This window comes from Manis pentadactyla, chromosome 15, assembly GCF_030020395.1.
Source record: "Manis pentadactyla isolate mManPen7 chromosome 15, mManPen7.hap1, whole genome shotgun sequence".
In the NCBI taxonomy this organism is placed as follows: domain Eukaryota; kingdom Metazoa; phylum Chordata; class Mammalia; order Pholidota; family Manidae; genus Manis; species Manis pentadactyla.
Window position 1 is genome coordinate 59,384,776 of NC_080033.1, and position 60,948 is coordinate 59,445,723.

At 41.6% G+C, this 60,948-nt stretch overlaps 4 protein-coding genes across 13 annotated transcripts; 2 read left to right on the plus strand and 2 right to left on the minus strand.

The window, feature by feature from the left end:
- Nucleotides 1-12,371: 12,371 nt before the first annotated feature.
- Nucleotides 12,372-15,288, minus strand: LOC118918608 (collagen alpha-1(I) chain-like). Its single transcript, XM_057492896.1, has 3 exons — nucleotides 15,277-15,288; nucleotides 13,794-14,843; nucleotides 12,372-13,266 (listed from the first exon to the last, which is right to left on the minus strand). Exons 1-3 carry the CDS (start codon nucleotides 15,286-15,288, stop codon nucleotides 13,258-13,260), a joined length of 1,071 nt encoding a protein of 356 aa, XP_057348879.1. The 3' UTR covers nucleotides 12,372-13,257.
- Nucleotides 14,196-31,016, plus strand: ZNF821 (zinc finger protein 821). Of its 6 annotated transcripts, none has more exons than XM_036897679.2 (9): nucleotides 14,196-14,333; nucleotides 14,982-15,044; nucleotides 16,225-16,312; nucleotides 17,633-17,749; nucleotides 24,744-24,869; nucleotides 27,382-27,527; nucleotides 28,183-28,287; nucleotides 29,137-29,303; nucleotides 30,049-31,016. In XM_036897679.2, the coding sequence occupies exons 4-9, from the start codon at nucleotides 17,710-17,712 to the stop codon at nucleotides 30,701-30,703; spliced, it is 1,239 nt and encodes a 412-aa protein (XP_036753574.1). In that variant the 5' UTR covers nucleotides 14,196-14,333; nucleotides 14,982-15,044; nucleotides 16,225-16,312; nucleotides 17,633-17,709; the 3' UTR covers nucleotides 30,704-31,016. The 6 variants fall into 6 exon arrangements, with proteins under 6 accessions (XP_036753574.1, XP_036753583.1, XP_036753575.1 ...); XM_036897688.2 differs by lacking the exon at nucleotides 30,049-31,016 and adding an exon at nucleotides 29,850-30,038; XM_036897680.2 differs by lacking the exon at nucleotides 16,225-16,312.
- A 1,793-nt stretch (nucleotides 31,017-32,809) lies between these two features.
- ATXN1L (ataxin 1 like) lies at nucleotides 32,810-43,707 on the minus strand. 2 transcript variants are annotated; one of them, XM_036897621.2, is made up of 3 exons: nucleotides 43,567-43,707; nucleotides 41,643-41,710; nucleotides 32,810-40,430 (listed from the first exon to the last, which is right to left on the minus strand). In XM_036897621.2, exon 3 carries the CDS (start codon nucleotides 40,311-40,313, stop codon nucleotides 38,247-38,249), a length of 2,067 nt encoding a protein of 688 aa, XP_036753516.2. In that variant the 5' UTR covers nucleotides 40,314-40,430; nucleotides 41,643-41,710; nucleotides 43,567-43,707; the 3' UTR covers nucleotides 32,810-38,246. The 2 variants fall into 2 exon arrangements, with proteins under 2 accessions (XP_036753516.2, XP_036753517.2); XM_036897622.2 differs by having other exon boundaries at nucleotides 32,810-40,433.
- A 1,751-nt stretch (nucleotides 43,708-45,458) lies between these two features.
- Nucleotides 45,459-60,600, plus strand: LOC118918753 (IST1 homolog). Of its 4 annotated transcripts, none has more exons than XM_036897915.2 (9): nucleotides 45,459-45,494; nucleotides 47,106-47,232; nucleotides 50,114-50,294; nucleotides 50,828-50,915; nucleotides 51,373-51,456; nucleotides 52,232-52,342; nucleotides 54,807-54,992; nucleotides 56,386-56,431; nucleotides 60,137-60,600. In XM_036897915.2, the coding sequence occupies exons 2-9, from the start codon at nucleotides 47,145-47,147 to the stop codon at nucleotides 60,325-60,327; spliced, it is 975 nt and encodes a 324-aa protein (XP_036753810.1). In that variant the 5' UTR covers nucleotides 45,459-45,494; nucleotides 47,106-47,144; the 3' UTR covers nucleotides 60,328-60,600. The 4 variants fall into 4 exon arrangements, with proteins under 4 accessions (XP_036753810.1, XP_036753811.1, XP_036753812.1 ...); XM_036897916.2 differs by having other exon boundaries at nucleotides 52,268-52,342; XM_036897917.2 differs by lacking the exon at nucleotides 52,232-52,342.
- Nucleotides 60,601-60,948: the final 348 nt, after the last annotated feature.

Here is a 60,948-nt window from a genome sequence, read left to right on the forward strand (position 1 = left end):
ATCTAACTGAATTTGAGTAGTTTGAGAAAAATCAGACAAATTAAAACAACCCATTCCTGGGCACTGTTCACATCCCATATGTTCTTTTAACAGTAAATAGTCTGTAGTTGTAAGATTTTGGAGCGCTACAATTTTTACTTCTCCTAATTCTTGGTTGAGTTCCAACAGTATAGATCCAGTCAAATTTGTTGTTTTACTGTATGCACAGGCCAGCTTAGATATCTCCTTCATTCCCATGGCAAGTCCAGGAGCTGGTGGGATGAGTGCATCTACAGCTGTAGCAGTGCGTGGATCTTTGTTGGGGTTTTTTGATGATCATCTTCTGGCATGAGTCTTCCAGAGAGTGCTGATGTTGGAAGTTCTCTTTCATATCGTTTCTTAGTTCATTTTCGGGGTAGCCAAATTAGGCTTTGATCCTCTGTATAAACATAAACAGACCCTTTGCCTACACTTTTATATGTCCTTTATATCATTGTGTAGAACTCATTAGAGGTCACCACATAGGAACTGCATTTTTTTTTTTAATCATTAATCTACACTTACATGACGAATACTTTGTTTACTAGGCTCTCCCCTATACCAGGTCCCCCCTATATACTCCTTTACAGTCACTGTCCATCAGCGTAGCAACCTGTTGTAGAATCACTACTTGTCTTCTCTGTGTTGTACAGCCCTCCCCTTTCTCCCACCCCGCTATGGATGCTAATCTTAATACCCCCCTACTTCTCCCCCCCTTATCCCTCCCTACCCACCCATCCTCCCCAGTCCCTTTCCCTTTGGTACCTGTTAGTCCATTCTTGAGTTCTGTGATTCTGCTGCTGTTTTGTTCCTTCAGTTTTTCCTTTGTTCTTATATTCCACAGATGAGTGAAATCATTTGGTATTTCTCTTTCTCTGCTTGGCTTGTTTCACTGAGCAAAATACCCTCCAGCTCCATCCATGTTGCTGCAAATGGTTGGGTTTGCCCTTTTCTTATGGCTGAGTAGTATTCCATTGTGTATATGTACCACATCTTCTTTATCCATTCATCTATCGATGGACATTTAGGTTGCTTCCAATTCTTGGCTATTGTAAATAGTGCTGCGATAAACATAGGGGTGCACTGATCTTTCTCATACTTGATTGCTGCATTCTTAGGGTAAATTCCTAGGAGTGCAATTCCTGGGTCAAATGGTAAGTCTGTTTTGAGCATTTTGATGTACCTCCATACTGCTTTCCACAATGGTTGAACAAGTTTACATTCCCACCAGCAGTGTAGGAGGGTTCCCCTTTCTCCACAGCCTCGCCAACATTTGTTGTTGTTTGTCTTTTGGATGGCAGCCATCCTTACTGGTGTGAGGTGATACCTCATTGTAGTTTTAATTTGCATTTCTCTGATAATTAGCGATGTGGAGCATCTTTTCATGTGTCTGTTGGCCATCTGTATTTCTTTTTTGGAGAACCGTCTGTTCAGTTCCTTTGCCCATTTTTTAATTGGGTTATTTGTTTTTTGTTTGTTGAGGCGTGTGAGCTCTTTATATATTTTGGACGTCAAGCCTTTATCGGATGTGTCATTTTCAAAGATATTCTCCCATACTGTAGGGTTTCTTTTTGTTCTATTGATGGTGTCTTTTGCTGTACAGAAGCTTTTCAGCTTAATATAGTCCCACTTGTTCATTTTCGCTGTTGTTTTCCTTGCCCGGGGAGATATGTTCAAGAAGAGGTCACTCATGTTTATGTTTAAGAGGTTTGTGCCTATGTTTTCTTCCAAGAGTTTAATGGTTTCATGACTTACATTCAGGTCTTTGATCCATTTTGAGTTTACTTTTGTATATGGGGTTAGACGATGGTCCAGTTTCATTCTCCTACATGTAGCTGTCCAGTTTTGCCAGCACCATCTGTTGAAGAGACTGTCATTTCGCCATTGTATGTCCATGGCTCCTTTATCAAATATTAATTGACCATATATGTCTGAGTTAATGTCTGGATTCTCTAGTCTGTTCCATTGGTCTGTGGCTCTGTTCTTGTGCCAGTACCAAATTGTCTTGATTACTATGGCTTTATAATAGAGCTTGAAGTTGGGGAGTGAGATCCCCCCTACTTTATTCTTCTTTCTCAGGATTGCTTTGGCTATTCGGGGTCTTTGGTGGTTCCATATGAATTTTTGAATTATTTGATCCAGTTCATTGAAGAATGTTGCTGGTAGTTTCATAGGGATTGCATCAAATCTGTATATTGCTTTGGGCAGGATGGCCATTTTGACGATATTAATTCTTCCTAGCCATGAGCATGGGATGCGTTTCCATCTGTTAGTGTCCCCTTTAATTTCTTTTAAGAGTGACTTGTAGTTTTCAGAATATAAGTCTTTCACTTCTTTGGTTAGGTTTATTCCTAGGTATTTTATTTTTTTTGATGCAATTGTGAATGGAGTTGTTTTCCTGATTTCTCTTTCTGTTGGTTCATTGTTGGTATATAGGAAAGCCACAGATTTCTGTGTGTTGATTTTGTATCCTGCAACTTTGCTGTATTCCGATATCAGTTCTAGTAGTTCTGGGGTGGAGTCTTTAGGGTTTTTTATGTACAGTATCATGTCATCTGCAAATAGTGACAGTTTGACTTCTTCTTTGCCAATCTGGATTCCTTGTATTTTTTTGTTTTGTCTGATTGCCGTGGCTAGGACCTCTAGTACAATGTTAAATAACAGTGGGGAGAGTGGGCATCCCTGTCTAGTTCCCGATCTCAGCGGAAATGCTTTCAGCTTCTCGCTATTCAATATAATGTTGGCTGTGGGTTTTTCATAGATGGCCTTTATTATGTTGAGGTACTTGCCCTCTATTCCCATTTTGCTGAGAGTTTTTATCATGAATGGATGTTGAACTTTGTCAAATGCTTTTTCAGCATCTATGGACATGATCATGTGGTTTTTGTCTTTCTTTTTGTTGATGTGGTGGATGATATTGATGGACTTTCGAATGTTGTGCCATCCTTGCATCCCTGGGATGAATCCCACTTGGTCATGGTGTACGATGGTTTTGATGTATTTTTGAATTCGGTTTGCTAAAATTTTGTTGAGTATATTTGCGTCTACGTTCATCAGGGATATTGGTCTGTAGTTTTCTTTTTTGGTGGTGTCTTTGCCTGGTTTTGGTATTAGGGTGATGTTAGCTTCATAGAATGAGTTTGGGAGTATCCCCTCCTCTTCTATTTCTTGGAAAACTTTAAGGAGAATGGGTATTATGTCTTCCCTGTATGTCTGATAAAATTCCGAGGTAAATCCATCTGGCCCGGGGGTTTTGTTCTTTGGTAGTTTTTTGATTACCGCTTCAATTTCGTTGCTGGTAATTGGTCTGTTTAGATTTTCTGTTTCTTTTTGGGTCAGTCTTGGAAGGTTGTATTTTTCTAGGAAGTTGTCCATTTCTCCTAGGTTTCCCAGCTTGTTAGCATATAGGTTTTCATAGTAGTCTCTAATAATTCTTTGTATTTCTGCGGGATCTGTTGTGATTTTTCCTTTCTCATTTCTGATACTGTTGATTTGTGTTGACTCTCTTTTCCTCTTAATAAGTCTGGCTAGAGGCTTATCTATTTTGTTTATTTTCTCGAAGAACCAGCTCTTGGTTTCATTGATTTTTGCTATTGTTTTATTCTTCTCAATTTTATTTATTTCTTCTCTGATCTTTATTATGTCCCTCCTTCTGCTGACCTTAGGCCTCATTTGTTCTTCTTTTTCCAGTTTTGATAGTTGTGACATTAGACCGTTCATTTGGGATTGCTCTTCCTTTTTTAAATATGCTTGGAGTGCTATATACTTTCCTCTGAAGACTGCTTTTGCTGCGTCCCACAGAAGTTGGGGCTTAGTGTTGTTGTTGTCATTTGTTTCCATATATTGCTGGATCTCCATTTTGATTTGGTCATTGATCCATTGATTATTTAGGAGCGTGTTGTTTAGCCTCCATGTGTTTGTGAGCCTTTTTGCTTTCTTTGAACAGTTTATTTCTAGTTTAATGCCTTTGTGGTCTGAAAAGTTGGTTGGTAGGATTTCAATCTTTTGGAATTTACTGAGGCTCTTTTTGTGTCCTAGTATGTGGTCTATTCTGGAGAATGTTCCATGAGCACTTGAGAAGAATGTGTATCCTGTTGCTTTTGGATGTAGAGTTCTGTAGATGTCTATTAGGTCCATCTGTTCTAGTGTGTTGTTCAGTGCCTCTGTGTCCTTACTTATTTTCTGTCTGGTGGATCTGTCCTTTGGAGTGAGTGGTGTGTTGAAGTCTCCTAGAATGAATGCATTGCATTCTATTTCCTCCTTTAGTTCTGTTAATATTTGTTTCAGGTATGTTGGTGCTCCTGTATTGGGTGCATATATATTTATAATGGTTATATCCTCTTGATGGACTGAGCCCTTTATCATTATGTAATGTCCTTCTTTGTCTTTTTTTACTTTCTTTATTTTGAAGTCTGTTTTGTCTGATACCAGAATTGCAACACCTGCTTTCTTCTCTCTGTTGTTTGCTTGAAATATCTTTTTCCATCCCTTGACTTTAAGTCTGTGCGCGTCTTTGGGTTTGAGGTGAGCAACTCACCGCTGTTTATCCGACCCTTCATCCTCCTCCCCTAGTCGCCCGTCATCTTTCTGTCTATGAACTCTCATACCCCTACCCCAGGTCGGATTGCTCTTCAATCAGAATCTGCACAGCCAGTATAATTAAGTTCAGGACTGTTTCCATCGCACCACGTTCTCTGGGAATTTACCTCATCCCAGTATTCAAAAGGAAGTTTTTCACTTAGTAACCTCTATTTTTAACTTGAAAACCATTATCTCGGCTTAGCTTTGCAAGGGGCTACCTGCCATAGCTCTTGGTTTGTAGAAGGTAATCCTACTCCCTGCTGTAGAGGCTGCATCTCCTGAGACCGTAATTGCAATTTGCTTTTAAATTGTGATGCGGCAATTTGTCAAAGATGGAGCTATGCGTTACTACATGAGGTTTATATGAATATAGAAATACTATCTTTATAACCACTTGCAGTATTTCTAAACAAAACCAAGTTCCAGAACCTTGTTCCTTTAAACAAAAACTGTTTCCCCCACCCCAGGAAATACATGCATATATAGAGTCTGTTCTGCAGTAAGATAATAGCATCTAAAAAAATAAAAGTGAAGGCGGACTGCTCGAATTTAAAGAGCCTTAGAGACACAGTAACCAAATGTAATGTGTGTAGACCTTGTTTATATACTGATTAAAACAAACCAATTTTTATAAAAGACGTTTTTGAGACAATTGGGGAAATTAGATTATGGAATAGGTATTACATGATACCAACGAACCAAAGAATTGTTATTCTGTTAAGCATGAAATGGTACTGAGGTTTTGTGAGAAAATGTCCTTTTTAAACTTTTTAAGAAATGCATATTGTACATAGGGATAAAATGGTGGCAAAAATCTTGAGAATTGTTGAATAGATGACAGTTATTAATGTACTGTCTTCTCTACCTTTAAGTTTGTTTTAAAATGTGCATAGTCAGTTCTCAAAAGGTGGAAGCAATCCAACTGCCCATGGACAATGACTGGAAAAAACTATTATTCAGCCTTGAAAAGGAAGGAAATTCTGACACATGGATGAATGGTTGAATATTGAGATGGTATGGTAAATGAAACCAGTCACAAAAGGACACTTGCTGTATGGCTCCACTTATATGAGGTACCTAGAGAGGTAAAATTCAGACAGAAACTACAATGGTGGTTGCCAGGAGATGAGGGAGAGAGTAAGGGTGAGTAAGTGTTTAATGGATACGGAGTTTAAGTTTGGGAAGATGAAAAGTTCTGGCAATGGATTCTGGTGATGGTTATACAACAGTGTGAATGTACTTGATGCCAGTGAACTGTACTATTAAAAATGGCTAAAATGGTAACTTCTGTATATGTTACCACAATAAAAAATATTCAAGTAAAATGTTTAAAACTAAGTCTATGTCATGGGAGAATTAAATAGCCAGTATATACACTAGTCATTTAAATGCAAAATGAGGAACCTTCTACAAGAAAACTGGCTTTAGATTAAAAGAGACTAAAGAGACATAACCAAATCAAATATATGAACCTTAGTTGGATCCTGGTTTGAAAAAAATAGATATTTGGGGGAACAACTTGGGAAATTTGAATATGTACTGGATATTAGGTATTATGAAATCATAAGTATAATAATTGAGTAGGAGAGTTATCCTTACAAGATGTACGCTGAGCTATTTAGGCACGAAGGAGCGTGGTGTAGACATCTTTCAAATAGTTCAGAAAACATAAGTGTTGTGTGCATACTAGGCTATTATCTATCTCCATGGGAAATGGTAGTTTCCCCCCAGAAACTACCAGACTAAGCCAAGGTCCTAGCAATAATTGTATTCAGATTCTGTTCCACATTTAGTTTAAAAGCAGAATAAAAGGGACTGAATTCAGTATCATCTTTTTGTTTTTAAGGGTAGAAGATGTGTATTGTTTTTACTAATTCGAGAGTATATAAGGCCTAGGTAATATTCCCCATGCCATTATTAATTTTTCTGGAACACATTATTCCAAATATACATGTGTGTGTGTTTTAAATTTATCATATTTAAAGTGGAAGCACCTAGGCCATTATGTAGTCAATCCCTTATTGGTGCTTAACTTGATTCCAGTAATGTTCTGTAATTTGCTATAGTGACTATCCTTTTAAGAATATCTGTGCATACTTTAAGATTATTTCTTAAAGACAGATTTCCATAGGTGGCCTTGCTAGGTCAGAGGGTATACATATTTTAAAATTAAATTTCCGTGTTCTGGGTTGAATTGTGTCCTCCCAAAATTCTTATGTTGAGGTTCTAACCTCCAGTATCTCAGAATGTGAACTTATTTGGAGACAGGGTCTTTACCAAGGTATTCAAGTTAAAATTAAATTAGGGTGGGCCCTAATCCAGTATGACTTGAGTCCCTAGAGAGAGGTGATATTTGGAAACAGACACACAGGCACACCACCATGTGAAAATGAAGGGATCAGGTGAAGAATCTACAAGCCAAAAAGGCCAAAGATGGTCAGCAAACCACCAGAAGCTAGCCAGAGTCCTGGAACATGCTTCCTCACAGCCTTCAGGAGGAACTAACCCTTCAGACACCTTGTTCTAGGACTTCTGGGCTCCACAACGGTGAAACAATAAATTTCTGCTGTTTAAGCCACCTAGTTTGTGGAACTTTGTTATGGCAACCCTAGCAAACTAGTACAACCCATTATCAGATTTCTCTCCCAAAAGATTCTATTCCTGGTAACAGTGTCTGAGAGTGCCTATTCCCTCATACTCCCCAACTGCCAGCACTATCAATCTTCCTGATTTTTCTGAAGCTAAGAAATTATTTTAATTTGTGAATCTTTGAAATTAGTTAATGAAGATTGACTGTCTTGTTTATAATGTGCTCATGATAGTGTTTTGCTCATTTTCCTAATGGAGCAGATTAGCTTTTTAAGGTAAAAATTGTAAAGTAATGTTAAACAGGGTAAACCACACACGCGCAGCTGAAAAAAGATGTAGAGAAAATTAAGTCTCCTTCCTCTGATTCTTAGTCCTTCAGTCCATCACTCTAGAAGTAGAATAATCATATTGTTACCAGATTCTTGGGCCTTTGAGCAAGCTGCTTAATCTCTCTGTGCCTTTTTCCTCATCTGCAAATTGGGAATAATAGTACCTACTTTAAAAAAGTTGTTATGAAAATTACTTATGAAAAGTTCTTAGAACAGTGTCTGACAGATAATGTTTAATACTATGGAAATCCTTCTGGTAATATTATCTGCATGTAAAACTATATGAATATATATGCCTTTTTTTTACATGTATAGTAGCATACTATGCATACTCTATATGTAACTTGTATCATAACTCACTTTAAGATATATATCTTGGAGAAATTGTTCCATATCAGTAGTTATCAATAATTCTCATCCTTGTAAAGGGCTGTACAATATTTCATTGTATATGTGTACCATAATCTTTTAAGTACTGTTTTATTGATGGCTATTTAGGTTATTTCCAATATTCTCCCTCTATAAACAATGCTGCAGTTGGTTATATTTATTGGGTAAATTCCCAGAAGCAGAAGAACTGGGTTAAAGGGTAGGTATATAGATATTGCCAAATCACCCTTCAAAGAGGAAGTATCAATTTACACCACTACCAGTGTATGAGAGTTTCTACATCCTCATGTCCTCAGTAACACAGTGTGTTTGGATAACTCTTTGAGTCCTTGATATTATTGCAACCTTGTTCAAACCATGAAAGTGAAGATGGGTGAAAGTATCATTGAGCCCATATCTTGCTAAAAAAAGACATAATTAATTTAGAAAATTGCTTCTACTCAGCACTTGCTTGGATTCAGCAATCATCATATGTCCTGTCCTATCTAATTATTTAGATACTGCAATACATCAGTGTGAATTATACCACAACCAGCCAGTTATTCACAACTATATCTCTGTCCCTGGCTGTACAGAACAGTTTCATTCAGAAGCAAAACATAATATACAAAAGAAATGAACTGCCTCACGTTGTTTCACTTGAAAATCCTGTTTTGCTATTAGGATAAAAATTAACACATAACATTTCTTGGGTTAACTACTCATTTTTTGTGTGTGTAGATGATTATAACTAGTGGCTCTAAAACCTGATGAAGTTCTTGAACCCAGTAGAATAGAAGTGTGTAACAAGCCTGCAGGCCAAAATCAGTCAGTCCTGTTTTTGTACAGCCACTCCAGCTAAGAATGGTTTTACATTAATATTTGATTATAAATGAGACAAAACAAAAAGGGAAGCAGAAGATGTGACAGAACCCTAATGTTGGCCACAAAGCCTAAAATATTTACTTTCTAGCCATTTACAGAAAACTTTTGCTGACTCTTGTAATAGAATAAAGTAATACACATTGTGTAAGAGAAAAGGGAAAGACAAGGGGTGGACGGTAATTCACCTTTTTTTTTTTAAAGTACTGACATTTAGAAAGGAAAATCTCTGAAAGCTTTTAGGCTAAAGACAACAAAATAAAACAGGAACTGCTCTGGATATCTTCCAGAGGCCTAGAAAAAAAGTCAGGAGCATGTTTTAGAGGACTTATGGAATGATTCTTCATAGAACTTATTGATGTCACTAATTAGGGCCACATACAAATATTATTTCCATTTTTCATTTTACAGGTTATTTATGAACATATTATCTCAGTTTGAGGCTCACAACGTTTCTGTGAAGCAGCTGTAGGTCAGAAATGATTATTAGTTTTCATAGGAGGAAGGTGGTCCTTAGAGCTAGCTGTAAGGTGACCAATCCAAGATGAACAGCTCTAGGTGCCAGGATCAGATCTGGAACCCAGATCTTGCGGCTTGACATCATATACTTTTCCTATATCCGTATTTCCATAATAACTTGTATTTGGTTTTACCTTCAATTCCTGTGTATTGAGTTTATCAATAAATGAAAAAGACAAATTCATTAAGTCACAGTTATTACTCTGAGTGGGTTCACGTATAAGATCAAAAGAGAGATCTCAAATCAGATTGTTTTTGTGACATTTATCATCATTGTAATCATCCTAAAAAACTTAATTTTTCCTTAAATGAATGAAAACTTAGAAACCTAGATTCTAAATGTAAACTCAAAAGTTAAAACATTTCTTGAGAATATGAGGTTCTCATCAAGACAGTATGATACTGGCATAAGAATAGATACAGAGATCAATGGAATAAAATCGGAAGTTCAGAAATAAACCCACACGTTTATGGTCAGTTGATTTTCAACAAGGATAACAAGATAAATCAATGGGGAAAGAGTAGGCTTTTCAACAAATAGTGCTGAGAAAACCAGATATCCACATGCAAAAGAAGAAAGTTGAGCCTCCCTGCCTCACAGTTACATAAAAATTAACTCAAAATGGATCAAAGACTTAAATGTAAGAGCTAAAACTATAAAACTCTTAGAAGAAAACATAGGTGTAAATCTTCATGACTGTGAACTAGGAGATAGTTTCTTAAATATGACACCTAAATCATAAGCAGCAAAAGAAAAAATATATAAATTGGACTTATTATATAAAAGAAACTTGGATGCTTTAAAGGACACTATCAATAAAGTGAACAAACAGCCTACAGAATGGAAGAAAAGTTTTGCAAATCATATATCCTATAAGGGTCCAGAATACTGAAAAGCAACAGCAACTCCTACAGAATAACAATAAAAAGACAATCCAATTTAGAAATGGACAAAGGATTTGTACAGATATTCTCCAAAGGGTCAATAATAAACACATGAGAAGATACTCAACATCCTTAGTTATCAGGGAAATGCAAATCAAAACTACAATGAGGTATCACTTCACACCCACTGCAATGGCTGTAATGAAAAAGACAGACAAAAAACAAGTGTAGTACAAGACATGGAGAAATTGGAACCCTCATACACTGCTAGTAAGGATATAAAATGATCCAATCACTTCGGGGAACAGTTTGGCAGTTCCTCAAAAATTTAAACATAGAGTTACCAGATAACCCAGCAATTCTACTCTTAGGTATATAACTGAGGGAAGAGAATTGTACACAAATGTTCACAGCAAAATCATCCAGAATAGCCAAGTGGAAACAACACAAATATCCATCAGCTGGAGCGAAGTACTGACATACACTACCATGTGGATGAAACCTGAAAACATTAAGCTAAGTAAAAGGACCAGACACAAAAGGCCCCATGGTGTATGATTTCCTTTATGTGAAATGTCTTGAATAAGAAATCCATAGAGACAGAAAGTAAATTAGTGGTTGCCAGGGGCTGGGTGGGGCGTGAAAGAATGGGAATGACTGCTAATGGGAATGGAGTTTCTTTTAGGAGTGGTGAAAATGTTTTGGAATTAGATACTGAAGATATGATGTTGCACAACCTTGTGAATATATTTAAAAACACTGAATTGTACACTTTAAAAGGGTGAATTTCATGGCATGTGGATTATATCTTAATAAATTTTTAATGAAGGTCTTTAAATTATTCTACCAATACTGTGGTAATATAAAGTCCTAAAAAGGTCGCTGTAGGGGTCAAGAAATATAAAACATTAGGAAGATATTACAAGGGAAACTTAGTATAGTCAAAGTTGCAAAGTAACAACGTAACTCCATGAGTAGAATGAGAAAGTAGAAATAAAAAATGAAGCTGAAAAAAACCCATGGTTAATGAAAAAGTCTCCTAAATCCAGAACAAGTTTAAGTGAAGGCAAAGGAAAAGGAAACTAATTCCTTATTTAATAATTTTCCCTCATTTGATTATAACTCTGAATCACAACACTTCAGAGGCGTTTCTAGGGACAGGGAGGTTATAAGAATAGCATTATTAAAAAATGGGCAGAGGATCTGAACAGACACTTCTCCAAAGAAGAAATTCAGATGGCCAACAGGCACATGAAAAGATGCTCCACATCGCTAATCATCAGAGAAATGCAAATTAAAACCACAATGAGATACTACCTCACACCAGCTAGGATGGCCATCATCCAAAAGACAAACAACAAATGTTGGTGAGGATGTGGAGAAAGGGGAACCCTCCTACACTGCTGGTGGGAATGTAAACTAGTTCAACCATTGTGGAAAGCAGTATGGAGGTTCCTCAAAAAACTCAAAAATAGAAATACCATTTGACCAAGGAATTCTACTCCTAGGAATTCACCCTAAGAATGCAAGAGCCCAGTTTCAAAAAGACATATGCACCCCTATGTTTATCGCAGCACTATTTACAATAGCCAAGAAATGGAAGCAACCTAGGTGTCCATCAGTAGATGAATGGATAAAGAAGATGTGGTACATTTACACAATGGAATACTTTTCAGCCATAAGAAGAAAACAAATCCTACCATTTGCAACAACATGGATGGAGCTAGAGGGTATTATGCTCAGTGAAATAAGCCAGGCAGAGAAAGACAAGTACCAAATGATTTCACTCATCTGTGGAGCATAAGAACAAAGCAAAAACTGAAGGAACAAAACAGCAGCAGACTCACAGAACCCAAGAATGGACTAACAGTTACCAAAGAGAAAGGGACTGGGGAGGATGGGTGGGAAGGGAGGGATAAGGGGAAAAGGGGGCATTACGATTGGCACACATAATGTGGGGGTGGGGGGCACAGGGAAGGCAGTATAGCACAGAGAAGACTAGTAGTGATTCTATAGCATCTTATTATGCTGAGGGACAGTGGTGGGGAGTTGATAATGGGGGGAATCTAGTAACCACAGTGTTGTTCATGTAAGTATATACTAATGATACCAAAAAAAATAGCATTATTACCATCTCAATTTTTTATTAAGGTATCATTGATATACACTCTTATGAAGGTTTCACAAGAAAAACAATGTGGTTATTACATTCACTCTTATTATCGAGTCCCCATCTCATTTTATTTGCAACTCAAGGAGATGGAACAAGCTGCCCAGCTTTACACAGTAACTTACCAACGAAGCCAAGAAATTCCACCAGAGGCTTTCTTCTAATGCTTTATCTGCTAGGTACTTCCATGTTGAACATGTCAACTATGTCACCTTTGAAGTGACATAATAAAACCGTATTTGTACACCTCTGTCTAAACTCATCAAGAATACTGTTAATTTTAAAAGCCCATGTTTATTCCAACTTGCATTCTTGGTTGAATGAAAATATTCAATTTTATGGCTACCTAGGAATTAAAATTTACAATGAAATGAGAATGTTTCCTTAACTGAAGTTAAAGAATAATAATTCCTACCTACATATCCCAGACACAATGAATGAATGAATGAATGAATAAGCTATTTACTACAGAGTTGTGAACAAGCAAGATACAGCCATTCTTTCACATTAAACACAAAATGCAGGCAATGGTCTCATCTCACTGGAGATTTATGAAAAGGACATTTGCAAGAGACTTTATGCATACACAAGGACTTATTTTATAAGCAAGGGTCATCATCCTCATTAGCTCTGCCCTCGTGGGGCAAGTAATCATAGGAATATTTGCATAATGCTTTCAAATGTTCGTTTTACATACTCAGTACAACAACCCTATGAGAATAGAAACTGGAAATTATTACAGTATCATCCATTTTGTCTTATGAAGCAGAGGCTCAGAATAGGGAACTGACTTGCCCAAAGTCGTCAGACTCATCAGTGGCAGAGCTGAGACTCAAAGCTGGATCTTCTAATACCAGATTCCATCTTCTTTCCACTGCATTCCCTACTCCTCCAAGTAAGCTGTAAGAGGCAGCTTTAGGCATTCTACAAGCAGACAGAATGAGAGGAAGGAAAGGAAAGCAGTGAGGAAATAGAAGGAGGTGTTTTATTAGGAAGTGAGTCTAACCTCTCTCAGTTGCCCAAACGCCCCTCCAAATGCCCCTTATGTGGCAACAGTGCCACAGGTTACCCTTCTCTTAATGTATGCCCCAAGGTCTGCAACTACAGTTATTAGCTGAGAATCATGTTGGAGATTTATATGCCTAAAAGAAATATAAAGATTTTTCTCCTCCACGGTTGTGACAGCTAAACTAACTCCTCCCACAAGGCCCGTGACTCCCAGGTCTCGGTCACATTAATTGCCTTGGGGACCGAAGAAACCGTGAGGTGTGAGGGAATGAAGGGAAGATGATTTGGGTAGAGGCGGACGGGGTGGAGGAGGAACTAAGGTTGGCTAAGGAGGCGGAGATCACCTGCGGTGGAGCTGTGGTCTGGGGATGTGGGTTTTGCGGCTGAACTAGAAGGTAGGGTAGGAAGCCAGGATCAGAGCTGACAGTCAGGGTGAAGTTTACCTTCGGAAGGGCGTACGGTTGCTGAGGATCTAAGAGGGCTAGAGAGAGATGAAGGCGGGTGGGACGCTGGGTGGTCTCCAGGGCGCGAGGACGGAGGCGAGGCCACTCTGTGATTGGGTGCTCCCCTAAGTCACGCCTCCAGGACCCCCGTCTCCCCTCAAGCCCCGCCCACGCCACTGGGCGCGCGCCTGGGGAGCGGGGAGGGGGGCCTAACTGGACAAGGGGGGAGGGGGAGAGGAGAGGCTCGTGCACGCGCCCCACTCGCCGCGGGTGCGCGAGCAGCGCGCTCCCGCCTCCCGCGCCGCCATCTTTTCCCCCTCCGTCTGTCTGTCTGCCGTTGGCTTTGTCCATCTGCAGCGCCGCCCCTCGGCTCCCCGTCACCGGCTCGGCCCGGAGCCGCCCTGCGCCTGCCGAGGCCCAGTCCCGGAGAGCCCCGGCCCGGCCGGCCTGAGCTGTGGCCTCGGGCCCATTGTCCAGCGGTCCGTCTGTCCGGAGGCGGGGCCCAGGGACCCGGAGCGCCGCGGAGCGCCGAGGCGCCGGGTAAAAGGACCCCCGACTCCTTCCTTCCGGGGCCAGGCTGAGGATACAGGGGCTCCTCGCTCGCTTCTTGGTCGCCGGCTGTCGGTCCTTTTGTCTGTGTCCGGGGACGCGGCCAGGGGCTCTCTCTGGCCTGGGGGGCGGGGGCAGCCCGCGCTCCCACCCTGCCGCGGCCCCAGGTTCCGAGACGAGGACCGACCCGACCGGCTCCCCGCCGTCGGCTCCTCTTTCAGCCCCTCCGGCGGTCTCGAGTCCGGGAGGGCCGTCCACGCCGCCGCCCTCCCGGCGTGGGCCCAGGTCGGCTCCGCCGGCAGAGCCGGGACGGCCGCGGCGTCTGACAGGCGGGGTGGAGCTGGGGGAGGGGAGGATGGGCGTGGGGGTGCAGACCCTGGGGGCAGTCCCTCGTCGCTGTCTAGCTGAAAGCCTTCTAAATTTAGATTTCTGAGAAGGCTGTGTCGTCTGAGGGTTTGTCTGAGCCGCCGTGGAAGACCTCTGGCCCTTGGCTGATGATTCCTGGGAGTTTACCTGTGCTTATATTTGAAGAAGCCACGGGAACCATCTCGGCCGATTGCTCCAGACCAAACAAGTGGGAACTGGGTGAACAGTGAAGGGGCTGCTTGACCAGCTTTCTTGTCCTCTTATTTTTGGCAGATACATATCACTGGGATTCAGGCGAGTTTACTTTGCTCCGTGGGAACTGCGCCAGGGCTGGAGGTGGGAGTGAACCCTCTTTTCTTAAGCTTAGATTTCACGTTTTTTTTCTTTTCCTTTCTAAAGTCTGTGGTGTGTCCTGGAAGCTGCAACCTAACACCTGTGGGAGAGCAGGGACAGTGTTAAGGGGAGACGTTGGCCCTCCTCCCAAGGACTCTAAACGTCGTTCTAAAGTCGGACAAAGCTGCCTTCCTTTTTAATAGAATTCCTTGTAGACCAAAATCTCTCCATTTACCTTTCTTCCCATCCCGTTCTGCTTTCAGGTGGTGATGTTCAGGCAGCTATCCACTTAGATTTTTGCGCTGGGTTCAGATTTGGGCTTGGGAACTGAGGCACTGTTAAAAGTAAAGCTAAATGAGTGACCTTTACGGCAATATGTCTGGATTTTATTAGCGTTTACTGCTTGTAAAACAGTTGTCAACCTCTGAGATCTTGCTGTGCGGTTAAGAATGTCCTTCCAGTGTCATTTATTTATTTAGTCATTTTCTTATTCCAAGAGTCCATGACCCGACAAGCTTTCTTTTTTTTTGAGGGAGGGAAGAGTATTTGCATATTTTTCCTTTAATCCCTCAGGTGTGAAGTCCCATTGGGTACCATCTGGTCAGTTCTCCATCTGGCCACTAGGAGGATTGTGAGATGTAGTGAACCCTGCGGGTTTAAATATGCAGATGATCATCTCCCGTTTCTGACCTGTAGCTTTAGTATTGAGCTGTTGCCTCACCAAGATGATCTGAATAGAGCCTGTCTCAAATTATTTGGCCTTCCTTCAGAAGGTTCTTGATTACCTTTATCTCACAGTTTGAATTTCTGATCTTGATGGGGAGAAAATTTGAAAATTAGTTAGGATTTCATTTTTTCCTTATACAATAGACAGTTGTAGCACTGCAAATTTTAGAAAAAAATGACAACTTGCATTTCATTCAACTTTCACTTTGTGATTCCACAAACTTATAGGAAAAGACCCAAAGTGTAATACTCATTCAGTTTCCATTAATAAAATAACTGCTCGATTAGCAAGAAATGATCTACACAAACAAAACTTAGAAAACAGAACAGATACCATTAGCATTAACACTCAGTGTACTGCCCTCTAAGTAGTTAAAATTGATATTTACTGTATACATTTGGAGTTTTGTGTGTGTTTTAATTAAAAGTCTGAAAAAGAACTGTGTTTGATATGCAGATATGATAGAAGACTGCCTGAAAGCTGCTTCCTTTGCCACTTCCTGTGGAGGCCTGTCTTTGCCATTTGCGGTTTCTTTCTTCTTTTGGTAAGGGAAGGCAGGATCTGATTACAGGTCTGAGGTCTTTTCTAGCTACAATGAGGAGTTAGTTGGCATAACAGGAGGTGAGACTTCATTAACTGGAGTGCAGAAGTATAGCTAGTAGTAGCCTTTCATAATACCCCTTAAGGCAATAAACTATAATTTTTTATTTGCTTATTCAGTGTGAGTACAGTTTGAGAAGGCAGGAATTGGGAAAAAAAAAATGTAGAGGGTGACCAGATCCATATTCTTGTCTTTGGTAGGAAAAAGAATCTCTCTCTCTCTCTCTCTTTAATCTACATCTTTTTATTCACTCTGTCTTTCAAAGAAAATTTCACAGCTTTCACTACTAATCCATTGAAGACTCTAACAACACCTAACTGCTGAAGAAGTCTTTCTTATAACTAACCAGGAACCCCCAGTTTAAGTATCTGTTCCCTCCTGTTTCAGGGAAGCAGGTGCATGTCTCTGCAGCAGTTCTCATCTGGGAAGCTTGTCTCTTTGTTCCTCCCACTGATCTTTTTGCTACATAGAGGCTGGATTGAGAAGGGGCACTAAAATTATTAACTTTGACCACTGCTCCATGGCATGTGAGCGGGGCCAGGTTGATATTTCACATTGGGGTGTTGCATTAGTACTCAACAGTGTGAATGGCACCTGGCTCTTCTGGTGAAAGCCTGTCTTCAGTATTGGAAGTCTGATTTGCTTTGGGGCCATGTCATCCACAGTGCCCAGCACTGTGCCTGCATTACTGGATAGAGGCTGTTTTCTGTGTTGTTTTCATTTACAGATGGCCTGAGAGTTTTGAGATGTTTTGTGTCTCACAGAGATGTGATGCCTTTGTCACCTCCAGGAGAGATCACTTCTTGAAAAAACATCTCAAGGTTCCCATTTGTGCAGACTGCAGGGCTTGACTTCCAGTGAGCATGTGACATGTGAATGGCACCTTGTTTAGCTTCTTTTACAATTCTCGGGGGTTATCCCTTTGAGCTTGCAGTGCTTATAATGCTGGTTGCCTGAGTGTTTTACATCCTTTTTTTTTCTGTGACCTTGATCATGATCATTAACAGTATTCTAGATTCCACAGATAGATTTAGAGTGGAATTCTCTAAATCCTCTGAAGGAGTCCCCTCTTTAACTTCTTGGGACCTTAGTGTTGTTCTAGAGATTTCTTTATTTTTCTTTCTTTCTTTCATTAATTCAGTTATTTATAACTGGTGAGTTTTATATGCTTAAGAACTATCTTTTTTTTAGTTTTTTCATTTTCTAATTTTATATAATTTCTGACCAGAATGACATGTGCTAACAATATCCTTTTTATTGTAGGTCAGCACCTTGCAAGGAGATAGTAACACTTCCAGCCGTGAAACTGGGAAAGACCAGAGCTCTTGGATCAGGGAAACATGTCCCGTCGGAAACAGACAAATCCAAATAAAGTTCACTGTGAGTATTGGGCTTTGTCTTCTGGTACCTGAGAATGTTGAGGGTTGGCATGAAAGAGTAATCTGAATCTAGGTGAGAGGCTCACACTAATTTGTAAAGAAGAAAAGGGTTAAAGGTGCTGAACGTAATGGAATTAAAGTGTGTCTGGTTGCTAGAAGAGGTGTTTGAAACCTGTCTTAGGAGTAGGTACACTTGATTCATCCTTAGTATTCACATCAGTTAACATTTATAGGATATCTATTTGTGCAGAGCCTTGTGCTAGAAGCCAGGAGATATATATATATCTACACACACACACACACACACACACACACACATATAATAGTACATAAGAACACAAGATAGTATATCCTAAGTGCCAGATAGGGATGCTGCATATTGTGTATATAGTGTACTATAAAAATTAAAAGGATGGAGAGAGGTCTGTGGACTGAGGTAGTGAGGGAGAGGGAGTGCTTGATAGAAGAGGCTCTATACCATGAACTTGGGCCTTAGAAGGTAGGAGATGGATTTTAAAAAAAGAGGAAGGGAGAGGTAAACTCAGGTAGGGAATATGATATGAGCAAAGATACAAGAGGACATGCACGTGATAAGTTCAGGGGGCAGGGAGACTTTCTATGAAACAAAAGTTCCATTTGTCCAGAAGTCCCAGGACATAAGGTTGGAGATGTATAACTCCATCGTAGAATACTGAAGGCCAGGCCAAGTTCAGACTTCATTCTGTAGACTCTAAGGAGCTACTAAAGGTTTTTTAGCAGGGAAAAGAAGTGACATTTAGAATGCATTGTTTTGGGACTATAAAGCAGTGTGTGGGATGGATCACATGAGGGAGAGGCTGGTCACAGGGAGAGCAGGTGTGCGCTATTGTCTTCAGTTTCCCAACATTTTCATAGATATGTTTTATTTCAGTAATTAGATTGTAAACTTCTAGAGGGCAAAGAGTATGTCCCATATATGTTTCCTACTATCCCTCTCTACTTCTAGCCCTGCTCATAAAGTGCCTTCTTAAATTAACATTAACATGTCTATGTGGATTTGAGATAATGAACCAATTTCCTCTGGTCTGGGGAAATAAGCATCTTCTCCCAAATAAAAGGGACAATGGCTCCCTATTATCATGGAGGACTGACTAAATAAAGTACAGCAACACTTGAAGAGAGTTCAGTGGTATATGATTTTTTTTAAAGGAAAATTCCTACATTTGAAAGGATAGATTCATCAAGAAGTGAAGATAATAGGACTAAAATTTATTAAAAACATACTGTATGCCAGGCACTATGTACTTTGTCTTACCTCATGGGTAATTTCAAGAACAGGAGAGAAAACAGTAGGAACAGAGGAATTAAGAGGATTTTAATATCTCAGAGGTTAATGAGATTAGGCAGCAGTCCTCCATATGCAATTAATTATTTCATTTAAGTCCTGAAAAAGTTGTGTAAGACAGAACAAGTTGGATGTTTCTAGGAGTGTATTCTGGAATACGTGAATGTGGAAGGCTGCTTAATATAAAGATGAGTGGTTTAGTAAGGATCTAGAAATTGCTGCTCAAACAGTAAAATTTAGAGGACCCAAATGTGAGGCTTGTCAACAGAGGTGAAATGAAGTACCTGTAGCATAGGTAATCCAAGACATAGGTTTAAAATTGTCTTTTCCTCTCTGTGAAGATGAGTATTGATAAAAAAACACAGATGTAACCCCAAGAAGGCTGGGCAGGAAAGGTACTTTTTGTAGGGATGATGGGTTCATTAATAAGGCAGTCATAGGAGCTGGGCATTTACCTATAAAATGTCCAAAGAGACTGGTTAGACTTATGGAAGGTAGTGGTGGGGATGATTGCATGATTGTGGTAAGGCTAGGGGGGCCAGTAAAGCCTTGTGTGGCCTGTGTTTGCATCCACATAGCATATATTCATCAGATGTATCTCCTCTCACCATAGTCAAAGCCAGGATCAGCTCTTATTGAAATTAGAAAACAGAAAAACAGATGAACAAACAGGCCCAGGAGAAGGAGAGACTATCACATGTCCACAGCTGCAGAAATGCAGTTTCCAGAACATGTGAACACTGCATTGTAGTGGAGTGGGTGGGACTTTGCAGTCTCTGCAGTGGTGACCAGTAAGAGGACTGTGAACAGAAATGTTCAGTTGAAACTAAAAAGCAGACCTCCGGGGAGGGGCTGTTTACAGTGACGCAGCTTGGGCAGGGAATCATTAAGGCTCCTCAGGTAATGGACTAAGCTTGACTAAAGGAGCAAAGACACAGATTTGTTGGTCTCCAAGGACCTTCTATTTACTTACTATTTGGGGACTGAAGCTAATCCTACCTTTTTCAAAAGGTCATCTTCTCGTTACTTATGACAATAATGGCAAGTAGGTAATTTCAGTCTTCTGACCACTTGAGTCTCCTATCCTCTTGCTCTGAAATGGAATCAATCAAATGTATTGAATTTAAAGTTGCTTGTCTATTTAAAGTAAATGGAATGGACTCAAGGTCTGCGAGGCAGGACAGTCTGCAGAAGCTTTGCTTTAATGTCAAAGCCAACCAGCACTTGAGCTGAGTAATGGCTCTGAGCTCCATTAGATCTGCCTTCTGGGAAGAGGAGGATTGTGTGGCATGAAGCTCAGAGCCCGCCTAAAAAAATATATTAAGAATCCTACCGCTGAAGCCTGGCAGCATTCGTAGGATCCACTTTAGAAGGTAATGGGCAGGCTGCTCTAGCATTTACTTAGCTTTCCTCAGGGCTGTCTCTGTATCTAAATGACAGACATATCTCTCATTTCCCCAGAAACACCCACGCACACCCTTGTATTTTGCCCAGTTGATTACTAGACTTGATACAGAGCTTTTGGAGTAGAAACCCAGAATTGTTAGCCCTGAGACACTGCTGATGGGCTGAAATCTCTTTGACCTTTCCTCCCTCCTTCCTCATCTCACCCCCTTCTGAATACAAGTTTCTGTCAACTGTTTCTAGAGAGGCTGAAAATAGAGTGAGTCCCTTACATGCTCTTATTTGCTGTGTTCATACCAAGAAAACCACTAGGAAAGGAAAACTTTTTCTTAAGAGACTTGTTTTCAGACTGCAAAGTACATATGAGACTAAACACTTCCAACCCCAGTTAAAAGTTTTTCAGCTTTTATAGAGAAGTAGGGTAAAAATCCTTTTAAAGTCCTTTCTCTTCTAAAAAGTGCAACTTGTTTTGTCTTTGTTCATTCTTTCTTCGTCAGCATCCTTGTGAAGTACATGGCTGTGTCCCAAACAGGTGATAGCCTCTGGGGTTGCAGAGACTGTCAGCTAGAAATGGAATCCTCAGCTCCTCACTCCCAACACTAGCTCATTCTTTCTGAATTTGACATCTGCTTTTTTTCTGAATTGTTTAAGCTGTTTTACTTAATTTCAGTCAGCCAGAAATTGCATTTCTTTAACTGCACCAAGGACTCAAGAATGAGAATTATAAAATTTTTGCCATTCTAGTAACTTTCATCTCAGGCTTCTCATCTGTTCTACAAACTTGCTTGCATCGCCATGTTCTTATCTGGTCTAAAAAACCCTTAGCCAAATCAGACAAACAATATCTTGATTACATACCAAAAAAAAGAAGTAGCACCTTCCTTTTTACTGTGGAGCTTTACTGATGACTTGTGCTCAACTATTAATAGATAAATAAATATCCGTGTTAAATAAAATATTAACGTAGGTTGCCCTACATTAATATCTAGAAACCAGAGGATTTTTTTTAACCTATTCCAGCTGTCCCAAGATAGAAGGAAATAACAATTCTGCATTATAAAAGCAGGCAGTTGATAAGAAAGAAACAAATCCTACCATTTGCAACAACATGAATGGAGCTGGAGGACATTATGCTCAGAGAAATAAGCCAGGCAGAGAAAGACAAATGCCAAATGATTTCCCTCATTCGTGGAGTACAACAATGAAGCAAAACTGAAGGAACAAAATGGCAGCAGACTCAGAGACTCAAAAAATGAACTAGTGGTTACCAAAGGGGAGGGGTGTGGGAGGGTGGGTGGGGAGGGAGGGAGAAGGGGACTGAGGGTATTATGTTTAGTACACATGGTGTGGGGGGTCACGGGTAGAACAGTGTATCACAGAGAAGGGACATAGTGGATCTGTGGCAACTTGCTGCACTGATGGACAGTGACTGCATTGGGGTATGGGTGGGGACTTGATAATGTGGGTGAATGTAGTAATCACATTGTTTTTTCATGTGAAACCTTCAAAAGAGTGTATATCAATCATACCTTAATAAAAAATTAAAAAAATAAAAGCAGGCAATTGTATAACACTTTTTAATTACTAGTATCTCTATGGGTCACATTTTACTTGATTTAATATGACACAATTTTAGCAGGTGTCACTGTCTTCTTATGAAAGGATAATTATGGACAGTCCAATTTAGGGATTAGGTAAATAGGGACTACTGGAAGATCATTCACATCTTTTCCTATGAGATCTGCCAAAATCACTTTTTTTAATGGATTTTATATATTTTGCTTTAAGTTAATGTTTAAAATAGGAATACTATTGAGGAATAAAGTTTACCCTAGCCTTTTACCTAAGTCAGGAATAGAATAAAATACAAGAGCACAGCTTTTCTTCCCAAACTGCCCTAAAGTAATGCCAATTAACTTATCTCAACTTATCTCAACTATCCTAAGTGAGATTGCCAGCAGAAGTCCTAGATAGGACTCTTCTCTGTTCTGTGAAAGCCTAAATATTTAGACATCAAAAGACAATTTTGAACTAAAGTTGATGAAAACTAAACTGAATTACTGGCTGATCTAGAAAGGCACATATCCTTTTAGATGCTCTTCTATTAATCCAGTGGTGATTCCCTATTAAGCAAAAAAATATGTGTTTTTTTACTATGTGTATATTCTTACTGTGTTACAAACCTAGCTGGTTTCTGGCTCGGTTTCTTTAGAGATGAGAAGTGTCACTGATGACGGTGGTCTGCCTCTTGATAAGGATATGCTAGTACATAACTTGTTCTAGTGCCAGGTCTGAAAACATGCATTTGCCCAGAAGAATTCAGTAACTATTTCAGTTGGCCATGGGCTTGTGGTTGCATTGGAACCAACATGGAGAAATTAAATATGTTTCTTCTGCAAAGAAGTAAGAGGAGGTGCCATAACACAGAATTCATTTTTGCTTTCCCTAGCAGTAATTTATATCCAGTGTGTCATCTTGGATATTATGAAAATGGACTTACAGCAGCTTGTTTTTCTTTTTAATTGAGGGCTATATGGCTAAAAGTACACTTGAACTCTAACCACCTCTACTCCTACTCACAATATATCATTCAGAGTTACCATAATATTAGTTACTCTAATCAAGGCATAGTAACTCATCCAATGGTATTAGAATCAAAACGATGGTTCCTTCTGTTATATAACTGGCTCTGAGAACATTATTTTGGTATCTGAGTTGTATGTATCTGTTCCTGATGGTATGAAGGTACTATTGATCATGGGGACTATATTGAACCACTGTGATGTACATTTGAAGGTAACATTAACACTAGGATCAAGGCTATTCTTCTCACATAGAGACAAGCGTTTGCTTTTAGTAAGACCACTCTGATGAACTGTCTGACTGGCTTACATCCCTACTAGAAAGCAGTTTAAAAACATGGATATTAGACTTGTACAGTCCTAGGTTTGAATACTTGGTTCCACCACAGACTTTAGTTTTCTCTTAAGTAAAATATGGGTAGTAATACCTACCACATACAGTTTTGCAGAGAATTAAGGTGAGCTAACAACTATAAAGAACTTGCCATAGAGCCTAAATCTAGGAAGTGCCAAAGAGTAGCTATTATTAGTGTTTAGCACTGAGCATGTAGCTGCTCAATGAATATTTGCTAAACGAATGCCTACGTGAGTCACTTGAAGCCTACTTCATATCAGTTCTTTCATCACCCAAGGACCTCGTTGGATCACGTCTCGGAAACTGAGCCTGTTTACTTTCCTTTCTCTCTTCAGTAAGAAAGTGCCCAGTTGATTGTCAAACATTTCACTAGGGCTTTTTATTCTCTCTTGGTGGTTTGGGAATGGGGACTGTAATTTCCACTCTGACTGAGATAATAGAAACCTCGAGAAACTCAATTCTCTTTTCTCCTTATGCCTGGACTCTTGGAAATAAAAGATCACTTAAATGCTAACTGTTGAATAACCACAGTTTCCAGGCAGAGTTAGTCAGAAGTAAATGCATAATCAAGCACAGGTCCAGGGCTTTTGGATACTCCATACAAAACAAAACAACAACAACAAAAATCAACCACATTGGCCCAAGGAGACTAGATAAAATATTATTTGTTGCAAACTAGTTGGCAAGTTTCAGGAAGTTTGTTCTTCGGCAGAATGAGCTCATGTATTACCTGATTCCCTTTAATCCATTATTCAACCAGTTGTTGATTTGCTCTTGGCTAATTCTGATAAAAGACCTAGAAGAGGCAAGAAAGAACTTTCAAAGCATTTTTTGGAGGAGATAGATGAAAGGTGGGATTAGAGAGATTGCTATTCAGAAGGATTATTTGAAGTGCTTGTTTATTGTCAGAGATAGACACCGAGTCACGGTCATAATACTAGTACACTAAGATTCAGAGATTCTGCCCATATTTTTTGCCCTATCTTCATACCATCACTTTTTCTCTTCTTGCCTATATCTTACCAGTCCTGATGGAAGGTTGTAAATGGGACTGAGATTCTGAAGTTAAACTTATAAAGTAGCGATTGATGAAAGTAGTCAAGATTATGGGGATTTAAGCAAGTGATGCTTTTTAAAGCATCTGGCTTACTGCCTAGGAAGAGTAGCAGCACCCAGAAACTCAGAGGCAGCAAGCTGACTTGGAGATGAATGACCCCACCTCAGGGTCCCTGCCTGTCTCCTACCTTTGAATGGTCTGACTTTCCAACCAGCTTGCCTGGGGATATGCTGCCCAGCTGGTGGCCTGACTATTTTTCCTTGTGACCACCAGGGGATCAAGTATTTGCTGGGCTAGAAGAGCAAGCCCGCCAGGCGATGATGAAAACTGATTTTCCTGGAGACCTTGGCAGTCAGCGACAAGCTATCCAACAACTAAGAGATCAGGACTCCAGTAGCAGTGAGTTCTGCACCTTCTGGTAATGACTCAGGGCAATGGGAGAAGAATTATCAGAGTGTGTGTGCTCTGGGGATTGTGCATGGGGGCTGGGAGGAAGACATGAAGAAGGAGAATTATGGATCCTCAGTGTTCCCAAAGGTGTTCTCAGGTGTATGGGCATATGCTTACCTGGAGAGAGGACCGGTTTGGCATTATGTTTTTTTAGTTCATGGACTTCAGTAGTTGGCACAGTGCCATTCACGGATAGGTTTGTGATGATTGTGATAGGTGCATAGGGTAACTAGTAGGCAGCCCCTGGGTTAGGCCAAATGGAAAGAAGAGTCTCTGTCTCCTAGGATCTATTTATTTGTAGTTAATGTAAGGTGGCATTAATGAAATTTTTGCTTGAGGGCCCACTTTTTATGGTAAACAAGAGGATTTGCTTACTAATGAGATTAAGCATCATACAAATGCTAAAGTCAGGTCTTCCGACACCAAGTCCTGAGTAGGTCCCTGTGGTTAAGAGATGGAAAAGACACTAGGTAGCAACTTGTTCAACTTCATGAATTGCCTGTTCCATGACCTGCCTGAACAAATGAATTTAGAGATGTGTTACTTCCTAGGGTGATTTCTATACTTTATTAATCTCATCTAATACTGGTTATTGTTGTCAATTCAGAGTGACATTTCTGATTTTTCTCCACATATGGGGCTGAAGAAGAATGAAGAGGGAGGGAGTTTAGCAGCCTTCTAGGAATTACAGTTTTCACTCAAACTAATAACTTAATAACAACAACAGCAAATAACAATTTAGCAGCTAATGGCTCAGGCACAGATAAATGAACCCAGATATTTCTAGAAAACTTGTGGGAGCCACCAGTTTGAGTAACAGGTAGGAATGGCAACATCTATGAAAGTCTAATAGGTTTCCATTCTGGAAAAGATGCATCATCCCTCCAGATGGCATATTTATTTTTAAAAAATCTTTCTAGTAGAGAGAGATGTTTGGGTTTTGATAAGTTACAGAAATGTGCTTGATACAGTGTTGTCTTAGACTAAGCTTACAAGTATTCCAAATAAGCTGGGAGGAAAATGTGGTGTGACTTAATCTGTGCCAATCGTCCACTCCCGCGATGGATTCAGACTAACGCTGTAGGCTGGGTAATAAGGCGTACATACCATAGAGCTTTCCAGGGCCCAGATCCAGCCCACCAGCCAAGCGGAGTAGCTCACAGAGACACACATAATACTAGCAGATGATGTGCTTAGATTTCTTATGAAGAAAAGGAATGTCACCAGTTTTACCCAGATATTGGTGGTTTTAGAAATTACACGGGGATAGCAGAGACAAGACAAGAAGCACTGTTAGCTGGGGAAGCTGAGTCTCACTGCTGATGCAGGTAACCTGGGAAAACTCTACCCTGTGTTTCTCTTGCTCATGGTCAGGTCTCAGAGTCCAGGGTCTAGGCAAGGCTGGAATGGGGCTAGAGTCTGACAGCTTACCTAGGCTTGGTTTCCTCTTGTAATCTTTAAGGTACTAGCACTTTTTTTTTCCTTCCAGAAAGAACTCCCTTTGGTATCATGATTCTTTTTAAAATCTTTCCCCTATTTTATAAGTATGGGGAAAAAAACCAGCTCACACAAACCTTGCACATCCCCAGCCACAGGCAGACCTCCCTATAGCCACATTCTGCCCCCTAAACTAAAACAGAGTTCTTACTTTAGTCACAAGAAATTATATTTCATCCTAAAGTAAAGAATGGCCTGTTCCCTCCACTTAATGCAGTCAGTTATCCATCAGGTAACTGAAAGAACCAAAAGAAACGATGGACTTATTTAGCCTAGAAAGCTGAGTTACTAGCAGAGCAAGAACACAGTGAGTCAAATACCACTACAAACTGCCTGAGGTTGGTTGCTGTGCTAATTTTTCCACTATACTCAAGAGCCCTTTCCTTATAAAACAACATCATTTTTAACTAATTCACTACTGCGTTTTTTATTGGTAAGAGGAAAGAAAAACTTGTTGGTGTCTCTGTAAGTGTGCCTTGGGGTTTGTTGGAGAGTCAGCAGATTAGTGGCACTCAGAATAGAACAGTTTATGTGACACCATGGAGAAATTGTGCAGGGGGATTACAGAGAAAAGTAAGTAATAAAGTCAGTGAGAAGTGCTGGTAAGTCTGAGGCAGTGTGCTTGGGAATGGGCATGACATGGGGTGCATGGGAGGTGTGGTTCGAAGTGTTAGCTATTTGGGAACCATGTGTAAGAAGTATTTTTATGATAATGTGCAGGTCAATAACCATTTTCCAATGCAGTTTTGCCTCAGATGTTCTCTTTAGTGTATGTATGGCATTATAAACAACAGTTATTGCTGGTTTCCACTCAACATGATTTGTACCCAGCTAAGCACTAACACAGACTCTATTATGGAAGATCTTAGGATGTTTCCATTATAACTGCAAACTTCAGGGTGGAAAGCAACTCAAGATGTTTTCATGCAAAAATCAGAACAAGTGACCAGTTTGTGTGTTCCAGGTGACAGTGAGGGTGATGAAGAGGAGACCACACAGGATGAAGTCTCTTCCCATACATCAGAGGAAGATGGAGGGGTGGTCAAAGTGGAAAAAGAGTTAGAAAATGCAGAACAGCCTGTTGGTGGGAATGAAGTGGTAGAGCATGAGGCAAGTGATAAAAGGCTCCTGAGTTTGGGAGCTCCCTCACCCTCCCACCCTCTCACTCACGTGTAACAGCCTTGCCTCTGACCATCTCCTGGGCCGTCATAGGAAGCCTGTATTCTTTCACAGCACCAGTTAACCAGATCTGAGATACACAGTTCTCAACACACTCAGCTGTCCTTTACCACCCACATATAACTACACCCATGGACGGCTCCCCCGCCAAAGCACCTCACTTCTTTCCCAACAGAATATCCACCTTTGCAAAAGTATTAGAAGACTTCTTGAATATGCTTGCAAATTTAAATCAAAGTGTGACATGAGGTGCCATCTTCTCACTATGCTGTTTCCTGAGGATTCCTGCAAGAAGCATGGCAGGAGGGAGGCTAAAAGTTCTACAGGGCTTACCTTAGGGAAAAAAAAACAGATGATCTCTCTCTATGGCAATCCTATGTCCTCATGGCAGGAAGCCTTGGAGAAAATGATGGGAACAGATTCAGTTTCCTTCCCTGTTACTTTTTTCCTCTGTCCACAGTTAGAACCTAAGAATAATGTGATGTCAAGTTGTGTTCTTTTTAATAGGATATCCTGTTAAAAGAAGTAGGGGCATGGAAAAGACTGGAAAACAGTCTTAATGAATTGCCCATTTATTGAATTGCAGGTCACAGAGAATTTGAATCCTGACCCCTTACTTGGACTCTGCCAGTGTCCCCTCTGCCAGCTAGACTGTGGGAGTCGGGAGCAGCTGATTGCGCATGTGTACCAGGTATGGGGTGGGGATCCCAAAGGGTTGTCGCCTCCACTGAGGCTCCATTCCAATCCCTAGAAATCTTACAGAGTAAATGGGTTATGTTGGGTAAGTATGTTCTGGGTTCCCAGGCAGGCACACTGTATTTTTTTCTAAATTATATAGTGCATATTTTAAAGTGAGATAGAAACTAACACCTGTTAATAATGAGGGCTTTGTTTTAAATAAGAACGAGTTAACATACATTTTTCTGAAATATGGAGAAAGTTAATGTGAACAAGGGGTTTAGAATAAGATAAACTTTTGTGTTCTTTTCCCCTTATCGAATCACCAGGCACCTGAGCCTCATGACCTGTATTGAAAAGGTGTCAGCACACACAGCAGGCTGGATTTTACCGTAAAGATAGTTGGTTCATGAGCAAAAGCATTTCTCCAGAAGACTTTTTAAAAGATTGAAGGCAGACAGGACTCTTAAATACCTTTGGATACCAGTCTTCCAGCCAGCTTCCAGACTCGGCCTCCGTCACTCCCTTAAACACGCACAATGTGAGGCAAGCAGATAGAAATGGTGCCGAGCATGAATTCTTCTCAGGCTCTTTAGTGCCTCTGCAGTCCCAGTATTCCTCAAGCCAGCCACATATTCCTCAGGCCAGAATTCAAAATAAGGAAATCTGAGCAATAGTTTGAATGACCTGGCCCTTCTGAAGTCCCATTAACATGACACCTTTTCCAGGTGCTAAACAGGCAGAATAGTTGCAAGTCCTTGTTCTGACACTGAGGGGGATGCTTCCCAGAAAGCAGTTTCTAAGTGGGTGTAGTTTGTCTGAGAGGGGGTGTGAGTTGACAGGCTAAGGCTCTGTTTTACAGCACACTGCAGCAGTGGTGAGCGCCAAGAGCTATATGTGTCCTGTCTGTGGCCGGGCCCTCAGCTCCCCAGGGTCACTGGGTCGCCACCTCCTAATCCACTCGGAGGATCAGCGATCTAACTGTGCTGTGTGTGGAGCCCGTTTCACCAGCCATGCCACGTTTAACAGGTTAGCTGGTTACCGAATCCTCTTGTGCTGGGAACAAATTGCTGGGTGTAGGTTCTGCTTTCCCAAGTCATAGCAAAGGCTAGAGACGGCTAATGCAAAGGCAACTGACTCAGCTCTTTGGATACACAAGTAATGAGGCTAGTAAACATGCCCATTCCATTAGATATCCCCAAGGATATTCTTTCCTCTATCAGAATAATATTTTCATCTAGAAAGACATGTGGAGAAGCCCAAGAGCATTCATGGAAGCATGGAGAAAGAAGTTACAGTTGTGTCCCAGGAAGACTAGAACTGTGTGAATTGTGTCCTAGTCCCAGTTGCCTAGTGTACAGTAGTGAGCCAGGAAGGAAGGAGGCTGAGCCAGTGGACTGTACCCCTCTGGAGGCAGCTCCACCTCAGAGAAGACTGCCTCCTTCCACAGCAGGACTGCCCTGCACAGCAGTTACAAACATCATCATTGCAGCTGGAGTGAAAACTGCATATTGTAGGGCTCATCTGCTATCTGGTGGCTTGCTGTGGCAGCAGCTGTCTCATCTCTACCTCCAGGTGGGCTTTAAGACTTGGTAGCCACCCCAGCCAAAAGAAGACCGGGGTGGAGAGGTAGAAGAGGCCTCCCAAGCCCTCCAACTGACCCCTACTGGTGAACATGGAGCAACTGGTCTGGTAGGACAGGAGTTAAGTCAGGGCTGGATACCTGAGCCTTGCCAGAGGGAGAAACTAACCATCCAAACTGTTTGCATTCTAGTGAGAAACTTCCCGAAGTACTTAATATGGAGTCCCTACCCCCAGCCCACAGCGAGGGCCCCTCCAGTGCTGAGGGAAAGGACGTTGCCTTTAGTCCTCCCGTGTACCCTGCTGGTATTCTGCTTGTGTGCAACAACTGTGCTGCCTACCGTAAGCTACTGGAAGCCCAGACCCCCAGTGTACGCAAGTGGGCCCTACGTCGACAGAATGAGCCTTTGGAAGTACGGCTGCAGCGGCTGGAACGAGAGCGCACGGCCAAGAAGAGCCGGCGGGACAATGAGACCCCCGAGGAGCGGGAGGTAAGGCGCATGAGGGACCGCGAAGCCAAGCGCCTGCAGCGCATGCAGGAGACAGATGAGCAGCGGGCTCGCCGGCTGCAGCGGGATCGGGAGGCCATGAGGCTGAAGCGGGCCAATGAAACCCCGGAGAAGCGGCAGGCCCGGCTCATCCGGGAGCGGGAGGCCAAGCGGCTCAAGAGAAGGCTGGAGAAAATGGACATGATGTTGCGAGCTCAGTTTGGCCAGGACCCTTCTGCCATGGCAGCCTTAGCAGCTGAAATGAACTTCTTCCAGCTACCTGTGAGTGGGGTGGAGTTGGACAGCCAGCTTCTGGGCAAGATGGCCTTTGAAGAGCAGAACAGCAGCTCTCTGCACTGAACCACACTCTCTTGCCTGCCCTCCTGCTCACTTGTCCACCCAAGCCCTTAGGGATCAGTGCTGCGGCCATCCACAAGGCCGTCCTTGGTGCCAGAGGCAGGCCCAGGTTTTGTTGCAGGTGGACCTGTGTTCTTGCATGTGGGAGCAGGATGATGGGGTCAGAAGGGACCAGCTCAAAGCAGCTCTGGACAAGGAGCAGGCATTCCAGAGAACTGGACTCCCCAGCCCCCTGCTGCAGGGCATGCTTACAGGACTGAGGGGCTCAGTCTGGCCCATGGAATTGTGAGGGCAAATAAATTAATTTTATCTTTAACTGGCTCTTTCCTGCCTTTCTCTCAATTTCATTCTAGCAAATGAAGTGACCTAGGAGAGATCTGGGTGTAAATTTTCAGGCAGTGACTTCTAGGAGATTGTCCCCTTCAGTGGTAGGGTATTCCACAACTTAGGGTGCCTAAGTGGAGATCCCTTGTTTGGGCCTTTACAAGTTGATGAGCCATAACTATTACATTTAAAGAAGGAACCAATGCTGACTTTGTGAACACAGTCTTATTTCCATAACCCTAATGAAGAAAATCTATAGTCTCAAGAGCTACTTAAACCTAACTTAATCCTTTCCAAACTCAGAAGTAGATTCCTTGCCTCATAAACTGGCATTTTCTAAAGAAGATGCAGTATTTAGACTAGGAGCTGACTACTTTTCTCAGCAGAATTCAGTTTGTCAAACTTTTAAAACTCTATCCCAGACAGTAGTTAGCTGCATTTAGGAGTGTTCTTAGAAAGCTGGAGTATTAAAGTCCATGGCACCAAAGAAACTCAGGTTTGAAAGAAGAGGTAATCCATCTTTTAATTTATCCCCTATGGCCAAGATAATAAAACTCACTGAGGAAAATCCAGAATTATGGCGTTATGAGAGCTCAAGTCAGTAGTGGTCAAGGCTAGAGCAAAATAACTACTCTAGCAGTTTGTATGGCTGCCAAAGCATGGAGGTCAAGAGCTGAGGTCATTTCTAAAAAGTTTCTGTCGTGGTACAGAACAAGCACAGAACTTTCCTTAGCCTGCACCAAAGGTTGTGTACAGTTTAGATAATTATAGATCTTGAAGTCCAGAAGGAAGTGCCCTAGTTAAGTTGTAGCCAGAAAAATAACTATGCCAGGAATGTGGACCTCTTCCAATATCTTAACAAGGAAACTTGGACTCCTCTTTGACCTCCCATAGGTTCAAGGCTATTTAATAGTGTTAACTGACTCTCCACCAAACTAGGGTTAATTCCATTCCCACCAGACAGGCTGAGGTATTTCTGTTCTGAAAAATACAAAAGTTTTAATAAGCTTATTACAAAGCACTGGACATTTAAAGGAAAGTACTTAATGGAGCCAAATGCCTTTCTCTCACAGAGCTTCATGCTGAAGTCCCCACCTGGGATGCTTCAAAATGGTTGAGCACTCACTGTCAAAGGTTATGTGAAGTACTTCGCATGGATTAGCTCACTAGTTTTGACTGAAAACTAGTTGCCACTACAAACTCAGAAGTTAGACGCTTGGATTTAAAGTTCTGCATTGCCATTTAATAGCTATGGGACTTTGGGTAAGTTACTTAACCTGTCTTGGTTCCCCCACCCACAAAATGAAAACTAGCAGCAAATGATTGTTTATAATACACTTAGGATAGTTTATGGTACATAGTAAGTGCTCAGTAAATGTATCTGAGTCATCATCATGTATCTGAATACTTCACCCCTTACTAGTGGCAAGCTTTCTAAATTAGAAGCAGTAGCTAGGATTATAGCTGATACATTCCAGCAATTTCTGGCAGTATTCCAGAGGAAAGAAAAGCTGGAGAAAAGGCCAGCAGTGAGGGCATCTGCAGGTCCTTGTGATTGATTGCACTAGTACTTAAGCCTAACAGGTAGCATCCTGGGTCTCTGAAATACATCAACAGAATATGCAGAGCCTGCTTTAGGATTACCTCGTGCAGTCTGCCCTGACCCACCACTGGGAAATAGGCACCATTTGCTTTCTATTACAAGCTCCCCCACAAAGGACTTTGATCCCCACCCAATGGCCACCATCTAAGGCTAGGATAGGAAGAAGGCGCAAACACCAAAAGGAAAAGCTAGTAGTTTATATAGATAGATATATAGATATATAGATATTGATATATATATTGTGTTTACATAGTCCACAAGTTAAATGCAGGTATCCATAAGAAGAGCATTAACAATAAAAATACAATCTGTGTGTAGCCAAGTACAGACACTTAAAATGGTAAAACAGCAAAAAGGATCTCACAAAAGTACAAATATACAGTACAAATTGATTTATTTAAAACAGTTACAAAAAAGCACAACAAAATAGAGATTATCCTTAGAATTATTAATGCTTTGTTAAAGATCAGGTAGGATTAGAGGGTAAGAAATGGTATTGGGTGGGGGGAGCACCTGACTAGTTCTAAGGCTTTAGATACAATGCAATTGATTACATATTAATTCAGCCATTACATACTGGGGATAGTAGTTGGGGGATCAGTATTTTATCTACAGGGAACTCCTACACAAATCAGATCCATCCAGACCTCCCCAGTGCCATCCCTCTACTCCTCAGGACCCTAAAGCCACTGAATGACAACATTCCCATCTTTTTCCACCCCATTCCCTATCCATATATTCTTCCCTCCCCTAAGGTGCTGTGCAAGCTGAGAGCAGTTTGCTCTCTGCAGCTGGAACATATACTGTTTTGGCTACAGGGATCCTGTGTGTGACTAGGGTGGGTGTGGAGACAGCCTTATTTTAATACTTCAAGTTTGCCATGAGCACAGTCAGTGTCTTCCCTAACACGATCTCAATTCTCTCAATACGAGTAACAAGCAAATGAGGGATGAACCTTGCCTTCAACAACACCAGCAATGCACTAACCACTCGTGGCTCATGCTGTAAGCAAACTACATCGAGGGAGTGGGTGTAAAACCACTGCATCATAAGCTTGTATGCTCTCTCTCTGAAGAACCTCAGTCCCCATGACAGTTATAAACTCATAAATAAATGCTTGCAAGTTTGACAATAGATAAAGGCACATGGGCTGCCACACACACTGCAGACAGGAACCCAATTTGAGGCCATCTTCACTGCTGGGCATTTGCAGTAGAACGGCTTTGGAATCACACAGACTTCTGAGTTTGCAATCTACCGGGGGACGATCTAGGCTTAACAGGACAACTAATAAAGAAACCTTAGTGTGAAAAGTGCATTTATTACTACTGTTCCTGCTGGGGAGGCTCAGCAGGGCAAACCACAACACCTCTCTTCCTTCTGCCCCAGGCACTGTGCATAGTTTGCAGGTAAGGAGAGAGTGCAATCTACTCTAGCATCTTGAGGGCCAGTGTCATCCTAAGCCCAAACCAGACCTCTGGCCCAAAGATAGATCCTAGAGTTGAAAGAGCAACTGACAGCTGCAAAGACCCAGATGCTTATTTTATTATTGCATAATGTAGGCATCCTTCCCTACCCCAGGGAAGCAGAGGGTGGAGGCTTCCCAGCAAAGGGCTAGTAGGCTCCTGGTCAACATCCAAACTAGCACAGTTTAGCTCTTCAACTGTAGTGTACACCTTTTCCCATCTGTTAAGTGTTGTACTTCAGCATGGTTTAGTAAACTTAGCCCTCGGAGGCCAAGGAGTCTCCCTAAAACTTGGCCTCTGCCCTGTTTACTTTGCTCTTAAGACTGTGACTTAATCTCCCATGGCCAATTCATCATGTTATCTTTAATCCAACGGACCCAGACCCCTTCCCAGTCAAGCAATGTCTATCCTTCATATCCAGTGTGATCACTCAACTCTTCAATAAGCCTGCTTGTTTGTTGCAGGTTTAAATCATACCACCAACCCTGTCCCTCTATGATGCCCAGTGGTAAAAATAAAACTGAACCCCACTGAGGGGCTATTTTAGCCAAACTTCAAACCCTCTCCCAGCCCCAGAATCCACATAACTGGAGCCAGATGAACCTCCCTGGGGTGCTGACACAGGCCCTAATCTGGCGCCCCATCTATTTTTTTTTCTTTTGAACAGGATACAAGATACCACAAAGGAGAGAAGTTACTACACAGAGAACATCCACTAACAGGACCTGCTTGTTTGCCCCTCAAGACAGATATTTGGAGCCAAAGGGCTCCCAACAAGCACTGAAGCCATATCCCTTTGGATTCACCAACCCCCCAGCAGCATTTCATACTACCCCTATTCATGACTTTGCTATAAAGTAACACTTGCACAGGTAAGAATGGACAAGATGCCTGGATTTCACCTAGATGGCCTAAGGTATGGAAGGACACGGAGCTATAAGGGCAGCAGGCAGGATAGTGAGCAGACAGCAGCACGGGCAAAGCAGCACAGACCAAAACCCTCAGTGTTACAACCAACAGGGACCCAGAGTTTAGAAGGGTCAACCCAGATCTGCTGGGACCCCTTCCCTTGGGTATAAGTACTCAACCCTGAACTCCCAGTTCCTCTTTCCCCATGCCACCATCCTCCCAGCTCCCCCACGTACACTAATCGCAATAGGAATGATGATCCAACACTTGGATGCATCACCCATCCTTTTCCTGGTTCCCCTCCTCCCAAATTGGCACCAGCATTTCTGTTTAGTGCCAGAGGTAGCAGGCCTCCCTCCTACTCCCAGGCTCTGGGAATGTACTACACTGACAAGCGACTGGCTCTGGCCTTCAATTGCCCATTCTTCCAAAAAGCTGCCAGCTTCCCCCTACAATGCTCTCTTAAAACCACTCTTCGGTCTCTTGCAAACTTAGGAAATTCCTATAGGGAAGAATGACACAGCATAGGTTACTTTTACTTCTAATGCCTGGAAGAAAAGACTGAACCAGAGGGAAAAGGCAAGGGGAATGCCACAGCTCTAACCAAGATTTAAGAGTACAGCTCTTCCTGGAACCATACTTTACATAATAGATACCTCTGCAGCTCAGCAAAATCAAGTATTATTACATATGCATGGCACGGTATCAGGGGAGCTGCTGGTATTGCTTCACTACGAGTCAGCAAAGGAGCAACAGCAGAAATGTCAAGGCATTGGGCCATGATGCACAAGATTTTCTTTCCAGGATCAAGCAGAAGTTGCCAGGCTGGGAGGTGGAGGGTTATTTGATTTAAAGTACTTGGCCTGTTATCTGGTTGGATATAGGTTTGCTCCCGTAAGAAGGAAGCTCAGTTGGTGTTGTCCTTGGTGGACATTTCTTGAATGTCTACTGTGTGTGTGTCACTGTATTAGGGTGGTGAGCCTTCCTATGAGGAAGAAACCCGTGCAAATAATCCCTAGGAATGAGTTGCTCATGGAACAGCCAGAGATGAGGTCCTTGCCCAGGACCATCATCTGAGAGGATTCCTCAAGACTCAGCCCCACAGGCCCCCACTGTAGGAAACAAGCCAGAGAAAGCAGCATTCAGAGAGGATGAGGGACAGAGAAAGGAAAGGACACAATGCCAAATGCATACAAGGTTGAGTGCTCACCAGACAGGGTTGGTGTTTGGTTCTGAGGTAAACCAGAGACTTACGTCCTTACGATCAGGTCAGCAGCTTCTTTTAGATGGGCCTCCAAAAGCTGACTGGCCAGGTGACTGCTCTCTAAGAATGAAACAGTGGCATGTAGGACTTGTAGCAAACAAGCCAGTCTCAGTCACTTTGTGAGCCCCAGGAGAACAACCTTTAGCACCTGAACATCAAGAATGACGACATTCTCAGAACTCCTCCCTCCTCAGGAGGTAGGTAAGATTATTTATCCCCATTTGGCAGCTGGGGAGGAAGTGAAAGAGCAAGAGGTCACAAGACTTGCCTCAAGTTTTTGACAGAGCAGAGATCAGACCTCAAAGGTTTGGGATTGATGACAAGCCAGGCCTTGGCCAGTCCAAGTACATTTCTAAACGAAATGCCAGGATCGTACCCTGGGAGAAGCCTCACAAGACAGCTGGGTGGACAATACCCTGAGTTGCTTCAACAGTCTAAAGACCCCCCAAAATACAAACAAAAAACTCACCCACCCACCTGAAAGCTGGTGGGGGAGCCTAATTCTCAATACCCAGTGGAATCCTATCGTCCAAGCTGATGCTAAAAGTTGTGAAGAAAATGTGAGGTTAAGACATAGTGGGGCAAATGCAACCAAGACTGAAAATACTCTTTACAGAGGAACACTCTACCATGAAATGAAATCTGGGAGACCTCAGGTATTATCAAGACTATCCCAGAATCTTAAGAGTTGGCTGTAGGAAGGGACGACTTGGAAAAGCCTTAATGCTGGAGACAAAGTGGAATAAGATGAAGGGGGCTGTGTAAAAACACCAGGGCAAGCACTGCCAGCCAGGTGCATGTGCCCTAACCCAGGGCACAGTTCCATTCTTGTTTCTCTACCAAGCTGTTCAGCTGCAGAAGAGAGGACATGATTCTGAGTTTTTAAAAACAGAGAGTATAACTGAAGGGGAAACCAGAGAGACCCCTACACACAAAAACCAGAGGTTTGGTCAGACTGGACAAAACCAGTTTTGCAGAAGGGGAAGGCAGTACACTACAATCAGGCCCAGGCCAAGACACCATGCAGAGGTTAGGGCAGCAGAAGGGCTGGGGCAGCACAGGCACTTAGGCACAACATAGACAGACAGAAGACGGGTCTGGGGGCCTGGGAAAAAGGGTCCACTGGTTCTTTCAGAAGTCACCATTACCAACTTGAGATTCAGTACAATTTCGAAGCAGGTCTGGCAGGCGGGGTAAGAGAAGCTTTGTTAAGTCAGCTACCCTTTCCAGAAGCCCTGCCTAGAGCCCAGTCAACCTGGCCATCAGGTCTTTCTCCCAAAAGTCAACCAGCCAAAGCAGTGCTTCACTCTGAACCCTGAAGGGGCTTCTCTGTCCTGGTGCCAAAAGCCTTGTGGGAGGCATGATGGGAAGAGATGGGAATGGGCTGAAGCATAGGATCACAGTCCTATAGATGAGTGCTCCTCCCCCCCAAAGCCAGTCATAGACATCTGTAACAAAATCACCCTTTAAAGTGCACAGCTCTCAAAAGAAGAGTTCTGGGTGGGAACCTTCTTATTTCCAACCATGGAGGCCTCCTGCCCTCCCATCACAAAAAAGAAAGGAAAAAAAAAAAACCTTAGTTGCACTGCTACTATAAGCTGTGGATCATCATTTTTGGCTCTTTCTTTGCTCCCTCCCTCTGCCACCTGTTCCCAAAGCCTGACTTTCCCCTTGCAGGAGCTGGGATGGGGAGAAAAGAACAAGGAGGCCCTGATATTTGGAATGTTTCTTATCCTGTGTGCATCTCCTTCCTTCCTTGGCCCAGGCCTGCTGCTCCCCATCAGAGCGCCCTCTGAGGCTGTCCTGAAAGGATGCCATGGGGTAATGGGCAACAGACTCTGTCTTGGGAGGCTGCCTCCTCTTCCCCCCACAGTCTCACTGCCAAGAGAGCCATTCCCTGCTCGGCATGTGCAAATCCTCTGCCTGCTCACGGTGAGGCCCAGCTCTGGGGTGAAGCCTCAGTCCTGGTCTGGGAGAGGTTCATTTTCCTGCATTGGAACGCCCTTCGATGGACAGCTTTACCTCCTGTGGAATGAAAGAGGGACGGAGCAGTGCAGCCCGTGCCTCCTCCCCTTGTATGCTGTATCTTTGGAAGCTTGGGGCTGGCCAGCAGGCCTGAGCACCAGGCTCTGGCTGCAAGGGCTCTACCATTTGGGAGCCTTCGCCTGATGGCTGGCTCTTCCCCTCACTGTCACATTGCTCTCTGGATCCCAAGACAGTCCTCTCAGGCCTTTCTCGGGGGTTGCCCAACTGGCCTGGGGGAACACAGCTGGCCTGAGAAACGGAGTTACTGTTCAAGCTCTGTAAACTGATAGAGATGCAGACATCTCCCACCTGTAGCCGATGGCAGGGCAGAGAGAAGAGCTGTGCAGTTCGCCCAGGGCTGCAGGAGGACCAACCCTGGCCATATACAAAGAAGGGGTGCTCAGGGGGCACCTCGATGCTCACTTTGCTCTGCTGCTCACCAACCACGAAATGCAGCATGACAAATCCAGGCCACTGGCTCTCCTGAATGTCCACGACTGTGCTAGAGTCAATCTTCAGCCCCCCACTCATTTCAGCACTGCGCACAAAATCCTGGGTCTGGAGGTCCTCTACCCGCTTCAGCTCCCCCGTAGCCAGCTGGATGATGGCGCCTTTCATGAAATGGGAGGGCAAGTGGGAGGAGGTAATGGGAGGCGGTGTTGGCTCCGTGTCTGGGAAGGTGGCTCTGGCCTGCATGTCCAAACTTGATGCCACCAGGATCTCCGAGCCCATGGGCAGCAGTCCTGGGTCAGTTCCAGTGGGCACCAGGTTGCCATTGGCTACAACCACTGCTTTGGGTAAAGGTCTGTGTTTCACCAGATCCTGATGGGATTGAGGGTAGACCCCTCGGGCCTGATTTTTCTCGGCCACTTCTGCTGGGTTCCTAGCTGACCCTCGCCCCTCACCCTTATGGTCAGGTATATGATGGGACAGGTTGAGGGGGCTGGGCTCATCCTTCCTCTGAGCTGCCATCACATGATAGTCCTGAGAAGCTAAAGTGCCAACCACCCGCTGGACCTCGAGGTCAGTGTCTGGGGTCCCTCGGTGTGTTGGCACTGCCACCTCCACCCGTGCAGTCTGAGAACCTGAAAACGACTGTCCATCCACCACACATTCTACCACTGGCCCCAGTCCTTGGCCTTCGCCCTTGCTGTTGGGGCAGTTCAGGGCTTCACTCTCCCGTCTTACTAAATTTCGCTCTCGCTGTCTCTGTCCATTGGCAGCAGCTGCTTCCAGAGCAGACTGGCCCTCCTGAGGGGTAAGAACGGGGCTGGCACCCGATGGAGGGGTTTCATGCAAGGTGTACCCAGCAGGTAGCCTGGACATCTGATAATAGATGGGCATCCGACCTGGAGCGAGGTCCAGCGGCTGAGTACTTGAGTGATGTGGCAACTGCCCAGGTGGGGAGGTGGCAGAGGGGACTTTGTTGAATGAGTGGGCTGGGGATGAAGCCGGCGGGGGAGGAGTGGCTCCTTCTGCCAGGAGTGAGGCGTATGGCACAAAATGTGGAAGGTGAGAGGTGGTGAGGTTGGCAGAGGGAGAAAGGAGGGGACTCGGTAGGAAATTAGGTGGCACAGCATAGGGAAGGCTATAAGGAGACCCAATAAATTGCAGAGAGGTGGATGGGAGCTGAGCATAGTGGACTGGAGGATAGTGGATTCCTGGATGTTGAATTAGTGAAGACGCTACATTAAATGCAGGGGGCAAGGGGCTCATGTTCACCACAGATGGGAGGCCGGTTGGGGAGAAGGTAGCAGGTGGCACAGCCACCTTATACAGCATGCCATACTGGTCCACTGTCAGACCAGTGATGGCCTCGGCTCCATCACCCCCCAGACTGACTCTGGCTCCTGCCTGGCTCTGCCCAGTCACCACAACCCCTCGGGACCATTCAGCGGCATCGCTGGAGGGAGTGTGGTTAGTTGAGCAGCTGGTAGTTCTCCCCATATCCTCGCTGGTCACGGGGAGGTCTCGTTTCTTTGGTGGAAGGCATTCCTGACTCCTTTCATGAACAGGTTTCATATTGCTTTGTGGTGTTCCTGGAGCCTGGAAGGGGTCGGCTTGCTCCTTGGGGCATCAGAAAGGGCTTCTCTGTGGCTCCCCTGCACCCCTCTCTGCTGCTGGCTGGGGCGCCCACATCTGCTAGGGAACAAATCAGAGGCAAAGAAAAGTAACCTAGGGGTGAATGAAGTCAAAGGAAATAGCAGGAGCTGTGCCTGTGGGGTAAGATGTAACAAAGAGGACTTCTGGGAAAAAAAGAGGTATGAGAAAGAGGCAAACAAGGAGTTATCCAATTCATTCATCCAGCCAAGGACATGAAAGTAACAGTCAGGGAAACTACAAAGAGCTACAAGGACAAGCATTTAATAACGCATAAATAACCTGTGGGCTCCACAACCCCAGAGAGACCAACAGCTTCATGATTAGTTATGCCTCTGATGGGGACTTTAACTATGCTCAGCCTTCCCCCCTAAGCGGGATTGGAATGGTTTTTGCTGCTGGCTCTTTTCCTAAGTTTCTCCTTTTGCCACCAAAGACTACTGTGCTATCTTCTTTCCTGAACATATGACCTCATCCTTGCTTCCTTTCCCCAGCCTAATTTGGGTTATGATCTCACCTAGCCCCATCCCCCCTACCCCAGGCCTGGCTAAACTCTCCTCCTCCTTTGCCTCATATTACCACTACCTTAAGGACCCATGCCTCAGTTAAGTCCTGAAAAAAGCCTGTCTTGCTTTTTTTTTAAACCTTGCTCCCTACACATGTTATGAAAATTAGTATTTTCTTTGTCCCATGAAATAACTACATTCAAACTAAGGCCCTATGGGGAGAATGATTCTACTAACATGTTCTATAATTTGTTTCTCTTCCTTCCCAAAGAGCAACAAAATTCACACAGACTTCTTGTTCCCTAGTCTGGCAAGACTTCTTTTCTTCTCAGTGACCACCTTCAATTTGCCTTCTTCATTCATTCCCTTTCTTTTTTCTTTTGTGCTTTCTTTTTTGCCAACGGTTCCCTTTCCATTGTAGGTCTGCTCTAGGCACCACTTCCTACAATTCTGGTTCCATTCCTCCAAATATGCCTGTTTATTACTATCTTAGGTCTCTATGATTCATAAGTTCTCTCTCTCTCCTTTCTCTTATTGTCACCTTTCATACATGCTTTTGTCCATAGTCATAAAGTATCTTTTTGGTCTGAACACTTCAATGTTTATGAACTTTGTCACCTATTTCTTCCAGTCAGACTCCAGTTCTTTGGATCTGAAGAGATTTCTACATTATACTCTGTCCTGTTTTCCACTGCTGAATCCCAGATGTTTTTCTGCAACAAGGTATCCAAAGTGCCTTTATTACCTGAGCTTTGAGTGGTGCTTCTGAGCAGCTGCAGTAAGAAGCAGTGTCCTCCCCACTGGCTTGGGAGCCTAGAAGACAGAAACAGGGATAAAGTAAACAGAAGCCTAGCCTCTGACCCTCTCCAGGGCCACTGAGAGAGGCAACTCCAAAGCTACAAAGTCATTAAAGTCCATGAGTCCCTGCCTCATCCTCTTCTCCAGAGGTAACAGCACATTTATCCAGAGTGCCAAGTAGCTGAATAGAGAAAAAACTGTCTCTTAAGCTCTAATTTGTAGGAAGACATCCCTGAAAAAAATATTCCATGTGTTGAACTTTGTTGATTTCCTTAATATCATGTTTTTTGTTCTCTCCTTTCGCTATTCCCCCAAGGTTAAATTTACTTCCAATCCCAATTTCAGGAAAATGCACAAATAAAAACAGAAGGCTTAACACTGTTCCCATGTGAACAATGGGAAGCCGGAAAAATCAACTTCACAGACTTCACCTTTTATTCACGGCTGATGAAAACACACACGTGGAGGTTATTTAAACGAGAAAAGCAGCACTAGAGGAAAAAGAACAATTATTTATGTTTCTGGGGCAGAAAAGGAGGTCAAGGGGGAGTCACTCAAGGGGAAACCTTATTAACAGATTTTTCAGGGTAAAAAAATGGCGTGTGTGTGTGTGTGTGTGTAAAATTTTCTGGGTGACAACTTTGTAGCAGGTGCTGAATCAGATGTGAAAAAAACTGAAAACATTGCCTTGGTCCTCATGTAGCTAACAATGGGGAAACAAAACTCACACTAAACCAACAATATCTCTATCTACACGTGCCAGAAACATCAAGAACTGAAGAACGGAGCCTTAATCTCTCAAAACAGAGAACGTAGTACTGACCAGTACTCTTTGAGAAAATACCCACTGTGCAGTCCAAGCCCTATGGAACACTGCAAACCTCTCACCAAAGTGAAGGCAACATTTATCTCTTAGGATTGGAAAACTGCACATGTACAAAAAAAAAAAGGTGATGAGATAGGAAAACAAGGTGGAAAGAGAAAATTCTTAGTTCCATAAACACAAATTACTCACGTCTTGCATCCCTTCTTTGCCAGCAGTTTCAGTAATTGAAAAGAAGTTAGCTTTCTCCTTCGTTCCCAACAGAAATTGGGGTCACATCTTAATCCCTGAATGAGCCCTGCTCCCTGCAACTAAAGCACTAAAGAAAAACTGCCTCTAGGTCACTGGAGGGTTGGCCACAAACTAATGAAAGGGCCAGAGAAGGCAAAAGGTCTGAGCGAATGACAACAAAGACCCGAGCCTGTGCACCAGGTTCCCACATTTCGGAATCTGAAACCTCGGCCTCTGGAGGGTCTCAATGAGGATTTCTCAAGGGGAAGACGCAGACTGTGACCTCAACCTAACGGGGAAGGGGGACCGTTCCGCACAGCTGCCAACGATGCCGACAGAGCCCGAAATCAAGTGGCTGACCGCAGTCCGAGCCCCGAATCGCTGAGAGGTGCGCCCGCCAGAAAGACAGAGGCTTGTAAGAGATTAGAGATTATGGCTTCCCGTGATCCTGCAATCCTTGGTCCAACAAAGGTAGGGCCTAAAATTGGAAATTCAACCTTTAGAGAGTAAGGGGTCAACCCTTCAAGCAGAGAGGCAGAGGCGAGGCCCCGCAGGCGATGCTTCCTTGTTTGGGGGCCCCTTCCCGCCCGGCGGACTTGGACATCTCTGCCCGCGGGGACCCCGGGGCCTGAGGGCGCCTTCTGGGCCAGGCCGGAACGGGGGGTCTAGGTGTGGCCTCTTTCACTCCCTCGGTCCGCGGGTCTCGGGCAACGGGTCTGGCGGGGCCACGGGCTCCGGGGGCCACTTCCTCCAGAGCCCAGGCCTGCTTGGCTTCAGTGAGGTCGGCCCGTCGGGCCCCACTCACAACCACACTCACCGGCCCATCTCACGGCGCTCCTCGGGCTCCTCCCGCTTGTCCCGGAGCCGCCGCAACAGCGGCCGCCGCCATCCCCGGCCCCGGAGCCGCCCCACACCCAGACCCCCCCAACAACCTGGCGCCCGGAGATAGCGTCAGCGCGTCCCGCCCCCGGCGCGGGGAGATGGCGTCACGGCTCGGGGCGGAAAGCGACGCCCAGGAATACGCGGGAGAGGCGGGGGCTGCCACCAGGCGCTCGCCCCAGCGCCCCCTCTAGTGGGAAAACGAACTTCTCCTACTGGGACTGGTTCACGTGAATAGGGCTGAGCCCCGCCACCGCACTCTGACCAGGCAGTGACCCGACAGTCTCTACTCCCATAAATTCTCGGGGTTCCCAGAGTTGTAGGGCGTGGCCATCAGCGACCCTCATTTCCTGGGCTTCCCGGGCGAAACTGGCGATGCCTCCTTTTGGGAACTCCCAGGCGACTCAGGTCCAGGAGAGTAAGGAGATTCCTCTGGAGACCCAAGATGGAGATGAGAGCTCTTTTAAGAGTTAAGAAATGGCTCTAGAACGGATGAGAATGAACCGGACCAGGATCTAGGGGCAGGTGAAGCAAGTAGTGGAAGACCCGACAGTTTGTGAGGAATGAGAAGAAGGGGTTAAATACTGTAAGAAGCAGGTTGACTTTAGTGGGAAAGAGGGCTAGACTACTCGATGAAATACTAGGTCATCATTCATTGCCCCCTGACTCGTCGACTGCATAAAAACATGAATATCTGATTAACAAGTGGAAAAAAATGACCAGGTGAATTTGTACTTTGATTACAACTACGTAGAAAAGTAGTTTTGCATACAAAAACAAACTAAGAAAAAATTAGTTTTAGCTATTGGAGAGACTTAACTGAGTGGATTTTTCCCCTTTCAGTTTCTGCAAACTGTATTCAATAAATAACAATTATTTTGCTTGATATTAAGAGGACTACCTGTGCTCCAGTCCCTCCTTTGTAGCTATCGGACATTAGTAAAGTCATTTTACTACTTAGACTAGGGTTTCCACTTAATTGCAAAATGAGGAACTTGAATTAGATAAAGGGGTGGGTGTTAAATGTAGATAGAAAAGCTCTCTAAAAATTTTAAGTGAAAAAATATGCTAGTATGTACAGTGTGGTATGTATTTGATGTTGAAAGATATATAACAGTTGCATGTATTTATGTGTTTATGCAGAAAAAGAATGGAAGGAAATGTGTGTAACAGCTAGTTAACTTGGTTATCTTGGGAGAGGAAAGTGAAATTGTGTGGTGGCCAAAAGGGACTTATGTTATCACTTGGATTTTTTATGACAATATTATTCTTAGTGTTAAAATACAAATAAATTACCTGCCTCTAGATTCTTCCTAGGGAATCCCTTAGATCTCAATTTTGGTATTTTCTCACCTAGATAGGCACAATCATCAAAATTACTGAAACACACATATACACCTGTCACCAATGGGTGAAACAGTGAAGCTACTGATCTATAGCCATCTCAATCAGCAGAGGGCTTTGTTTAGTGAATATTAGCATTTCATTCATGACAGTTGTCTTCTCTTTCAGTTTGGCCAAAAAAGGAAGTCCTGTGGTGACTCGGCAATTCATTTTAGTGCTAACTGGCATTCTAGTTTATAGTTCATCGCATATCTCACTAAACTGGCATTAAACCATCAAGATAGAGACCTTCAGACCATCCAGGTGTATACAAAATAGTCAGTTTCTCCCAGATCAAAGACACACTCCGTGAGCTGGTTTTTTAGACAAAGCTGAAAAAGCAGACCCAGGTACATGAAAGCAAAGGAACTGCTTTGGTTACCTGCTAGTAACATGATCATGTGGTGTGAAGGCGTGTCTGATTTTAAAAAAACAATGTTTTGATTGGTGAAACACAGGTGGTTGTACTGCAGTCCCGAACAGGTGGGTCTTATCTCTGCTGTATCCTTTTCTAGAACTCTTTACTCCAAGCAATTTTCATTTCTTTGGTTGTACGTATTGATTGTAGGAGGCTCCATAGTGACATTTTGATGGGAATATTAGTGATAAATGAACTAATACAGTTTTTAGATTTAAGACACTAAAATAACCAAAAGTTACCTTATTTCTCCAAAAATCTGTATTCTCTGGTATCTGGATAGTTCCCTCTTTAAGTTAGTTACCTCAAGTAAACCCAGGACCTTTCTCATTGAAACTAACTTTCAGTAAATAGTAGTTGAATGAAATTTCAGATATCCCAAACTGAGGGACTTTCCTTTTCTACCATTTCCAAACTGCTACTTTTAATCTATTTTGCCTATTTATTACCTGTTTCAGTCTCTCTCAACTGAAAGTCCTCTGTTTTCTTTCACTGAGGTGTTTTGTTTATAATTTCCACAAAGTTTTAAGAATTGATGAAGTGAAAGGAGGTTTTTAAGGGTATTTGAGACATTTGAGGACTGAAAAGTTAAACTTCAATCTCTTTGTCCACCTGTTCCCTTTCCCTGGATTCCTACTGAATTCCTTTGATGTGTGTAGACTGAATTTGTGTGATGGGAGAATTGAGAGCTACTCTGTTGGAAGGAGAAAGCAAGGACAAAACCCCTGCTATGCTGGTTGTTCTTCTCCTGAAGCAGGTGGGAGAGGCTCTCAAACCAGTTCTCTGTGTTGCCCAGTTCCTTGCTGGTGATTTTTCTAGACCTGTAGTACAAGCAGGGGAAACTTAGACAACTATCCCTACTTTTTTTGACATTTAGGGATCAAAGCAGGGAGAAGTGCTGGTAACTGGGGAACTATGTGTGTCATAACAAGAGGAGTGGCTTTTTCATACTGTCATGTCTTCCTGCTTGTATGCTTCAGTATGTGAAGGAGTCATTTTAAGAAAGGAACTTTATCTTCTGTATTTTTGGATGACTGGCAGAAATTACAGCTAATCTCCAGCATACATTGAAATTATAGAAGTACTTAATGGATTTTTCTTTCCCTCAAAATGTGTTGGTGCCTAGTATTAGATTATTTTTCAAAAGCTTTTCCAGATGTCCAAATGTAGAAATGTGTAATTTGCAAGCTTCTGTTTTATCTACTTTTCTGAATAATTCTGTGTCCTCATTCCCACATGCTTCTAGTGTTATGTGACCTCTCCAGATTCCAATGGGGATTTCCCTTACAAATTCATTAATATTTTATTTAGAAGGAGGTCTTTTATTTTCTCCATAAGTGACTAGTATGTCCTTTGGGGAGGGGAATCTCCGTCTGTGGTCTGCTTCCTCAGACACTTGCCACAGACTTTCATTTTTGTCAGAAACTTCCTGCATAACTCTGAAAAGCTGTAGTAAAAACACTGACAATTGGAATAAACTGGGGGAAACCTCACCCTTATTTGAATTGCAAGAGTCATATCTGGTGAACTGGTCCACAGAGAAGCAAGTGCATCCAGGTCATTACTGAGCAGCCAGGAATTCCTTACACGGGGCTTATTGAATGAATAAAGTGGATGTGGAAAAACTAGAGCCCATGACATGGATAACTCTCTCTTTTTCTGGGAAACGTGCTCAGCAAGGTGATTTTTGAGCTGCTGTGCCTTGTGGTGAAATCATGTTCAGCTCTGCCTTCAAAGCTGATCGCCTTCAGGTCAACTTGCAACTGGTTGTCAATCGCCTAAAACTCCTGGAAAAAAAGAAAAGTGAGTAAAAAGTCCAGAGAGCACCGTAAACCGCCTCACAGATCACTGCTAAATCCCCCACACCTCCAGGTGATACATCCACTAAGACCTTACTCAGCAACTTTGGAACTTAAGGAATGTTTCTGACTTACGGGAATGTAGGAATGATTATTATGGTGATCAAATCTTTTAAAAGTTTCCAAAGGTTGTTCTGGGTCTTGACTGTATTAATATCAATATGGTAGTTTTGCAAGATGTTCCCATTGGGGAAAATGGAATAAAGGCCACTCTGGATCTCCCTGTATTACTTCTTACAAACTGCATGTGAATCTTAAGTTATCTCAAAACCAAAAGTCTAATTTTAAAAAGTTTCCAAAGATTAAAAATGTAAAACAATGTCCAGATTACTGGACTCCTCTCCACCACAGAATTTTATCCAGTCAAGAATTTTCAAATGTGCAGTAGCTATTAAGTTTAAGCTTCCTCGAAAATTTTTCCTGGAAATTTATCTGAAAAAAGGTAAGCCTCCTCCTTTACCTTTTTTTCAAACACACCTCCAAAATGCATCCCATCTATCAGGTCATAGTTCAAGTAGTGTTAAACCCGTGAGTGGGAGCAGTAGCTGACAAGTGGTGTTTTCCTTCTTTTAAGTCTACTGTAATTTTCTGTTGTCTTTTGTTCTTGCTTCATTCCAATGGGTCACATGAACCATGAAGCCTTCAATAAACTAAAAAACTGATGATCTCTTGATTACAAGGAAGGTTCAGGTGAAATAACTATTACATGTAAATACAGTTTTCTGAGTGCTCTAAGTAGCACTATTCATTATTGAATTAGTATTGGTAGAGAGGCAGCTGTTGCTCAAACTTCCGAATTGATCTTTGGGCATATTTTAGCCAGGTCTTGCTGAAGGTCTTCGGGCATTATTTAGATAATAGGGATCTATGGAAAGTACCCCAAACAAATGAAATTTAGGCAAACCCACCGGTACCCATTATTGTTACCATAAACGAAGAGGATGATATTCATAGTGTACACAAAATTTGTGAATTTTAAACTGCATGTTCACATGTTCTTTTATTTGATCAACCCATACATGTTACTATTCAGATAAATTTTATCCTTTATTTTTTTTTAACAAATGAAGAAATTTAAACTTGGAATGCTTCCGTGATTTGAGGTAAACAATTGAGCCTTGTCTTATATAAAAGTATTACCTTTTAAAGGGAGATAATAATTCTGACCTTCCACCACTCCAGGGTTCTCTTTGTACCACAAACTATAACCTGGGCACACAATAAAAGTTTGCCAGCATTCGTATTGGCATAACAGCAGTTCAGCCTTTATCTGAAACAAGTCCAGTTCTACTGTGATTTCTTTTTTTTTTTTTTTTTTTTTTTTAAATAATTATTTTTTATTGAAGGGTAGTTGATGCACAGTATTACATTACATGAGTTTCAAGTGTACAACACAGTGGTAGAACATTTATATACATAATTCTAGGTTCCAGCTATCACCCTACCAGGCTGTTACAATATCTTGACTATATTCCTTATGCTATACCTTACATCCCGGTTACTAATTTATTTTACCATTGGAAGTCTGTCCTTTTTTTGTGTGTGTGAGGGCATCTCTCATATTTATTGATCAAATGGTTGTTAACGACAATAAAATTCTGTATAGGGGAGTCAATGCTCAATGCACAATCATTATTCCACCCCAAGCCTAATTTTTGTCAGTCTCCAATCTTCTGAGGCATAACAAACAAGTTTTTACATTCTACTGTGATTTCTTTTCCCTGCAACATCTAGGGCAAAGAACATTTTCCTATTTTGGACTTGGCTAAGCAACCTTCCAAGCACTGAGCTTTGTGTTTATTTCAGATTCGAATGTAGTCTCATGTCAAGATGGCTTGCAATGACAGGGGAACTCAATCTATTCATGATCAGCTGGTGAGCATCACTTTTAGGGCATGGCAAACAGACAGTCAATATTTGGAGGCTCAGGTTTTGATGACTTGTGAAAAACCTATTTCCCAGGGCTCAGTCATCAGTTACCACAAGATAGTAGGACTTTGCTTATTGCAGTGGATTGGCCTGGGCCTTGATTATATTTGCTACTTCCCCAGCAAGACTCTACTTGTTCATTTTATGGCATAATGTGGTGAAAAAGCTTAGGTACTTGCAGTCTGAAAATTTGGGTTTGAGTTCTAATTCAACCAGTTACTCCAAATCATGTGACCATGGGCAAGCCATTTAACCTCTTAGAATCTCAGTTTTCTCAGTTTCAAAGTGCAAATAATGATACAAACCTTATACAAGTGTTTCGGGGACCAAATGGAACTGCATATATGAAAACTTTTTTTAAAAATTCAAAGCATTGTCCTTTTTTAAATCACTAACCTTTTTATTACAAAAATAATAAATGTTCACTATGGGACATTGTAGAAAATGTCCTACATTTCAGCTAAGCTGAAAGGCTAAAATAAAAATCACCTACATCTAGGGGATCAAGTATGGATATTATGTATCAAAGTACCCCCCTAGAGCAGTTCTCAACCTTCAACAGGTGTCAGAATTGGAAGGCTGATTCAAACACAGATTGTTGGACTCCACTTCCAGGGTTTCAGATTTAGTATTTCTGGGGTGGGTCCCAAGAATCTGCATTTCTAACAGGTTCCCAGGTTACACTGGCATTACTGATCTGGGGATAAAGCTCTTGGAACCACACACACAGTGCGAAACACTGATAACCTTATCTATGCATATATGGTGTAGCTTAAGTGTATATATATTTTTTGTTTTTAAAAAACATTGTTTCCCACTGTTGCATAACCTGCCTTTTTATTCAACAAACTCCTCTTTGCACATTCATTTTTCTATATGTGTACATTGTGTTGCAGCTGAACAGGTGCAGAAAGCAAGAAAGGAGGTTGCTGACTATCTGGCTGCTGGGAAAGAAGAACGAGCTGGGATCCGAGTGGAGCACATCATCCGAGAAGACTACCTCGTGGAAGCCATGGAGATCCTGGAGCTGTACTGTGACCTGCTGCTGGCCCGGTTTAGCTTGATCCAGGCCACAAAGTGAGACCTATTGAACTTGCATCATTTCACAGGCTCAAAGGAGTGACAGGGCACCCTTGGCACTCAGTGAGGGAGAGAATGGGCTCTAACATGTTGGGACTGTGTCAGAGAACTTTGCCTCTCATTTTTACACGGAGAACTAGCTCTGCTTACGGAGATTATGTAAGCCCAAATAGCCATTTTTAAAAACCAAATAGTTATCTTTTTTCCCCCTGAGCTATACAGACAGTTTAAACTTGTAGAAAAGTTGGAAAATACAGACAAAAACCAATCCATAATCACCAAATCTGGAGATAAGAATTTTGATATTTTCCTTTCAGTATCACTCTCTATTTGTATCTGTGTGTATATAAATACATGTATGTGTGTATATGTACTTATATATGCATATATGTACATATAGGTTTGTATTTTAGTTTCTGTTTTTAAAAACATTTAACATTATATTTTGAAGATTGTCCATGGGCTATCTTTGAAGTAGGGACAGAGGGAAACATAAAGCTCTGAGTTTCATAATTTTGTACTTTCTTTAGAAAATTGGATTCATGTCTGGCTGAATCTGTATCTACATTGATCTGGGCAGCTCCTCGCCTCCAGTCAGAGGTGCCTGAGTTGAAAATAGGAAGTTTGACCAGTTTTAACTGCCTGCGTCACAACCATAGGTGAGGGAACCACTAATGCTACTTGTTTGGAATTGTAGTATTCCTTGGGGAAATCCTTTCTTAAGGGATAACCAAAACAACATTTAGTTATTCTTTGAGTGAAAAATAAATATGATTTTTAATGGCAAGGTTGATAAAAAATAAAACCTTACCTAAAAAAAAAAATCAAACAAAACTTGGGGAGGGGTATCATAATTTATAAAGTGTTTAGAATGAGAGGCTTTAAGTTTCACATTTGGCAGATGATTAAAAACAGAGCAAATCACTTGTTTTGTTGTTGTCTAGATGCTGCAAGTATATAATTCCAACAAGAGAGCATGAAAGTGATATTTGCTCTTTCAGTATTTCTAAAGCAAATTTGACATAACTTGATGAATTTTGCCCTTATTTCTTTCTTGGTGATGGTTTGCTTGCAGGTCTCTAGTCAGCTGTGTGCAAAGTACAGTCAAGAATATGGTCAACTGTGCCGAACCAATGAGATTGGAACTGTCAGCTCTCAGGTAGTACCATTTCCAGGGACTCACATTTTTCTAAACCAAGAAGTTCAGGAAACACAAACAGGAGCCAACTCAGAACATATAATTTTGTACAGACTGGAAGAGGTTAAGAAATAAGTTTTGCACTGGAGTCAGAGCAACATGGATTAAAATCTTGGAGTAGATAACTGATCTGTATCAAAAAGCTACAATCAAGAAAACTGAGCCGATTTCTTTATTAAGAAAGCATACATTTTCCCAAATATAATTGACCTGGTAATGCAAAAGAAGTTAATGAAACATAGAAGTCTCAATTTTTGAACATCTTACATCATGACCACACATACACCATTCAGGACTGACATTCAGTGGGACACCGAACTCTGGCCACAGTAGCTGTTTCAAGCTGAGAGACGTTCTCATCATTCAGGATGTCCATTCTGATTGGATAGGGCCTTGCTATACTGGTTATTGAATATATTGAATATCACCTCTGACCTAATTCAGATTCTCATCATAAAATCAGAATTTAAAATGTTTTTCTTATGTTTATTTCTTACCTCTTATTCTATGTGATTTGAGGTTCCTTCACCCCAGGATAGGGCTCTCTTATGATACAAGCAGGGTCCCCACCTTTTTGGTATCAAATTGTATGTCTTTTTAAAATTATACATCTTACTTAACAGAGACTAGAAAGGTGACAGACATGATTCAAAGATGAAAGACCACCTAAACTCTTTTTATTTCCTATTTTGTAGATACGTGTGTGACCAAATCTGTTGTGTTCTTGATTTTGCAGCTAATGTGTAAATTAAATGTGAGCACTCTATCCCAGGTTTTAGTGGAACGGTACCTGATAGAAATAGCTAAGAACTACAGTGTGCCATATAAGTCCAAGACAACCTTGATGGTGAGTACTTTCAAGAAGGAAGAATTGGCTTAAAGCTGAGATTTTTTTACTGGGAACCAGAATATTTTTTCTACTTAGGAATGTGGCTTCCAAAGTGGCTCTGTCAGGATTGTAAATCAGGTGAATTTTGTACCTTTTCTCTGTCCCCATACTTTTCCTGGCAGAGCTTGACTTCTGCTGCCAATGGCCCTCTTAAGTTGTTATCAATAAAGTAGAAAACAAAAGAGAAGGTACTTAAAGTATTATACCCAGAAGTGCATAAACATTTTTAGTTCTTAAGATCTCAACTTTATCTTGGAGACATTTTGCATTTTAATAAAGAGCTCTTGGAATAAAGGCTACAGGATAAGGCACAGACACTATCATTTAGCCTTGGCTAAGCATATGGGTTCAGTGGTGAAATGACCCATATTCAGATCCTAGTTCCACCATTTATGAAACATGAGACCTCAGGCAAGTGACTTACCCTCTCTAAGACTCAAGTTCTCTGGACTGTAAGAGGGGACATAATAATAGTTAATAGTTATTAACAAATCTTGTAAGTTTGTTGAGATGACTGAATTGGCTAATACATATAAGGAACTTAAATGCAATGCCTGGTACACAGCAAAGGTATTCAAGTTTTGCTTATCTTCATCATCATCATCAAAAAGGATGGATTAAACTTCCAAAAGGTGGTTGCAGACAGTTTTAGGGCAAAGGGGTTTTCTTCCTGATGCCTTCAAATTGCTGGGGCAACATGTGTCATGTTAGATTGTGATTAAGGGACACCCTTATCTTTTCTGATGCTTTGTTCCTAATGGTTTCCTAATAGGGATTCTTTCACTTCTTTTTTCTCTTCTGAAGATTTGTATGGTTTGTTGAGAAATGACACATTAAAAATTTAGACACTACAGAAAGGAACTGTGAAGAAGTGAAGTCACATGAAATACCACTTAGAGATGTGCCCAAGGGCTCAGTCTCTGGACGTCTTCTCTTTCTTGCCTACTTTCTAGGTGATTTCATCCAACATCATGGTTTTCAATCCTATCTTTATGGTGAGGACTTCCACACATCTATCACTAGCTAAGGTTTCTAGGTTGATACAGACTCCAGGCTGAAATACCCATCTGCCTTCTTGATATCTTCACCTGGATGTTTCAGAGGCATCTCAAACATAACATGTCCAAAAGTGCTCTCACTCCTTCCAAGAACTTGTTCATTCTACAGCTAATGGCAATTTTATGTTCATGAAAAATCTTGATGTCTTCCTTGACTCTTCCCTTTCTCTCAACCCCCTACCCCCCTATAATCTTCAGCAAATTCTGGTTATTCTAACCTTCTAAATATGGTTATTAGGGTCCCAACTAATCATCAGCAAATTCTGGTTATTCTACCTTATAAATACCTTCAGAATTCTGTAATTTCTCACTATCTCCACTGACAGTACCCTGATCTAACCTGCAATAATATTTTGCCTGGATGATTGCAATAGCTTCTTAACTGGATTTCCTGCTTCTGCTCCTCTTCCCCATTAATTGAGATTCAATATAGCAGTAAGAGATCCAGTTAGCACCTCAGTCAGATCATGTTCCTCCTCATCTTTTAAAACTTTCAGTGGCTTTTTATTTCACTTAGAATAGTAAGCAATGACCTTCCTATGACTGAGAAGGCCACACACACACACTCTTACCTTTTCTCTCTAACCTCATTCCTTCCACTCTCCCCATTGTTTACTTTGCTTCAGCCACACTGGCTTCACAGTACTTCTTCAAACACACATGCTGGGTCCCACCTCAGGACCTTTGCACTACCAGTACTTTGTGATCACTAGTTATCTGCCTGGCCCCTTCCTTCAGGCCTGTACTTAAATGTTCTCTTTTCTGTGAGGCCTTTCACAGCTACCTTCTCTAAAATGTAACCTCTTCCCTCTTCTCTATTTTTTTTCTCTATCACTCTTATCTCTATCTAACATTCTGTATAGTTCACTTAGGAATCTTGTTAATTATCTGTCTCTCCCACTGGAATATCAGTTCCATGAGGACAGGGATTTTTGTTTGTTTTGTTCACTGTGGCATTCCCTGCACTTTGCCTGGTTTAAATGAAATGGTCAATAGATTTTGCCAAATGAATGAATAAATACAGAGCTTATCACTGCTAAAATCTGGCAAGCTTTCTTGTAGAAGTATCTCAGCATATTTATATGTAGCTTTTAATCATTGGTCTACCTCAGTGTCACCTCACAGGCACTCAAAACAGTCATTGAAAGAGAGAGACAGAAATGTGTGGGCGAGAAAGCTTGAAGTTTGCTTTACCTGTTACTGATTTACACTGGACTCCAAGCTTCATGAGGGCAGGAGCCATGTCTCTTTGTTCAACATTTCTTCTCCACTGCTTCCAAGAGTGCATGGCATGTAGCAGATGTACAATAAACAAATGTGTAATGAACTGAAAACCTGATGTGATTCTTACCCTCTTGCCTCAGGATGAAGCCCGATCAGACCTGGTTGGTATTGGACTTGCTGAGGATGTCAAGAAAGGTACCCTTGGCAGAAGTGGAACTGTAGTAGGACCTGGTGAACCACCTGGGGCATGGCCTGTACCTGCACCAGGGCCCTTACCTGTGCCATCCCCGGCCCCTTGTTTCTCATCCCTTCCTCCTGAAAGTCAGGTTAGTATGGCTAGGGAAATGGAATCTGGGTTGGGACTACAAGTAGTGCTGGGATTTATTTCTAAATGGGCCTTTTGAACACTAAAATGATCTTTGTGAAGTTTTCTAAGGCCAGGGGTCATATTCACAATTATGTAGGGCTACATCTTTCATCAACTTCTTGACAATACTACAATATAAATGGCAAATAACATTTTTATGAGCTGGACAAATTTCAGTCTTTAATGTGCAGTGATTTAGACTCATGCTTCAGGTCATATGTATTCAATTTCTAGCTAATGAAAACAATTCAGTCTCAAGTTGGAAATAGTATAAAATCTCATAACTTTGTATACATAAATCTAGAGAAGTCAAATAAGTAAAAGTAAAGAGCCATAGTCATTAATTTTCTTTACATTACTTTTCATATTGTTCCTTCAGTATGAAGAGAAATTGTTTTGTTCTTTTCACCTTGCTGGGCATTTCTGACCCCATGAAGCTCTTTTTTTAAGATTTTATATTTCAGACATAATTTAACTCTGATTTTCCTTGTTGAAATTATGTGTCTGAACTATATGTTGTGTATCGCTCAGCTTCTACTCTTGGAATGCAAGTCTACTGACTTAAAAATAAAGCAAAGAAAACTGTTACGGAAGCCTTAAACATACAAAATTAAAGAGAATAATACAATGAACTTCCATTACCCATCACTGTTTTCCACAGTTATCAGCTTTCTACTGCTCTTGTTTCATCTATCTCTTCCTAACACTTTTTTTGGAAAGAGAAAGAATTTAAAGCAAATCTCAAACATTATGTTATTTCACCTGTAAACACTTCAGTATATGTCTCTAACACAAACCCTTTATTTTTATAATGTAAAAAACACTTTGTTTTTATAATATAAAAAAAGTTATTGTGAGGCCAATATGATGAAAAATAATTCCTTAATATCCTATAATACTCAATTCATATTAAAATTCTCTGTCTCAAAAATGAAGTTTTATAGTTGCTTTGTTAAAAGATCCAAAAAGATGCACACACTGTATATGGTCATTATGTCTCCTAGTCTGTTCCTCTCTAACACTTCCTGCCTCCCCTTTTTTTTTTCTTACTATTAATTTGTTGGAGAAAGAGGCCTCTAATTTTATTAAACTGAATCATCTTTCACAAGTAGCATCTCCAGGCTCAAAGTCAAAAGATTTCCCAATTCTTGTATGAGATAGGTGACAAAGAAGCAAACCAGAGTCACTCCGAAGGCTAATTTCTAGAAAGCATAAAAACTTGGCATCAAACAGGAAGGAATCTTGACTGTGATAAAGTTAATTTTAAGAAATATTTACTGAAGGCTTACTATGAACAAACTATGTGTTTGGAACCCAAACCAATCACTTCCCAGTGATCTTTCTTCTTTCAGAACAATTCCTATAAGAAGAATGATTTGCTTCCTTCACCAATTCCTAGTAAGTATAGCGAATGCTGGTAGAAGTTGGAACTGCTTGATATTCATTGAAGGTATTTAATTTGTTATAAGACTATTCCTCCACTGGTGAGAAAAGCTTATTAGTGATTTACCAGGAGTCCAGTGAGTTCCTTTATAGTAGCTAACACTAGTTTTAAAGAGGATGTGGACCTCAAGGAGATCTTAAACACAGTAAAAAAAAATCTTTTTGGAGCATTTGCTTACATTCCTTTTTTGGGGGGGGCATCATTAATATATGTTCAAATGAGCAACATTGTGGTTACTAGATTCCCCCCATTATCAAGTCCCCATCACATACCCCATTACAGTCACTGTCCATCAGCTTGGTAGGATGCTATAGAGTCACTACTTCTCTTCTCTGTGTTATACTGCCTTTCCCGTGGCCCCCTGCTACATTATGTGTGCTAATCGTAATGCCCCTTAATCCCCTTATTTCTCCCTTCCCACCCACCCTCCCCAGTCCCTTTCCCTTTGGTAACTGTTAGTCCATTCTTGGGTTCTGTGATTCTGCTGCTGTTTTGTTCCTTCATTTTTTTCTTTGTTCTTATACTCCACATATGAGTGAAATAATTTGGTACTTGTCTTTCTCCACCTGGCTTATTTCACTGAGCATAAGACCCTCTAGTTCCATCCATGTTGTTGCAAATGGTAGGATTTGTTTTCTTCTTATGGCTGAATAATATTCCATTGTGTATATGTACCACATCTTCTTTATCCATTCATCTACTGATGGACACTTAGGTTGCTGCCATTTCTTGGCTATTGTAAATAGTGCTGCGATAAACTTATGGGTGCATCTGTCTTTTTCAAACTGGGATGCTGTATTTTTAGGGTAAATTCCTAGAAGTGGAATTGCTGGGTCAAATGGTATTTCTATTTTGAGCTTTTTGAGGAACCTCCATACTGCTTTACACAATGGTTGAACTAGTTTACATTCCCACCAGCAGTGTAGGAGGGTTCCCCTTTCTCCACAACCTCACCAACATTTGTTGTTGTTTGTCTTTTGGATGGTGGCGATCCTTACTGGTGTGAGGTGATATCTCATTGTGGTTTTAATTTGCATTTCTCTGATGACTAGTGATGTGGAGCATCTTTTCATGTGTCTGTTGGCCATCTGCATTTCTTCTTTGGAGAAGTGCCTGTTTAGCTCCTCTGCCCATTTTTTAATTGGCTTATTTGCTTTTTGTTTGTTGAGGTGCATGAACTCTTTATATATTTTGGATGTGAACCCTTTATTGGATCTGTCATTTATGAATATATTCTCCCATACTGTAGGATTCCTTTTTGTTCTATTAATGGTGTCCTTTGCTGTACAGAAGCTTTTTAGTTTGATATAGTCCCACTTGTTCATTTTTTCTTTTTGTTTCCCTTGCCCAGGGAGATATGTTCATGAAGAAGTTGCTCATGTTTATATTCAAGAGATGCCTATGTTTCTTTCTAAGAGTTTTATGGTTTCATGACTTACATTCAGGTCTTTGATCCATTTTGAGTTTACTTTTGTGTATGGGGTTAGACAATAATCCAGTTTCATTCTCTTACATGTAGCTGTCCAGTTTTGCCAACACCAGCTGTTGAAGAGGCTGTCATTTCCCCATTGTATGTCCATAGCTCCTATATCGTATATTAATTGACCATATATGCTTGAGTTAATATCTGGACTCTCTATTCTTTTCCACTGGTCTATGGGTCTGTTCTTGCACTGGTACCAAATTGTCTTGATTACTGTGGCTATGTAGTAGAGCTTGAAGTTGGGAAACGAGATCCCCCCTGCTTTATTCTTCCTTCTCAGGGTTGCTTTGGCTATTTGGGGTCTTTGGTGGTGATTTCATATGAATTTTAGAACTATTTATTCCATTTCATTGAAGAATGTTGTTGGTATTTTGATAGGGATTGCATTGAATCTGTAGATTGCTTTAGGCAGGATGGCCGTTTTGACAATGTTAATTCTTCCTAGCCAAGAGCATGGGATGAATTTCCACTTATTAGTGTCCTCTTTAATTTCTCTTAAGAGTGTCTTATAGTTTTCAGGTATAGGTCTTTCACTTCCTTGGTTAGGTTTATTCCTAGGTATTTTATTCTTTTTGATGCAATTGTGAATAGAATTGTTTTCCTGACTTCTCTTTCTGCTAGTTCATTGTTAGTGTATGGGAAAGCAACAGATTTCTATGTATTCATTTTGTATCCTGCAAGTTTGCTGAATTCCGATATTAGTTCTAGTAGTTTTGGAGTGTATTCTTTAGGGTTTTTTATGTACAATATCATGTCATCTGCAAACAGTGACAGTTTAACTTCTTCCTTACCAATCTGGACGCCTTTTATTTCTTTGTGTTGTCTGATTGCCGTGGCTAGGACCTCCAGTACTATGTTGAATAAAAGCGGGGAGTGTGTGCATCCTTGTTTTGTTCCTGATCCTAGAGGAAAAGCTTTGAGCTTTTCACTGTTAAGTATAATGTTTTTTGTGGGTTTGTTATATATGGCCTTTATTATTTTGAGGTACTTGCCCTGTATACCCATTTTGTTGAGAGTTTTTATCATAAATGGATATTGAATTTTGTCAAATACTTTTTCAGCATCTATAGAGATGAGCATGTGGTTTTTGTCCTTCTTTTTATTGATATAGTGGATGATTTTGATGGATTTTCGAATGTTGTACCATCCTTGCATCCCTGGGATGAATCCCACTTGATCACGATGTATGATTCTCTTGATATGTTTTTGAATTTGGTTTGCTAATATTTTGTTGAGTATTTTTGCATCTATGTTCATCAGGGATATTGACCTATTGTTTTCTTTTGTTGTGGTGTCTTTGCCTGATTTTGGTATTAGAGTGATACTGGCTTCATAGAACGAGTTTGGAAGTATTCCTCCCTTCCTCTTCTATTTTTTGGAAAACCTTAAGGAGAATGTGTATTACATCTTCTCTAAATGTCTAATAAAATTCAGTGGTGAATCCATCTGGTCTGGGTTTTGTTCTTGGATAGTTTTTTGATTACTGATTTAATTTCATTGCTGGTAATTAGTCTGTTTAGATTTTCTGTTTCTTCCTGGGTCAGTCTCAGAAGGTTGTATTTTTCTACAAAGTTGTCCATTTCCTCTAGGTTATTCAGTTTGTTATCATATAATTTTTCATAGTATTCTCTAATAATTCTTTGTATTTCTGTGATATCTGTCATAATTTTTCTTTTCTCACTTCTGATTCTGTTTATATGTATAGATTTTCTTTTTTTCTTGATAAGTCTGGCTAGGGGTTTTTCTATTTTGTTTATTTTCTCAAAGAACCAGCTCTTGGTTTCATTAACTTTTTCTGTTGTTTTATTCTTCTCAGTTTTATTTATTTCTTCTCTGATCTTTATTATGTCCCTCCTTCTACTGACTTTGGGCCTCATTTGTTCTTCTTTTTCCAGTTTCAATAAGTGCAACACAATTAAAGTTTTAAAACCACTGCCACACTAGATTATCCTGGCACATGTTTTGAAAAATTGTGCCTTTTAAAAAATTCCAGATTGCCCTTGAAGAAGATGGATGACAAAATGTAATCACTATCACCATTTGCATGATGGGGGAATTGTCCAGTTTTCCAGCCATATTATATCCCACACTCTCAAAAGCAATTATAATAGCCTATTGTCTTTGAGGCTGGGATTGTATTGTTGTGACTTTTAATTACATTTATTGAAATGAACAGGTCTAGGACTCATCCCTCAAACTTCTCCAAAGCCAGTATCCAGAGTCAAGATTGGTTTTGATAAGTTTATGCTGCCTGGTTTGCCTGATGTAAAACCTCAAGGAAGCCTATCCATTGACCCTTGTGGTTTTGAGGAAGTTGATTTTGAAGATCTTAACCGGAGACTTGAAATGCTGAAGAAAACCACATAATTTCTTTGTCTTGGATTGAGTAATTGCCTGAGAATCAGGGCTCCTGGGCACAAATTTAGAGGATGGCTACCTGTGTGTGGGTCTGAAGTTTTCTTATTTACAATCCCTTACATCTCTTTTCTATGGTTCTCTGTAATAATGCACATGCATGTGTGTGTGTGCATATGCATATAATTCTTCCTGTCCCTTAAGATCCTGTAATTCTTAGATGAGAAAATTCTGACCTATAAAACTTTATTAATTATAGTTAATAAATTTTAATTTTCTCCTGGATCCTTATTTGTCATAATTATCACTTTTTTCTAGGGAGGCAATATGGTGTGTATTTAAATCCCACTTTGTAGCTATAGGACTTTTGACAAATGGTACCTCCTGTCAGATGTACCTGGAAATTAAAGGAATAAGTCTCTTTTTAGAAATGAGTATCTTAAAGAAAGAATATGCAAATACTTGGAGTAAATGAAAGAACTGTTTTCAGGAAATCAGTGGAATCTGTATGCCTGGGTTCTAATTTAGACCGCCACGTATTTGTTGTGAGCCTCCCTTTTCTCACCCATAAAATGGGGACAATAATGATGATTAAAAGAAAATAATGTATAGAAAGCTTTGTAGCACTTAGTA

Bases quoted from the DNA above. Each gene is read 5' to 3' on its own strand.
- ZNF821 (XM_036897679.2), top strand. From the start codon at position 17,710: ATGTCCCGTCGGAAACAGACAAATCCAAATAAAGTTCACT. The intron at 17,750-24,743 runs GTGAGTATTGGG...TGTGACCACCAG, and splicing joins AAATCCAAATAAAGTTCACT to GGGATCAAGTATTTGCTGGG. The intron at 28,288-29,136 runs GTATGGGGTGGG...TCTGTTTTACAG, and splicing joins TGATTGCGCATGTGTACCAG to CACACTGCAGCAGTGGTGAG.
- ATXN1L (XM_036897621.2), bottom strand. From the start codon at position 40,313: ATGAAACCTGTTCATGAAAGGAGTCAGGAATGCCTTCCACCAAAGAAA.
- LOC118918753 (XM_036897915.2), top strand. From the start codon at position 47,145: ATGTTCAGCTCTGCCTTCAAAGCTGATCGCCTTCAGGTCAACTTGCAA. The intron at 50,295-50,827 runs GTGAGACCTATT...TACTTTCTTTAG, and splicing joins AGCTTGATCCAGGCCACAAA to AAAATTGGATTCATGTCTGG. The intron at 51,457-52,231 runs GTAGTACCATTT...TTGATTTTGCAG, and splicing joins TTGGAACTGTCAGCTCTCAG to CTAATGTGTAAATTAAATGT.